This window comes from Saccostrea echinata, unplaced genomic scaffold, assembly GCF_033153115.1.
Source record: "Saccostrea echinata isolate AGI-Se365-2 ecotype Australia unplaced genomic scaffold, CSIRO_AGI_Sech_v1 ptg000030l, whole genome shotgun sequence".
NCBI classification, from domain to species: Eukaryota; Metazoa; Mollusca; class Bivalvia; order Ostreida; family Ostreidae; genus Saccostrea; species Saccostrea echinata.
The window spans coordinates 27,717,171-27,785,000 of record NW_026889779.1 but is presented as its reverse complement, the minus strand read 5'-3'; the positions used below and the strand labels follow the sequence as shown (position 1 = coordinate 27,785,000).

Genomic DNA, 67,830 nt, shown 5'->3' with positions numbered 1-67,830 from the left:
GTCTTCTATGAGTGCGTGCAAATATACATTATTTGGTTAGGAATATCATGTAGCAAAGACACACTTATAACAACTTTACTCTAAATAAAAAAATCAAAAAATATATATGATTTTTATGCATCTGATACTATAGGCAATCTGCACGCCTTGTTCGTCCATCTCCTTTCATTTAGTACGGATTTACATATTTGGACATTGATGTCTATAGTCAGTCAATATTAATGGTCAAATTACAAGTATACTTTAAGACAAATGGAATGACTCCAGCTTTTCAATCTTCAGCTCACCATATTTTTGTCATTATATTCAATAATCACCTGTTCGATACTCATTGATATGTACTTACTACGATCAATCATTAAGGAGACAGGCGGCGACAAATAAATTGAAGTTACAGGGCTTTCAACAATCTCGTTTCAAGTCACTGGTCGTTCGTTATTCTTATCTTCCTTTTGCAGTTATTTAAATAAAAGACCATGAACCACAACGCTCACTTGAGTTACTTTTGCCCTGCTTTTCTTCACCAGATTTCTCCATTGTAATACGTGTTGTGGCCCCACCCTACCCCTTGGGGCCATGATTTGAACAATTGAGAATCTACGCTAGCCAAGGATGCTTCCACATAAGTTTTAGCTTTTTTTTGAACCAGTGGATCCTGAGAAGAAGATTTTTAAAGTTTTTCCCTATAAATTTCAAAGTAAAAGTTTGATTCCCTATTGTGTCCCCACCCTACCCCTTGGGGCAATGTTTTGAACTATTTAGAATCTGCATTACCAAAGAATGCTTCCGCATAAGTTTCAGCTATTCTAGCCCAGAAGTTGAAAATGTGAAAAGTTTACAGATGGACGGACGGAGGGACGACGGACAAAAGGTGATCAGAAAAGCTTACTTGAACTTTCAGATCAGGTGAACTAAAAAGCTCACAGAATAAACATTATGAAAGACTAATTAAGTGTCAAGCTGTGGGTAGCGCGGTGTTATGTTACAAGATTACACAAAGATGTATCATCCTGATTTATTCACAAGGGAAATAATCCTGTAGAACTTATACTATCTGGATTATGAATACATGTAAGGAGTTAGTTACCGGTAAACAGACACCAAAATATTTTGATTAACTCTTTATTATGCATGACTGTAAATCAATCAAACAAGACATCATACTCACTTTTTTTACATCGCCCCCCAACAAATCCGACCGTACACGTACACGTCGCATTAGGCGAGTTAGTGCACGTTCCACTGTGAAAACAGTATCCCGAATAACACTGCACCGATTCCACGACCGGATCTAAAGGATTTAAAAGAAAGACAAAACTTTCATTTGTTATACCCTTAAAAACTGCATCCTCTATAAATCTATAAGAAAAAGTCTAATATTTCGAATGGTTTACTGAGCAGTCAAAAACAAACAAACAAATAAAAGAGGTCTAAGGGCCGTAACGGTTACCTGAGTATAGTATAACACTGTAAAGGATTCAAAGTAGTTTAAAACAAAATTAAGTGATAGATGAAGCTATTTTGCCCAATAATTTCACAAATCTGGTAAAAATAGTTTGATCTTCTTGGGATCGTACTTGAATTCCTAAGTCTACAGAAATGATAATTAATGAATGCAAGATATACAAATACAATGGGCACTTTCGTAGTGTGTAAGATATTCAATATATACAGATATGTGTCTGTTACTTGCCTAATGCTACAATTAAGTACACAAAGAGAGACTTGGCTACACATCGTGGCTATTTGCCAGTATTTACTAACTACAACATGTCCTCAAGTCCCCCTATCTCTCTGATTACTAGTTCACTTCAGTAAGGTACATGTACCAAAACTCTGATCTCCATGAATTCACTTGACAATAACTCATCAATGCAACAGTATATGCATACAAAATACAACTGGCCCTTTGCTACATAAATAATCTTCATATCAATCTTCTATATTGTTTTCCAAGCAAAAATCCTACTTGATCTTGCTTTGCTTCTTTAAACTAAATATTCATTTTAATTTGGTTTCTATATATATAACATTCTTTCTTGCATTCTTATTCAATCAAATAACGTTCTAATTAAATTATATACAAGGATTTCTTAAATTTTACAAATTTAGCAAAAGGGAGTAACTCCCTACTTATTATCATTTTGTAATCTGTTTGCATCCTAGGTACACAGGAGCAGAGAAATAACACATTAGACTTACATTTATATTAAAAAATTTGCATTTGATATTATTGCATTTAGTCTGTTTGCATAAAACTCGGGGGCAGAAGAGAAGATTTTCAAAGTATTAATGCATTTTTGCTATATACTCAATAGAGCTCCGCCCATATACCAGAACCCCTGACCCAGGGGGCCATGAAATTCACATTTTTTGAAGGGGCACACTTCCTCATCATAACTATACATTTAGTTTGTATGCTTAAAACCAAGGAGCAGAGGAAAAGATTTTCAAAGCATTAATTTATTTTCAGTACGTAATAAATAAGCATCCACCCGGAACACCTGATCTTGGGGCAACATCTTTCACAATTTTGGAAGAGACAGTCTTCTTCATCATAACTATGTACTTAATTCATCAGCCTAGTAACCCAGGAGCAGAGGAGAAGATTTTTCAAAGAATTAATGCATTTTTACTATATAATTCTGGTGAATTAAAACCAGCCCTAAAACCAGAACCTCTGACCCAGGGTCCATGAATTTCACAATTTTAAAAGAGGCACCCTTCCTCATCATAACTATGTACTTATTTCTTCGGTTCAATACCCAGGAGCAGAGGAGAATATTTTCAAGGTATTAATGCTTTCACTATATAAATATTAGAGCTCCGCCCTAACACTAGAATCCCTGACCTTGGGGCCACGAAATTCACAATTTAGGAAGCAGCACCCTTCCACATCAAATCTATGCATTAGTTTGTTTCCTTTATACCAAGGAGCAGGGGAGACGATTTTCAAAGAATTCATTTTCACTATATAATCATTGGACCCCCGCCTTAAAACCAGAACCCTGACCCAGGGACCATGAAATTCACAATTTTCCAAAAGGCACCCTTCCTCAGAATAACTATGCATCTAGTTTGTTTCTTTAATACCCAGGAGCGGAGGAGATTTTTAAAGAAATAATGCATATTCACTATATATTCAACAGGGCCCCGCCCAATCATCAGAACTGTCCCCGGGGCCATGGGTTTCAAAATTTGGGTGAAGGGCTTAATGCTCATTACAATCATGCCAACAGTTTGACTGCTTGATGTCCAGGAGTAAAGAAGAAAATTTTTAAAGATTGCATTATTTTTTATGGTTTTAGCCCACCCCCTCAGGCCCCAGGGGTCCAGAGGCCATGAATTTCACAATTTTTGTTTCCCTTCACCCATAGATGCCATATGCCAAAATTGGTTGAATTTAGTTCAATGGTTCCAGAGAAGAAGCTGAAAATGTTTAAAAAATAAAAAAAAAAATATTACGAACGACATAAGACGAACGACGACGGACGAAAACAGATAGCAATAAGTCACCTGAGTCCTTAAAACTGCTGTTAGATCTGTCAGTGAGATATTGCACCGCCATGACGTTTACTATAATATTACTATTATTACATTGTACTAAATGAGGGATCAGCAATATTCTATTTTGCATTCGTTGGTGTTCGACAGTTATGAAATTATGCGAGCAATAAACACTGTAAACCTTCACGTATACTTAATTAATTCGCAATTATTTTTTCATTCAAGTATGACTGCCAAATTTATTCAAGGAAGTACCTTGGAGTTCAAACATTTTCGTATGAATTGAGTTTCAAATATAAATATTCACCAAATTAATGTCAATTCAACATTTAAAAATGTAGAACTTTGAAAATTTGCTGCCCTCGAAGGCAGTCAATAAGAGAAAACAAGAGCAAAAAAACTACATAAGTGTATACATACAAATTGTAACGAACACAAAAGCAACCGTCAATCCAATCTTTATCTGAAAGAAATGAATAAAATGTTTTAGACAAAATGCTTAAGACGTTAAAAAGGGAAATGAAATGATAAAATGTTTTCATTAACGCCATTTCTTTTCTTACTTCAAGCGTATTATTTCAAAAGTCAAAGTCACTGAGCAATGGAATAGTTAAAGTCTGTCGTTCATGTTGACTTGAGGGTATGACGTGACTCAACTCAAGGTCACTTCAAAAAGATCACTGGACATTGAGATTTTTTGAAAGTCGAATATATGCTTTAAAGAGTGATTTTGAACAATTGATTAAAATATTTCAGTCAATTAATTAATTGCTTCATGATTTCTTTGTGTTTTTTTTATTCTGATTCAAGGACATATCTTAAGGTCACAAAGTGGTTGCTGGGAAGTTTTTGACACCCCTAATTTTTTTCTTTTAATTCTCACTTTTTCTATTTCGCTTTATCAAACTCATTTTGGTCGGCTGGAATACAGACCATAAATATCAAACCTTTTAAGCGTTATTGGAGCGTATAAGATACTAATCATATATTTTGTAGTCGTTTTGTTGATTAAATAGAACGTATTTGCAATACAAATATTCTTTATAATTGCTAATTGAGGGCTTCCAAGCAATTGGCATTATTTTACTTTTCTTATTGATTTCCAAAGCAGGGAAATAAGCAAAAAAATGTGGTGTCGTGCTTAGGTATTAATTTTTCACATTGCTTGATTGTCTACTTGGAAGTTGCTTAATATTTTAACTAATCAATGTAATTTATCAGTATCAATTGCACTGTTTAATTAAAAGAAAAAGACAAATATAACACTCAATAGGAGGGGTTGTCTAACAATAAATTCAAAATTTTAAATTGTTTACTTTTCATAATTATGTCTCCATAAACAGGAGGAGACGTATTGGTTCTGGCATGGTTGTATGGTTTTTTTATATGACATTGTTCTGTTTTTACTTAACAGACCTTAGTTCGAGTCCTTAAATGCCCTTTTAAATGCATTCAAGGTTAACGTGGAGTTTTACTCTGTAACTAAACAAGAAGTATTACTGGACAAAGGAATTTACTGCTAGTCCACGTGTTCAGAAGTTAATAATCATGCAATAAAGAAAATGTAATAGGGGAAATCCACCAAATTCAAAGATAATTGGCTACAATTTTGACCCCTTTGTGACCCCATTCCTGCCTAAAGCATACATAACACAAACAAAAATTTAATACATTGATTGATATTTTTTGACTGATTTTGTAATTTGAATATAAATAACATAAATAATAAATCTCTAAAATATAAAGAAATCGTAAGGTTTCTTTGCTGCTTAGACATGCGACTTTGCATCGTTTCTTTTAAGATTTTATACAAACTTTTGCACATATTTTTTACAATGTTACAAAATCTTACAAAATTCTCCCACTTTACTTGAAAAACAAACCTGGTAAACTATTTTAATATAAATCTATGAGAAAATATTGATTTCCGAAAGAAAAAGTTTGTTTTATTTATCCATAAATTTAAACAAATTTGATTATCTACAAAATGCTTGCATAATTTGTAACATTATTGCTAAGGAGAATTCAGGTAAGATGTCATACTTGCCGCCAAGCAGATTTTGGGTGAAAAAGAATTCAAAACCCCCTAGAATCTTGCCATCTCCCCATATTGTATACTGTTATAACACTGATACAATAATAAATCAGAATAGACAATAATTTTCTTTATAAAGAAAATTAAGAAATAAAGAAGCTTTAAGCTTAAGGCATTAGATAACTTTGTTTTGAAAATAATATTTTTAGTTCTGTCTCTGTAACTAAATCATGAAGAGTGATATTTAATGTAAAGCTAAAAATGTCCTACGATCACTGTGAAAAGCATAAAATACTAATAATACTATGAAAATATCTTGTTATTTGTCAATGGAACGGTAGTAATCTTAAATGCGCATTTTGTAATCTAATTTTGTGCTTTTTATCCCCGTTTAATACATTGGATACTAATGTGCTTTAACGTTGAAGACAGTCAAGAATAGTGATCAATCCCGTAAGTCCAGTAAAGAATACCAATCGTGAACAGGAGAAAACAAGTGCTCCTGGAAACATCAGAGGTGGGATCAGATGCCCAGGAGGAGTAAACATCCCTGTCGACCGTTCAAACCCGCCATGAGCTGAAAAATGGAGCTAGGTTAAAAATTTACTGGGCTCCGCTATATATATATTTTAATGAAAGATTACGAACAGTGATCCTTCTCCAAAGTGCACATAAACAAGAGCAGAGCTAACACAGACCTTTGAAAACAAAGGTGGGATCAGGTGTCATGGAGGAGTAAGCATCCTCTGTCGATCGGTCACATCCGCCGTGTGCCCCTTGTCATGATCGGGTAAATAGGAAAATATGTAGATAATTTACTGTGAAAATAACGGCCTAACAATGTGTTCGGATTTTCATGAAGTTTTGTAGTTCAGTATAGATACGGTATATCAAACTCACTTCCTTTAACTGGAATGTTAAATATATGTGATAATGAAATTGATTTTGAGCAACTTAATTTTTGGAACTGGGAGTGTTGGTTGGTTACCGAGTAACGAGTGTGCGAGTAAACAAAACTGAATAATAATTAACCAGTTAATATTTTATTTTTTAAAAAAAGCGTACAGAAGCACTGATATGCAACTTTTGATAATGAAATTGATAGCGAAATCAAAATTTATAAGATTTTCCGAACATCATAGTGTCATTACAATTACAACTCGAATTTTGGCGTTTGAAGAAGTTTTGTAGCAAAAAATAAAATAAACCCTCAAGAAAAATCTTTAAAGATCTATAATTATGTATTTTTCATGTTTTAGAAATTACTGACAGAAGAATGAATTTTGTCTCAATCTACATTGATCCCTAAAGAAATAGTACTTTTAAAATATTGACCATCGCCAAGGGATGCTCCGATTATCTGAGGTCTTAAATTGTTAGAGCCATTTTTTCTTAGGAGCACTTCCAACAATATGAAATATAAAATGAATATATAATATATATGATTCATATTGTAGTTCATCAGTATCCGATGATTTTGCAATTGATTAAAAATATGAAAATTCCTCGGTAAGAAAAGAATTCCAGATATGCTATAGAATCAAATCGAAAAAAAAATGGCTATAAAGTTCACTGCGCATTATATTTTTAAATTGGATAAATCAATACTGTTTAATTTTGATATCCCAAATATATACTAATATGTAAAACGTATAGTGCCCAACTAACAGATTGGACGTGCCTACAATTATGCTGAAAGTACCCAGTCTTCTCATCAATACTAGTCATGGCCGTAGGAACCGGGGCGTGCCCCCCCCCCCCCCCAATAATTTTGCCGATATATAGATTACTATAGAAAACATAGATACTATATGCTTATGCCCCCTCAATAAAAACGTCTGATGAGCTTTTTTTTTTTTTTCTTTTTTTTTTTTTTTTTGCTTGTCAAGAAATTTTGGTAGTTGATAGTGCCCCCTCAACTGAAAATGTATGACTGTGCCCCCCAAACTAAAATTGCTTCCTACGGGCCTGACTAGTGTTAATGTTCAACCCTTTTTTTAAAAATAATATTAATGTAGCAAATGATATTTACCAGCATCTATCTAATGACGAAAATCCTTTACATCCTAAGCAAGGTTGCTGAATTCTTAAATATTTTTTCCAACAACGATGATTTTTCCGCAAATTATGATTGAACAAACAGCAATAATTATATCTTATAAACACCTTTAAATTTTTCTACTTATCTTTTCAAAAGGCTAAATAAGGACAATAAAAATCTGCTTAGTTTAACATCTGCTTTTCTGTATTTTCATGTTTATTTTAAATTACATTTAAAATTACTTACCATAATCCAGGAGGATTGAATGCGAATCAGCGAATCCCAGAAATAAATGGAAATGTTAAACACCAATATATCAAGTGTAACGACAAACCTTATGTATAAGGAAAAACTTAGCACATGTCCAATTAACAAAGAAATACTTAGTTTAAATACCAGTGTTAACGCAAAGAGAAAGCAATACATCGATTTGAATTTAAATAAATGTTCTGCTCTTATTAGTTAACCTGAGCAAAATAGACTGACATCTCGCCCCTTAACTGTGTATCTTTTTCAATTCTAGTTCAAACTTCAGATTTAGAGATAGAACTAAGGAATTTCATGTTTTATATGGAAAGATGTTTTTATGATGGGGAGATAATTATCGAATTATATAATTTCATTACAGATCAGGAATGGTAAGTCGATTTTACCTTCATGGATGACGGTGCAATCGGACTCAACGTATTTAACGTTTGATGTAGAGTAAATGGAAATACAAGTTTATTTGGAAGTATTCCAGATGAAGAAAAGTTGATTAAAATTTGCAGGAAAATCGCCTATATTCCATGAACAAACGTAAAGCAATTTTTCAAAGCAATATGCAGAGATTCATTTCTTAAATACTATTTAACACATTTGTCATCAAATGATAACAATCTATGGTCTGTCAATTCGGAACACAGCTAAACATGTAAGATTCATGTCATAGAATAAAGAAGTGCTACTAAGGTGAGCCTATCGTTTCACGGGACTCATGTTTCTAAATTAACCTGAAATTGAAAGCATTGCAATTAAAATGTTTACTTAAATAATAACTAAATCCATATAGTTTTTTGTTAGCTCAAATTGAGACATTCTATCGATTCCGCAACTAATAAATCACACTGCAACTTCTCAAATGTCAGATTCACATGAATGTATGACGGGGATAAAGAATCAAACGTACAAAGGTTCCAAGTCATTACGTTTTTTGGTACAAAAAGATTCTTTTCAATCAACTTCTTTCTGCAAAACCATACCTTCTTTAAAATCGTGGTGAATATTACAGTGAGCAGTAAAACCTTTCAATCATCAAAAAGCTATTAGTTCAATGTTTAAAACAATACGGAACAATGACTTTTTTTGTTGAAAGAATTCGACCGTGGTAGACCTTAGTAGTTATTGCATAATCTCCTTGTTAACTTGTACTTCCGCTAGAACAGATTTGTTATTTATGTTTAGTCTACATCTTACATTAACGAGCATTTCTGCCATAGATAAGGGACAAAATTTAGATTTATAATTCTACTGTTAAAAGCAAATACATGTATTGAATTCGATGTTAAGGTAGCTGTAAAATGAATAAAAATATTGAATTGAAAAGTATTCCTCTCTTGAATTAGTCCTAGAAAGAGAATCTTATGGATTGAATATTGAATTATATGTGTGGAGTGTAGAAAAAAAATATTAAAAAGATAAAACCAGAAGTCTCTGTGAGACTGTAGCTCTACTGGTTTATATTCATAACAAAGGAAGAGAAAAGAAGCACTTGCACTTGATTGATTGATTGATTGTATGTTGTTTTACGTCCCATTCGAGAATTTTTCACTCATATAGAGACGTCACCATATACCGGTGAAGGGCTTCAAATTTTGACCTTTACTCGGCACTCAGGGCCATTGAGCAGTGAGGGATCTTTATCGTGCCAACGCCTGCCGTGACACGGGGCCTCGGTTTTGAAGGTCTCATCCGAAGGACCCGCAACTTTCACTTCAAAGTGCCGAGTGCATGGCGAAGGAACAGTTGCTACCCATTTTTTATCGACTTAGGTCAGTCGCGGCCGAGATTCGAACTCACGACCTCCCGATCACGAAGCGAGCGCTCTACCGACTGAGCTACCGTGAACGGTGACACTTGCACTTGAAACTACATGTATGCAACAGCAATAACTAGAATAATGGTCCTTGGTTTAGTCTCTTTGTGGCAAGATTTATTGCAATCAGATAAAAACTGTTGGAGTAGTAGCCTTTCGGACGTATTTCACAGAAATTTCTATTTTTAGTTATCATGGCATGACCGTGCATCAAAATCAAAAACTGATATAAAATTATGTATCTCAGTGTGATCTACTTGTGTGCAATGTTATATTAAAATCAGATCAAAACTGTAGGAGAAGTAGCATTTTGAAAAACTTTCACAGAAATTTATATTTTTAGAAACCATGGCAACAAAAATCCCATAAATCGATAAAAGAATTATCTAATGTATCTCAGATTAGTCTACTTATGTGCCAAATTATACTGAGATAAGAACAAAACTTTAGGAGGAGTAGCATTTTGAAAGTCTTTCACAGAAATCTCTATTTTTGGAAACCATGGCAACACTTCTAAAAAAAAATCAAAAACCTATGAACAGAATGATGTATCTAAGTGTAGTCTACTTGTATGCCAAGTTATATTGAAATCAGACCAGAACTGTAGGAGGAGTGGCATTTTAAAGGAATTTCACATAAATTTATATTTTTAGTAACCATGGCAACATTCTTTATCAAAATCAAAAACCGAAGAAGTAAATCATTAATCTCAGTATAGTCTACTTGTATGCGAATTAATATTGAAATCAGATCAAAACTGTAGGAGAAGTAGCATTTTAAATTATTTTCACATAATTTTCTATTTTTAATAATCATTGCAACCTTTCATCAAAATCAGAAACTGATGCACTGAATTATGTATCTTGGTGTAGTTTTCCACTTGTGTGCAAAGTTATATTGAGATCAGACCAAAACTGTCGAGCAGTAGCGTTTTAAAAAATTGTTTACAGACAGACGGACAGCTAGACAGACAGACGGACGGACGACGGACACCTTAAGCTTACTATCGCAAAAGCTCATCTGGTCTCTGACCAATAGAGCTAAAAACTACAAAGATTTTACTTTACTGTTATTCTTTTTCATAACCACTGCACTTTATAACTTTAAATCCGAGACATATTGATTCATCACAGACTCATTTCTAAGGATTGGTAGAAGGGGCATTGAGGTTCCTACTAACACTTTTGTTAAAAATATTTTGTAACAGATAGGACACATTTTAAAAATAATAGACTTGCTTTGTAGTTCATGTATATTGTTCATTGCAACAATTTTTTTATAAACAGGTTGTTACACATTTATCTTTTGCTATGATGAATTCCATTGCTACTGCATAAAGTCAAGAAAACTAATTATGTAAAATTCAGCACTTACTATTCTTCCTGAATGACGCAAATAATCACTTTAATTATTTATAATACACTTTACATATCCATTAAAATTAATTGCAATTCAAATTGATTAAGAAAAGTTATGTTTTTTAAGAATAAAATCAATGTTTTAGTCCATAGAATAAAAATATAATTATTGAAAAATCATCTCGACAAATACACTCACATTCAATAAATAATGGACATTGAATGCACTTCAAACTTTATTCAAATAAAATTCACCTGAAAGTCCTTTCATAAGATTCATTGTTTAATTTACAAAAAAGGATATCCATTTTCTTTGTTTATTATGAACATTGTTTACGCATCTAAGGCAGGTAACGATTTTCGTAGGATGCATTGTGTGTCTCTGATAAACTATTGGTGGCTGTATAAACATTGTCCAGAGCTTACTATGAGAGTGAATTTCTCTCTTGAAGTTAATTGATACACTAATTAGTATATCACTTTTTAGTGAAGAACATAAATGTAGCAGGCAAGAATCTAAGTAAATCTCTATTAAATAAAATAGAAGGCTTGTTTTGGAATAAATATAGTTTATTATCTGTCAATCCACCAAAAAGTATAACATACGAATTAAAATCCGAAAATGTGTGCATATCACGTCATTTGTTTTTTATTTGTCATTTATGAAGTGATATTAAGGTCAGACGACACGTTCCTCAATAATACTTAATTTTTACCAAGAGTTTGTCATTGAAGTATTGCTACTTTAACATGTTTCCTCACAAAAGAAATTGAGGCACCTTACCAGACATTTGTGCAAGATATTAGAGAAAGATGCTTTCTATATACCCCTATTAGAAATCGGTTGAAATGCCAATATGACAATTTTTGGTGTATCTATTTTTCAGGATATTTTGAAAATAGTTTAGAATTCACCAGAGAATGACAATTATTAATATTTTGTGATATATTATGAAGAGATACAAAATAGATATTTGAGGAAAGTGTCGTCAGACCTTAATGAATTTTATTATTTTGATTTTTAATGAAATAATACTCCAGATCGTAGAAATGTTTTAATGGATGTAAACTTTGTCATATTATATTTTATAGGCTTGAAATAAAGAAAACTTTGCTTGTGACCACCCATATTTACATCTCTTAAATGAATCTGCTCCGTCATAATTCAGAAACGTCAATTTGGCATGTATGTTTATATATGACATAAATCAATGAAACTTAGGAGTATCAGAAAAACATTGCAAAGTGAAATGAATGACACTGAAAACTATTCTATCCGAGGAATCAGTATGACTTCAATTTCAGTATTCATTGATAATTCAACAATTAGGTACTTAACTTCTTAGTTGTTACATAGACAGTTACGTTTATATACGTGCAAATCGTTTGGAAATGCTGTGCAAAACGACTTTAATTAGTACTATCTTGAATAGATTTATTTTGTGGCAGTCATGCAGGTTTGTTCATAGGAAAACAACTCGAAGAGTTCAGGGAGCCTGGGTTCGAATTCTGCTCTGGTTCAATCGAATTTCTTCCTTCCTGTTAGCGATACTGCTTTATTTGTCTTGATCACCAGGATTTCAGAAGAGCCTATACATTTTCCATTAAAATATGCTGATATTAGTTGTATAATTTAAACAGTTATGCTTAATAATATAAATCCCTTCGTAGAATACAATCTCTTTTCAATTCATTTCGCAACAAAGTCTCCATTTCGCAAGATAAACTGTATCTGATCTTTATCTACGACAGCAAACATTTCATTCAATGAATTCCATAGATGAGGGAAGCTTATATACTGGTATCTGAAATAAATTTAAGTAATTGACAGAAATTACTTCTCAAAAAATGAATATAATGTTTGTTGGATTGTATTTTGTACTTCATCAACAGTGAACATTGTTCAATATATATTAATTCAAAATAAATTTGAATTATAATTTCATTCTTATATCCAACAAAAGAATAATTCTAATAATATGATTTATGTTTTCTATAAAGCTATTTTATATATGCAAAATACCTGGTAAGTAAGGTAGATTGTATTCTTTGAGCAAGGAGATCAATGATGTCACGCCGGTCCTTGACTTCAGTCCTTTGAGCCACCTGGATAAGATTATCAGACATTTTTCCTCATCTGAAAACGGGAGCTTGGTGATTCGCCTGAACAGGCACCTGTCCATGTTAAAAACGTATTTCCGGTTCTCAACGGAAATAAAAAAGGGATTATGATCTTCTACAAACGTTGAGGTCAAGGTCACAGAGCATTTCTCGGCCAGGTCTCGCCAGTGTCTATTAAACCACGTTTTTTGACTCAACAACATTATTTCTTGAACAAATTTCGAATCTGTTTTAAGATACAATCAATCATTTATATGGTATATTTAATACTATGCATCCTTGTTACAACAAAAACATTTCTTTTCTTTTTAATCAGAAAACTCCTATAGAAAACTATTATTTTTACAAAACAGATTAATGTGTTAAAGATAAAGCGTCAGCTATGATCCTACCTTGTGTCGAAGCTGGAAATTCTCCCTAAAAAGAAAAAAAAAGAGATTTAGACTTCATAGATCAAAAACTAAGAGATCGACCTTTCTGTGATCATCTTATTAATAAAATTATTAATCTGCATACCCAGGGTAGTAAAACTTCCTTCACACAAATAGCAGTAGGTGTTCTGAAGGACAAAACGAAAAGGTTACGGAATGCATTTAAGTGCTAAAATGGTGATATGAATAGTATTTAAAACTAAAATAAATGTTGGTACATGTATGACTAAAATCTTACTTCATTTTTATGCCATTTATACACAATACAACTCGGCCAAAGTCCAACACTACTTGACATTGGATCTTTTTCCAGTCTGCATTTCTCTCGCGTATTAACACCCAAAGTTCACACGTTACCCCTAAAAAGACACTGTCATTTGACAAAGCTTTTGTTTGTTCGAACTTGCTAAGAAAAACACAGAGCAGAATTTCTAATTATAAAAATGCACATTTTGAGTAATACAAATCTCGCCGATAAATATTGAGGATAATTAAATTCTTTAAAAAAGTTAACAAGTTTATTTATCATGTTTTTATCAATCAACCAAAACATGATCTAAAAGTTGAAACAGATCTAATTCACAACCATAGTAGTTTTGAAAAGTAAATCGCTATTTAAATGAGATTTCAGTTTAAGAAGGATCGATTTCTTTTGTCTCCTTTATAGACATCTTACAGAAATGAGAACAATGATATTTAACTATTAATAATTCATTAAACACAATTAAGAACATTGAGATAATAGATCTGGAAAACTAACTGAAAATTTAATTGTTCCATTGGTAAGAACCAAAACTTGCAGAGAATTTTAAAGCAATGGAGGGTTAAAACTTGGACATGTTGAATCATTATTAGACTTCAGATAGAAAATATGATTCGTAAAATGGGTTACTGATTATAATAAGCGAATGATTCTTTCTTTCCCTGATAGTATAAACTTAGTATGAATGTAAATCAATATATTTTACAAAACTAAAGTTGAAGCAGTCACTGTACATTGATGTAAACTTTGATAAATTATTCTTTGAAAGGTTTCTTATTCCTTGGTCTGAGAAAAGACACGGATTTTTTTTTTTGTCATCAAATAAAGTGTTCAACATTCAAGCATAGAACTACATTGGATCATTCTGGTACATTTATACCTCATTACACCTCATTGTGTGTCATCGTCTACCATCAATAGGCACATAAAGAATACTCTTGCCGTGGCTTTAAACTAAACATTTCAATAAACAGACGAAGTTGAATCAATAAACAATAGTTCTTTTCATTCATATGTCAACCCAATATATACCAGTGAACTGGAAATAAATGACACCAAAGAGTCTCCCACAACTGCTTTATATTTGGATGTGGCCATCTAGGGCCAAAATAAAAAATAGGTTTGTTTCCCCTAACGCGACCGACCCACTTAAATCGTGACGACTGAAAAGTTTTTTTTAATAAGATTATTCAAATATTTATTTTTATTGTTTATCAACTTTATAAAACACAATTTCATCAAAATTCGATTTTTATCAGAACGGCGGCTTTTGTTTTACTATCATTTGGCGCCCACAACATGTGGCCACAGAAGGTTATTTAGTGTTATAAAACAACGGCGATGTATCAATCTTAATATACATCTTTAACTTATTAGAATCCTACACTCTTGAAACATTTCGTGAATTAAATATACCATGACTAAGGAGTGTTAAGATGGTATTTACAAATGTGTCTTCTAAAATTAACTTACGTAGTAAGCATGACAAAGCCTGACTCATGAGCAGAAGAGGGGCCTAATTTGTGTATGCATATCAATAAATTTCACTCCATCTCATTCTTTGCGATCTAAAAAACACTTCATGTATGATTTAATGTATTTTTACTATATAGGACCATATGATTTGTAAATATATCTTTGTATAATTATTTCATCTTGATGAATATAATTCGGATGTCGTTTCTTCATTCCTTTTATTTATGGGGTAAACTTCGTGACTATAACATTAGATATATGAAACTTTAATCATTTTAAATATGGTTTGGTTGAATTAAATATTGTTTATACAGGTACATGTACTCTCTTTTCAAATAGTGTTGAAATCTTTAAAGTTGGCTTATGGTACGGCTTCCTGAGACGTCCAGTGTATTTTTCTTTTCTTTAGTTGGGCCCTTGAAAATAGGTTGGGCCTTTAAAAATTGCTGGGTCGACAACATTTGAACACCTTCCTGGTGGAGGGCTCCTAATTTAGACTTTTTCTCGGCACTTATGGCCATTGATCATAAAGCATCAATAAGGGATCTTTATCGTGCCAACATCTACATGTATACTGTGACACTGCATGCATGGTCCTACGTTTTTACGGTCTCATTTGACTGACTAGTTTCCACGCCCCACGTCGGGACCTGTGACTTAGAATAAGCTCCTGAATTACGTCGTGACTTCAAAACGAAACACTAGAATTACTTCGCCACGCAAGGCCCTTGACATTTTATCTGTGTAAGCACTCGAAGATGATAGTAGGTTTGAAAAAAATATACTCGGATGGCCAATGGTTGAGTATTTGCGAATCTTGTTTTTTTGTAAAAATTCAATTTCAATAAATTTACGCTGGCCTGAGATATTTCACAAGTTCAAATGAATAGTATTTGTGAATTAATTTACCATACAAGCTGCTTTTAAATTTCATTTGTATGATATTCGGTTTAAAAATCGGTTTCTTTTGTTCTTTCTTATCTATAGAGATATTATTCAATTTTCAGAATGTATTTTCAAAACTGCTGTCAGAAAAAAAATAATTTACCTACCTACCTACTCATCTTGAAATTTTAGGGTCGGGTTAGGGGAAACAAAGATATTTTTAATGATGGCCTAGTAACTTGACTATTTGACAAACAGAATGAATTCAGCTTTTCCACAGTCAACTTTTCCTTTTTTATGCAGTTATATTCCACCGTCATCTACATATGGTGTTTAAGGCTTCAAACAGTCAATACTCAAAAACATGTCCTGAGTACGATCAATTTTTTTTTAGCAGATGCAAGCTTTTGATAGATAAGATGATGTAACAAAGTCAAATAATTTTCTGTTTAAATTCAACATTTCACCAATTTCATGGTAGTTATGCTTTTGTTTACATCGACAACCTATTGTTGGGTTGTATTTTGACTGACCTACTCTTCCTTGGTCCCTCATCCCACCTCTGGTGTTTCCAGGGGTCCGCGTTTTTGTCCTGTTAACGATTTGTTTTGTTTACTGGATTTGTGAGATTGATCACTGTTCGTGTTTTTGTCCTGTTAACGATTCGTTTTGTTTACTGGATTTGTGAGATTGATCACTGTTCGTCTTTTTGTCCTGTTAACGATTCGTTTTGTTTACTGGATTGGTGAGATTGATCACTGTTCGTGTTTTTGTCCTGTTAACGATTCGTTTTGTTTACTGGATTGGTGAGATTGATCACTGTTAACGATTCGTTTTGTTTACTGGATTGGTGAGATTGATCACTGTTCGTGTTTTTGTCCTGTTAACGATTCGTTTTGTTTACTGGATTGGTGAGATTGATCACTGTTAACGATTCGTTTTGTTTACTGGATTGGTGAGATTGATCACTGTTAACGATTCGTTTTGTTTACTAGATTGGTGAGATTGATCACTGTTAACGATTCGTTTTGTTTACTAGATTGGTGAGATTGATCACTGTTAATGATTCGTTTTGTTTACTAGATTGGTGAGATTGATCACTGTTAACGATTTGTTTTTTTTACTGGATTGGTGAGATTGATCACTGTTAACGATTCGTTTTGTTTACTAGATTGGTGAGATTGATCACTGTTAACGATTCGTTTTGTTTACTGGATTTGTGAGATTGATCACTGTTCGTGTTTTTGTCCTGTTAACGATTCGTTTTGTTTACGGGATTTGTGAGATTGATCACTGTTCGTGTTTTTGTCCTGTTAACGATTTGTTTTGTTTACGGGATTGGTGAGATTGATAACTGTTCGTGTTTTTGTCCTGTTAACGATTTGTTTTGTTTACGGGATTGGTGAGATTGATCACTGTTCGTGTTTTTGTCCTGTTAACGATTTGTTTTGTTTACTGGATTGGTGAGATTGATCACTGTTAACGATTTGTTTTGTTTACTAGATTGGTGAGATTGATCACTGTTAACGATTTGTTTTGTTTACTAGATTGGTGAGATTGATCACTGTTCGTTATCTTCACATTAATGTAACACATATTTACCTCAATGTTTTTTATCTCAAATGTCCTACCGTAAAATAGACCATGGATCATTGTAGTATTCTAAGTGAGATATTGAATTAAAAAAATTAATATCCTATCCTTAACAGTTTTTATTGCATATTTTGGTGCGTTTCAGCGACAATAATTCAAAGTTAACTATGCTGTTGACTTTGTCCTAAGTCGTATTCAAAATTCTTATCGAAAGATTTCCAAAAAGAAAAATTAGTTAAAATGAGATGAACAAAAATCAATTTTCACTGCCTCAGTTACTGCATTGTAAAACTATATTACTGTCGATACTAGCAGATTATAAATCTACTTGTCAAATGCATACCATTCCGTAAAGTTATCCCGGGCAGATAATTTAATGGCAAAAAGATTCTTATATTGCCATTTATTTTTCTTGTAGAATAGAGTTGTAATATTGGACATATTGCTGCAAAGTGTTTCTCTACCTGTAAAAGACAAAGGATATTAAAACAAACACACTAAGAACTGTATCAACAAAACTCAGTCTTGGAGAAACTTTGAACTGCACCAAGATAATGATATCTCCTTTTTCCTGTATAGCATTTGGCGAAATAGTAATATTTATTCTGTCATCTGAGCGAAGTCGAATACACTGGCCAGATTTCAGAAGCTGATAACGTTCTAGATCTGGAAATTTATACAGTTTTCCAATGTCCAATTTAAAGGTTTCCTGTCGATGTATCACGAAACAGTGAGTGGGAATGGTGGAGAAAGTACAGGAAAAGACACCCAAGGATTCCATCTGGAAACAAATTTAAGGGTAAAGAAAAATGGTAACCTTTCCTATTGACAAAGAAAGAAAGTATACATTACTACAATTGTTAAATGAGAAATTAATGTATTAATCATTCATGAATTATATTTCTGTTGCATAAATATTTATTTCAATATATTGAATTTAATAGAGTAAGTTTATTAAAATACAACCTCATGTAAGAGCTTCGTTTGCCATGTTCTCATGTTATTATAGCTATACTGAACGAAATCTTCAGCCTTGATGCTTCCACATTTAAACGTTATTCTGGCTTTATTCTGAAATTTTCACAATGAAGAAAAACTTTCGGATTTTAACATTTTTTTTTTTTAGATAAGACAGAAACATTTTGGTTTTGTTTCACCATTTACATGGACAAGTACATTTTAAAAAAAATAAAGTTCTCACTCTGCTACCTTTGTTCCTTGAAACTTTGTAATGAACTCAAACACATCAGTCTTCGCGCGATGGCTGTACGGAATGCTGATACCACTGACTGTGAAATTTGAAAGTGGGACTTGATGACAGACGATTTCCGGGGCATCTCCGGGTCTCACGTACGAGAGATTAAGAACTATTTTTGTCAATTTCGATGCATGGGCAAGAAATCTGGAAAAGTTATTATCAATTTTGGGAAATAAAGTAAAGAGTAACAAGTAGATGAAGAATGTTTGAATATTTTCTGAATAAGTGGTGTTTTTACTTTTTTGTTTTGAAAAAAAAAAATTATCCATGACATTTTTCCTGACCTGTATTGAATGTTGTTGTTTTGTGCGGCTACACAACATATAAGGGGATTCCCTATGCTTTCTTTCCCGCAGTTTTCTTTCTTGCAAATTAACATCATTGCTAACGTATAGAATGTCCATTCTATTTCTTCCATCAGAATATCATTAAGCCTTTGATCTATGCTTTCAATCGTCTTCGCTATCCTCTGTAATATGCGTACATCAATGTTAAGAGAGCTGAATGATTAGTAAATGAAGATTTACATAGAACGAGATCTCCATTAATAGATAAAATATTCATGTATAATATGTATCCTTTGAAATTCCAATCCTTTTCTCAATAATCAAAATTGTGAGATAACAGTTTATTTCTATAAAAGCTGTTTGATTTACTCTATTCATTATGGATGGTTTAAATTGATACATACCGTACTGATGACATCTTTGGATTTAATCTTTGCTAGAATAAAAGAAGTTCAAACATTAATTCATAACAATTCACTAAATTATGCATAAATTTATTGTTTCCCTCAAAAAAATTCAATAAAAACATTAACTAAATCTAATAAAGCCTAAGGTACTTACCACATTCGTTGAAAACCAATCTTTGCAATAATTGATTAATTCTCCACCAGAAGTGATCGTTAAGTTCCTGATTAAAACGTAACTCCTGCGTTGCTTCATTATTGGTTTGCGAGAGTTTGACAAAGAAAAAGGTCCAGGTTAGGATGCCAATAAAAATGTTGATTCCAATAATTGAAACAGTGAAAGCAAACAAACTGATAATAATTTGTGCTTGCATAGAAGACATTTCCACACTAAACCGGAAGGAGATCATCGACAGTAGCATCTGTAACAATGTCCTTAATGCAGTGATAATACTTTTAAAATCGGAAGTTGTCTTGCCTACGGTCAAATGAAGGAACGAGGCAAACGCCACCAAGCAAATTGAAAACAGTATAACGTAGGACACTAAATCTGCCCTAGCTTTTTCCAAAGATTTTGTAAGGACAAAAAGGTGGTAGTTGAAAGCTAAAGGTTGCAATAGCCGGAGAATAACAATAAAGAATACCCCACCTATAAATAACCGGTACATTTCGTCGCATATTTCCACTTCCTCAAATGATACAAAATCACCTGTAAAAATGCAATTCCATGTATTGGCTCTTTATATTTAATTAATGATTAAAATAAATCATTATCTGGGGTTCTTACAGACAAAATATTGTATACTGGTATAATTTTGTTGTTTTCTTTAGTTTTCTCGACAGAAGATAATCTTGAAATTAATAGAAATGAAAATGCATGTAATTGACATAAGACAATGAAAAGAAAGCAATTCAAATCTTTGTAATAAAATGGTGCGAGATGTGTAAAAATGAAGAGTCTTACCGTTACTGTTATTAATGTCTTCCACTGCTTTGATAGTCTTGTCTACTCGAATAATGAAGTAGACAATAGCCAATAATGCAAGAATTATTTCTGCTAAGGTTATCCACATACCAAAGGTCACAAAACATTTCCACTTCAATTTAAAGGCATTAATTCCAAATAGAATTATCTTAACCACGATTATGATCACAAAGACTATCTGGAGACAAAGAATGATATAATCCAATGCATACACGTATGGATATAAATTAGAAGACTTAGATATTGTTGACATTGTAATAGCTCCATACTCAGAAATCTCAAAGACGACTTTCAAATGTGTGAATAGTTTACTGTTAGCATTGAAAGTGTTCGAGTCTATAAATATTGCACGGGTATTTCCGTCTATCCAGGATTTAGATTTCAGCTCATTAATATGCTTCATAACCAAGGATTGCTTTGGACCCAGCTGCATTTGGTATCCTCCTCCACCGTAATATGCATATTTTCCAAAAAATGGAAATGAGTTTAATTCATATGAAGACTTATAGTGGAAACTATAGTCTGTCAATTCGTTTTCATTAAAACAAAAGGAGTTGAAATTTGCCCAACCTACAGGAATAAATAATATATATATATATATATATATATATATATATATATATATATATATATATATATATATATATATATATATATAGATATAGATATCGTAACAATTTGACAAACTTCTGCAGACTCCATGAAATATCCCATCAATTTGATTTCATTTAAAAAATTTGCCGAGCCTACAGAAATAGATAAGCATTTCCAATGAATAAAATTATACATATACAAAAAATTATTCTGACAGAAGATTTTTAAACTCCATAAATTACTTGGTAAAATTTCCACAAATGGATGAAAATGATATTCCTCACCTGGGCAGAAGTAGTAAATTGGATCTGCTTCGTTATCATAGCTGTTTGTGCATTTTTTAACGACGTTTTGAACAACTTTGGGACCAGTACAATTTCCTTACAAATACAGAAAAGAATATATCAATGATAAAAATAGAAACTAAATTTGTTAACAAGACTAAAATGTCCCGAATACTGCAAATGGGAAGAGACCGTAATTATAGATGAAATGGGACAGAGTGCAAATGGTGAAGATGAAGTATAATGATCAACATGATTAATCCTATAAATAATCCAAAATGGAGAAACGAAGCCCTAAAACACCAGAGGTGGGATCAGATGCCAAGGCGGAGTAGTCGTCTCCTAGTGATCGGTGTAATAAATGAGAAAAATTCCATACGTAGAGAGATAATTTTTACTGGGATATATGACAATTATTCCTTTAACAAATTGCCAACTTAAAAGGAAAATTTCTCTCAAATAGCAGCATAGTGTACAGACACCGTGTGCATTTTAATTACATATTAACTTTCTGTAAGAAAATCATTAGCATAAAACTGTTAAAGTAAAATTTTATATAAGTAAACAGATTGAGGATCTCAAATGTAACTCATGATGAAATCCAGGTCATAAACACAAATTAAGATTAAACAACCTGTAATTACAATTTGTATATAAAGTTAAAGAACAGTAACGCTCTAAATTAAAAGTAAACTATTATTGTCAAAAGCTAAAACTGGATCCGGTCCGTAACCTCACTGCATACAACTGCATAATGAAATTCAGCTCAATGTAAGTTACATTGCGAGATAAATGAGAACATGTCATGTAGAATGTTTATAAACAACTTTTAAAGGACAAAAATGCAACGAGACAGTGACTTTTGGATAGGTATTTCGGGGGACACTACGGACACTTGCTACAACCAAACACAGAGTGCATGAATTGGTCAAAATGTTGATATATATTTTCATAATTTTGAAAGATCAAACTATATCTCAACACAATACGACAAAAACTATTGATTCCATGTTTTGGAAAGGAGACGGACAAAAATACGTTACTTCAAATATCCATGAAGGAGTATCTTATAGCAAAACTGAATAAATGTTCAGTGGATAATTTTCTAAAAAGGGAAGTGAAGATACTTTTAAAGCTTATAATCGGATAGTAGTTTTTTATATAAGTAAATACAGGGTAAATACCATAGGAACGAACTTGTCTGAGTTGGATCAAGGACATTCTGTAATTGTACCCGTCATATGTAAATCTTTGTTCATAAGCTGTCCTCAAATCACCATTGAAAAAATATTTTGTCCACAGAGCAGGGATATAATGATTCTGCAACCATTTCCAGATATCATCAGTTGTGTTAGCCTGAATTTAATCATAACAGATCCACAGTAAAAATGTTGAAAATTGAAAGGTAAAATAAAATTAGCAAAATTATAGTTTAACAATTAAGGACAAGACGGTGTTTGATAAATTGAAAAATTCTTTAAAGATTGACGAAGAGGGCATCAACCACCGTAAAGGCGTTTTAAGTACTTTAAACAATTCGGTCAAGATTAGTTATTGCCAAAAGAAAAAGGTCTACCTCTCTTACGAAAAAAAAAATACAATACTTTCAATAATGCCGGTATTTATATTGGTAAACATACAATAATTAATTTCTGCTTCATTCTAAAAAGCTAGCGCTCTAAATCAAGACATTCATGTGAAGTAATTGAATACGTTTCTTATGAAACAAAAAAAAATCAGTATACTTTTACCAAAAAACTGTTGTTAATGGAAATCTTCATAGCCTCGTTTTGGCGAAATGCTTTCGTTATGACGACATGTGAGCAGATCATAGCAAGTAGTAATATATACAATATGCACAGAAGTGATGACTTAAAGTAGGTGGATAGTTCATTATCCAGTTTAAATCTTTTCTTTTTGAGTTGGTTCCTGAAAGAATTTGCTTTAATACTTGGGCATGGATAGTAGAATGCTTTTGTTTCCAACATGCCTCCTCTCTCCTCTAAATGGTACTCTAAAATACAAATTTAAGTAACATTTTCTCTTTGCAGTCTGATGCTTTTGTCAATAAGGTGCAAATTATTCATATCTCTTTGGAATAATATCTACATAAACAGGAACATTTACGTAGACAATATCGAAAATTTGAAAATATTATAACATTCGAAGTGGAAATGTACACACTTATATCTTTAAATGGATCGCCCAGATCTGCGAGCGTTTCTGTGGATCTTTGCAGACAGCATGCAACAAGAAAGGCGAAAATTAAAACCTAGAAGAAAAATTATCAAAATAATAAGTTACAAGGAAAATAAGATTATTTATCAAAAATATAAAAGAGAACAGATTGGAATAATCATACCTTTACGGGCTCTAGAATAAGGACACCTAGAATTGTTCCAAACACAAATGACAATAGCCAATCATTTGTTTTCTGAGTGCCAAACTCTAATGAGTATAGGAATGTAAATGTTCCGCCAGTAGATATGCAAAGAACAATTAAAGCATACGCAAAAAACATACTCCACCAAGGAAGTAATTTTCGAGTTTCACATTTAGTCAAATGATTTGGTTTTCCTTTGATCTCTGAACTGGTTACCATTTTATTTTTGGGTCCTCTGTTTTTAAAAATAAAAACAATGAGCATTGATGGAAGAAATGTAATTAGAGCAGACATGAACCCTACATACAGCTGTTTGTAGCTTAATTCAAACGGGCCCAACTGAACAGTTCTAATAGCACTGACTGTATCAGGATCCTGGTCTTCCTTTGATGGTTCTTGATTGAACCACATCGCAGAAGCGACCATTGAGAGGAACAGAAGAGCCATTAGAGTCCAAAGTCTTTGAACCCTGGTAAAGTGGCTGTAATGTGGGCGTTTTGAGATAGAAAACCAGAGGTGATCATCAAAAAATCCCTTCCTTGTTGTTTCTCTGAAGATGGTTTCCCGCAGGAAAATGTCCTTTGATAGCGGTTGAAGAACAACCCACGTTTCACAGTTGCCATATTTTTGAGATATCCAGTCACCACAAAGGAAAGTATACCTTTTCAATGAAAGAAAATTTAACAATTTTAAAACATACTTCTTTTAACAAGAGTGATTTATAACTTTGAGCAATACCATTTTTCCTGATAAATTTTTTTTCTTGCGACAACATTATATTTGAAGTACTGAAAACTCGAAAATTTATCGCTGAAAAATGCAAACAACACTGTTTTTGAAAGTAATTCGCCCAATTTACTCAAAGCATTTTTGAGCTAAATACTTTTTTTCTATGTTTCAATAGTCATTTAAATTGTAAAATTATAATTTATGTACCCCTCCCTTGTGGAAAGATCTACCACAACCACTTTTGATAATTTCCAATCCGGCGAGGATCCCTTGTTGTCAGTCCACATTGTTAATTTATTAAGTTTCCCCAAATCCACCGCTGTTGTCATGATAAAATTACTGCATGTACCGCCTTTAAAGTTCTATAAAAAGTATATATACGTAAGTATAATATGACTTTATTTGTATTTGTATTCAGAAGGAAGTTTTCTAGAAATGTATTATAAACTGAAGACCTATCAACTATCAATTTATCAAAATACAGTAAAACATGCTTATAACGAAGTGCCAAGGACGGGCGATTTTACTTCGTTAGAACGTAATTCATTTTATCATTTAAGTTCACAATTTGCTTTAAAGTCCCGGGGAATGAAAAAAACTTCAATTCATTATACTGGTGTTCTCTATCCTCGTATTTTACTGTATAACATACTTCAAGAAACTATCTGATAAACTTAAGCTTAAAAATATGTATACATAGGAATATGCAATACGATACCTCGCGTTGTTCATCAAAAAGAATACGGTTTCCAGTGGACCCTTTCGATCCCTCGAGAACAAAATATGGGGTGGACGTAAGTACATTTGATGACCTGATGGCAGTGAACACAGAAATTGTGTATCTAAAGGAATCGTGTTGCTTATTGTCAGCCAATGGCAGGTAATCCCACTGTTAATAATATTGTAGCGAAAATGTTACAATCTTATGATAATTCTAGTTATCAGTCAATGTCTGTAATTGTATCTTCAAGTTCATTATAAGCATGCATAAACTATCTTCAAACTTTCAGAAATTCATTTCTGATTGACAATATCTATGTAGTTTTTGGAGACAAGATCTTCCGACAATCTGTCGAAATTCTCATGGGTCCCAATTGCACCCCTTTATTTGCAAACCTATCTTTATATTCATATATTTATTTAAATGTTGTTTAACGTCCTTCTCGAGAATTTTTCACTCATATGGAGACGCCACCACTTGCCGGTGGGGAGCTGCAAATTTATACCTATACTCGGCACTCAGGGCCATTCATTGAACAAAGAGGAATCTTTTTCGTGCCAACATCCACTGCGACACGGGACCTCGGTTTATACGCTTTCATCCGAAGGACCGGTCTCCATGTCCCGCAGTGGATTCGAACCCGTAACGTAAGGATCAGCTCCTTACTGCGCGTCTCTAGAATAGACGCTCTTATCACTGCGCCATGCGAGCGACTGTATTCATATGAAGCAGAATTTATTCAAAAACTTATACATACATGAGAAGAAGACACTTGCTTTGGCCTTCAACTCGACATTTAGATATTATATTATAATTTAAAATAGTTACTTCAATTCATATATCGATTCCATATATCCCAGTGAATTTGAAATAACAGATACCATAGAGTCTGACACATCTGTTTCATATTTGGATATTTCAATAGAACAAGACGTTAATGGTAACAAACAACAAAACTTCATGATAAACGTGATGACTTTAATTTTCCTATCGTCAACTTCCCTTACTCATGAAGCAATATACCTTTATCACCCGCATATTGGGTTTATATCTCCCACTTGATTCGATACTCAGGAGCATGCTTTACGTGCGAACATTTTCTAAAACGAGGCAAGCTATTGACAAACAAGTTGATGAAATAAGGATATCAACAGTCTCGTTTAAATTCATTATTTCGCAAGTTCTATGGTCAATACAATGAGACCCTTGTCAGGAAATACAATTTATCATTAAGTAAAATGCTGACTGGCGTTTTTCATTCTAATTGTTAGGTCATCATTTACATACTGAATTGTTTACGAATTTTATTCCGTTTGCCCAATCAAGACAATGAGCACACGAGGGTGTTACCGGTCGACAGTGATGCATACTCCTCCAAGGCACCTAGTCCCACCTCTGATGTTTTTTAAAAGGTCCGTGTTTGCTCTGCTCCCGATTTCTATTGTTTCAAGGACTTTTGAGCTTGATTGCTGTTCGTTATTTCCATATGTCTTATTAAAATATCAAATGACATAAGAAGTTTACGGGTAAAATGTAAATGCAAAAGATCATTAAACTTACATTAAGTGTCAAAAAGACATAAATAATAAAATTGAACATAAACAAGTGAAAATGTTAAGAATCAAGGACTGATATGTGATAATTCCTCTTTACTTACAATCAGATGATCCTTTTTGTCCACTTTTCTGAGAATTAAAGTCAAATTAACAGCCACCGTAAATAAAATCACATAGATAACAAGCACATGGGGAGTTTGCCTAAGACGCTCAAAAAAGTTCAGAAATATGGCCTCAAAATTAATCTCCGTTGGTGGAATAAATAATGTATTTGATGCAAATGTCCCGAAAAAGGTGCTTTTAAATTTGATATGGCTACCTTCTGCTTTGGAAATCTATAAGTAGACAAATAAATGATCAAATAATTTTTTTTCAAACACTTGAAATGCCTTGTGATTTAGTGTCTGCAACAAGAACTCTTCCCAAGATATTAAAAGGGATTTATAAAAACGTCTTTTAACTAACAAAACACATAGCCAGTTGTTGTCTTTAAGTACATAACCTTTGCATCTTTAGGATCTTTCCATAATACACCATCCAGCTGTGACAGCGAAATTTCCTGTAGTCGAAATTGATGGATATTTGAAGGAACTGCTCAAAGAGAGAAAAAGTCGTAGTTATACCCTTTATTATCATGTTATTTAAATTATTATCTCGTAATTTATTTTTTACTCCATATCAAGTGTAAACTGCCAGTCGTGGGTGAAACAATCTTAAAATGTGCATGTATGCAGTATGCTGCATATGGTTAAGGAATAAGGTATTATTTGAAATCTTTTATCGCGATGTAAATTTTAAAACCATGAAATGATTTATTTTTTCAAACCTCAACGGTACAATGGTACAATGGAACAGCTAGGGACCCAAAACAAAAATTTGAAAAAAAGATGGGATCCCAAAGATAACATTGTTATTAGGAGTGAAATCTTTTTTTTAAATCACAAGAATCACAAGAATGAAAATAAAAGCCAAACTGAGTTATGGGTAAATAATCCAATAACCATAATAAAAGGAAAAGACATAGTTCTACTACTAATTGCAAATTATTTTTAAACTGAAAGCATATAATTAGATGTCAAATAACAGGAAAATTACATGAAGTTATCATATTTGTCATTATCACTTGGAAATATATTTTAAGAAATAGGAGTTGTATGGTGAGGGAATAGTCCTACCTTGTCTTTTCTTTCGTTTTGCTACATCATCTATTATATAACGAAAGAAAAGTAATTGGTAATATTCATACTACAGATAAAGATATGTTTGCTGATAATGCAAGTTTACATAACAATGGTAAAAACCTTGCATCATATCGAGAAAGCTCTTAGCTTTCATTTTTTTGATAATTGGAGTTCCCAAAGTCAAATGGTGTTGAATATAGATAAGAGAATAGATTGCCTTTGAGAACATAAGAAGGATCTAAGTAAATTAGCCTAAACTCAATTTGTATATATCACACAAAGTTGAAATTGGAAAAAAGTGTGGGGAAAATATAGTACTTAATCCTTTAACGTATCCACAAATGTCTAAAGGACATGAATGCCCTGCCCAGGGTTCATTAATATAATGCAACATGAAAATTTGATTAGTGTATGAAGTTTGATGAAATTATCTTGAATTGTTTCTTTAGAACTGAGCTTTAGACTCAATAAATAGTAAAATCAAAGGTCTTTGAGAAGGCCAAGGTAAAAAAAAGAACTGGACACAGTTGATAAATTCTCACCAAATTATGCATCAGTGGATAAGTTTGCATAAAAACTTCTTGAAAAGTTTCTTTGAAATTTAATGCAAATTCAAGAAAAGAGAGGCCAGGATTAAAGGGAAGGTCAAGGTAAAGAATATTGATGCAGGTCAATAGCACTCACCAAAATGCACCTGCATATGAAATTTGATTAAATAAAAACTGATTTTGTAGAACTGACGATAACGCATAATTTAGAGAAAGTGAGTTCAAGTGAAATATGGAGATAACAAATAGTCCATTTAGACAATACAAATCGAGACCTCTAAAAACATCAGAGGTGGGATCAGGAATGAGCATCCCCTGCAGACCGGTCACACCCGCCGTGTTCTCCTTGTCATGATCGAAAACAAAAAACGGAAAAATCCCTAGACACTTCAGTATGTAAATAATGGCAGTATTTGACTCAATAATAGGCTGTATTTACTAGCAAGGTCATTATATCTACCATAAAACTTGTGAAATGATGACTTCAAGATCAAAGGAAAGGCCGAGGTGAAAAAATTATTGATGCAGTTGAATAGTTGTCATCAATATGCATCTACTTATAAGGTTTAATTCTTTAAAATTGAGCTCAAAACACATTTTTTTGAAAAGTGAGTTCAAGGTCAAAGGATAGATCAATGTCAAAAATTGTTGATGCAGTTGAATAGCTCTCATCAATTTGTATTAGTATATAAGGTTTGATGAAAATTACTTTAATAGTTTTTATGAAACTGTGCTAAACACAAATGTTAAAAAAATGTGAGGTCAAGGTCAAAGGGAGTGCCAAGGCCAAAAAATGTTCATACATTTGAATAACGCTCATCAGTATGTATCAGCATATGAATTTGATAAAAATACCTTGGTATAGTTTCTTTGAGATTTAGTTAAACGCAAAGTGTGAAGGAATACAGATTGAGACGGAAGGACAGATGGACGGAAGACGGACATAAAAAACACTACATGTATATGCCCCGGCCATATTCATAGCGGTGATTAGAAACTGAGAAATTATATATGTATAAAAGAATACTAATTTTTCTTCATATTTTCTAAGGTCACTTCACTTTGCCTTTGATGAACTCTTAACTGTTTGTAGAAATGCACAATTGAAGAAACAGCCTTGGTTAATTGTGTAAATCATATACGGTACCAATTTTGATGCACCAGATGAGCATTTCGACAAGTTATACATTTGATACAGCCCTAGATGCTCTATCAAATTCAAAGGTTGAAAAACTTAATTGTTTCTGGCAATAAATGAATTTAAATTGTGGGTTCACCTTGTTCAATATTTCATGCTTTGGTCAGCGTGTATGAATAAAACAAAATTAATGTTCTTACCTGCACACTTTAATGTTAAAACGAGGGGGTCCATATATCCTCTGTTGGCATACCTTGTATTATGTATTGTAATCTGAAGTATCTGGTTTGCAAAGTTCAAGGGAAGCCCATAGGGACTGAATTGGAGAATTTTATTGATTCCTTTTGTCTTTACGACCAAGTCACGTTTAGTTTTAGTTGGGTAGCCTGTGTTTCCATAGATACCATACACTTCACATATTGTATGGGACTTTATATTCAACTCCAAAACAAATGATGCATAGGTTGCATTCTTAAAGGCGACGCATAAGGATCGGCCATCTGCCAGCCTTTCCATGTCTTTCCAGGTGTGCGTAGCTGAGAACATCTGTTTAAAAAACATGCATAGGTCACTCAAACCATTACAACAAATAAATATTATAGACTTATGAATATTTCTACTCTACAAATCAACAGTTAAGTAATTAAAATGCTTACGAAAACGTCACTGAATTCACAAATTTATGTGAATATACTCTTTTTTTTTTAAAATCTCAAAAAGTACCAATTTTACATTTTTAATTGAAACTTGATCAGCTAAAAACTTTACATATTCAGGCATTCGGAAAAATTGCATTTTTTAACTTATGCAGTATTTTAGTTCTTCTAATAAAGCGACACCGTGACGCACAAACGGAAAAATTGACAAACATTGAATTTTTGCATGACCCGTGCAATTTTTTTCAATTCCTAAATGTATAAGGTTTCAGAAAATTACAGGTTTCGAAACTTAAAAAGTCTACTTTTATGTAGAAAAAAAAATATTTGTATTGCCCAACACGAAAATATTGCTTTACTTCTTTCCCCTTATTGTACGCGTGCGCAGAAAAGTTGAAGAAGTTACCATAGTCTCAAGTACCAAAAAATGAATGTCGGTAGACCAAGAATTTTGATCCAATCTTCAAATGTTGTTTACAAGTTTACGCTAGAAATAAAAGTGGCGTGACCTTGACATTTACGATAACAACGAAACGGTCTAGACACAATCTTTGGTTTTCCGGTTTTTAGGTCACCTGAGTCACTCAGGTGACCTATTGCTATCTCTTTTCGTCCGTCGTCGTGCGTCGTCCGTCGTTCGTAAACTTTTGAACATTTTCAGCTTCTTCTCTGGAACCAGCAAACCAATTTAAACCAATTTTGGCATATAGCATCTATGGGTGAAGGGGAACAAAAATTGTGAAATTCGTGGCCCCTGCCCCCCTGGGGCCTGAGGGGTGGGGCCAAAACCATCAAAATTAATGCAATCTTTAAAAATCTTCTTCTTTACTCCTGGACATCAAGCAGTCAAACTGTTGGCATGATTGTAATAAGCATTGAGCCCTCTACCAAAATTGTGAAATTCATGGCCCCAGGGTCAGGGGTTCTGGTGCTAGGGCGGGGCTATATAGATCATATAGTGAAAGTGCATTATTTCTTTGAAAATCTTCTTCTCTACTCCTGGGTATTATTGAAACAAATTAAATATATAGTTATTATAAGCAAGAGTGACTCTACCGAAATTGTGAAATTCATGGCCCCAGGGTCAGGGGTTCTGGTGCTAGGGCGGGACTATATAGATCATATAGTGAAAGTGCATTATTTCTTTGAAAATCTTCTTCTTTACTCCTGGGTATTATTGAAACAAAATGAATACATAGTTATGATAAGCAAGAGTGACTCTACCGAAATAGTGAAATTCATAGCCCCAGGGTCAGGGGTTCTGGTGCTAGGGCGGGGATATATAGATCATATAGTGAAAGTGCATTATTTCTTTGAAAATCTTCTTCTTTACTCCTGGGTATTATTGAAACAAATTGAATACATAGTTATGATAAACAAGGGTGACTCTACCAAAATTGTGAAATTCATGGCCCCAGGGTCAGGGGATCTGGTGCTAGGGCGGGGCTATATAGATCATACAGTGAAAGTGCATTATTTCTTTAAAAAGCTTCTTCTCTACTCCTGGGTATTATTGAAACAAATTGAATACATAGTTATTATAAGCAAGGGTGACTCTACCAAAATTGTGAAATTCATGGCCCCAGGGTCAGGGGTTCTGGTGCTAGGGCGGGGCTATATAGATCATATAGTGAAAGTGCATTATTTCTTAAAAAATCTTCTTCTGTTCTCCTGGGTAGTATTGAAAGAAATTGAATACATAGTTATGATAAGCAAGGGTGACTCTACCAAAATTGTGAAATTCATGACCCCAGGGTCAGGGGTTCCGGTGCTAGGGTGGGACTATATAGGTCATATAATGAAAGTGTATTATTTCTTTGAAAATCTTCTTCTCTACTCCTGGGTATTATTTAAACAAATTAAATATACATAGTTATGATAAGCAAGAGTGACTCTACCAAAATTGTGAAATTCATAACCCCAGGGTCAGGGGTTCTGGTGTTAGGGCGGGGCTATATAGATCATATAGTGAAAGTGCATTATTTCTTTGAAAATCCTCTTTTCTACTCCTGGGTATTATTTAAACAAATTAAATACATAGTTATGATAAGCAAGAGTGACTCTACCAAAATTGTTAAATTCATGGCCCCAGGGTCAGTGGTTCTGGTGCTAGGGCGGGGCTATATAGATTATATAATGAAAGTGCATTTTTTCTTTGAAAATCTTCTTCTCCACTCCTGGGTATTATTTAAACAAATTAAATACATAGCTATGATAAGCAAGGAACACTAGACTAATTATTTTGTTGATCCTGAATACCCTATTTTTCTTGCTTTTGGGCAACAAAGCTTCACCTTTCAGTTCATTTTATACTCTATGGATCCTCTAAATTGTTGTATTATACTCAGGTGACCGTTAAGGCCCTTGGGCCTCTTGTTATATTGTACAATCTTTTCTTGCTTTACAGTGCAGTATAGTTTTCATATCTTCGCTATATTCATAATTTTCATAAATCTTTCGCTTTATGATATAGATATCTTAAAAGAAGCACACGATTTTGACTCGTTACGTAACTTTCACTTCAATTTTTATATAATGCATAAAGAGTAAAATGCATGTTATATCAGTAACTGAAGGATATCGCAGATGATTTCCAATTTCATTTCATGCAAATAAACATATGTATCAAAGGCAATATTAAATGAAATTTGATTTCTTTAAAATGTTTTTATGGTACTTTTATGGGGTGCAAACATCTACTTTTATAAGATCGTTTTTAAGACTACAAAGAACTTTTAATCATACTAAGACGTACGAAATGAAGATTTTTCCGCGAAAATTAATTAAAATTTATTCATTTTGAAACTCCTTTAATTAAATAATAATTTTCAGATTTATTGTTCCTGGCCGATGAGCAGATATCCTTTACATGTTTTTCACACTTATATGTACATTCTAATTCAGTATCAATCCCAATACACAGTCAACATGAAACTTTTCAAAAATATCTGACTTATTTTACTGGATATAAAATGATAGATCCAAGATAGAAAATCGACCACTGATAGTTAGATTGGAACTTTTAATTGTACAAATGTTTAGAGTTGCAATAACAGGACTTAACTTCTTTTATAAACCAGAGGATCTATATACGCTATTCTTATTATTCATTGAAATGTAATACATGTATATGGATTATAGACAGATCCGAATTATTCATCCAACAAAATTATAAGTAATCACCCGTATGTGCAGGTTTGGTATTATAATATATTCATCACTTCTAAAAGGATGAGAATAATTACTTAAAAATCCGTAAATGCATTTATAGATGTTCCGTTTTTGGTATTGGTCTTGATACCACTTTTAATGAATTATGCACACTCTAAAGCGATGTCCTTGACAAGAGTAATTTAAAACAAAATAATTTAGAAGTAAAGGTCAGTTGCTTCATATAGATAATGCAACATTCAGCATTCGTTGATACATAATATATATGAAAATTTGGTTTGGGAACAACTTAGGTTGTGTGAAATAAGAAGACTTAAAAGTCATAAAACGGACATGGTGATTTTGCTGTTCATTTAACAGTAAAATTTCATAAATATTTATGCACCTGGGACATGTCAACTGTCATATCGACAGGGTCATCCCGATCCTTAAGGCTGATCCTTGTTCCTTTTTGGTCTGTCACCATGACCTTGAGTATTCCTGATGACACTGCATCTGTGTTGTTTACAAATCCATATGGACTTTTGTGATACGTCAGCACCTGTGAAATCCAAATATAAGCCAATTATGCTATTAACAACCTTTTGTGTTTCAAAGGAACAACTTTTTTATGTTATGCATTTAAACAGAACAATGAAATTAATAGCTGAATAATAATTATTGTCAAAAAGGGAGAAATCCTCTTGTCAATGTTCAGTTTCTTTGAAAAATATCACTTCATTGTTCTTCATTTTAAAAGCATTATCTTTCTGACAACCCATTGATAGATTGAAACGATTCATTGATTATAGACAATCACATTTTAAGTAATGCAAGTTTATGAGTGGTTTAGAACGCCTCTCAGTCAAAGAGCATAAATATTGATATGTACATTAAGTGCTACTATCTCCTCTCCGATGCTGTCCTGGTAAGTCTCCCAGTAAGGTAGTGTGACAGATCCATAAGCTGACTGGAATTGAAATGGAAGATCCTTCCCTTTTGATTTAAGGACCGTCAAAGAGACTATTCCTTTCTTGTCTATTGTCTTTATTTGTCCTTCCTCAACCTTGGTCAGTGCCATCACACTGGTTATCCCTATCAGATTTTCCTCTGCCTTGTCAAGCAAGGTAGAGTACTGAAACAAAATAAAAGCAAAACACCCTGGAATTGAATCACTACCATTTTCAGAACTTTCTTTAGAATAAAAAAAATTACCGGAAAATTAAATACAAAGAAATATTTATTGATTTAAAACATTTAAAGAAGAAATACTTGTGTTCTCTAATTGAATACTTATCCAGTCACCTCAAGCTCGTTCACTGTGCAGTTAATTGTTTGTCCCACATTACACCCTTTGTTGTTGAGTACTGTGACAACGTATGCAAGAATATCTACATAATCTGAAATGAAATTTCTAGTTGTTAGAAAACGCAGCAGAATTAAGAAGTTATCCATCTACAATTAGTACTTGTAAAATCAGGAGGGCAGTATTTCGTTGCCAGATAGACATATAATCTCATGCCTTTAATTTTACTTATTTTTCTCTAAAGAACCGTAACACATTCTCTACCTCTGGTTATGAAGAAGAAATGGAACTTAGTTCAAATCAGCCCGAGAAAATATTTGTTACGTGCAAAGTTTATCGATCTGCAATTTTTATTAATGTAAAATAAATTCATGAGCTTTTTCACAATTTCTTTCTGAGCTTCATTTGTTAGAGTATAGTAATTACATAATATGTTAATAACTGCAAACTTCTTATTCATGTTACTTTGTATATTGAATAAGAAATTCAAGACACGATCTATGCTTTTGTTCAATGTATAAGAAATTCAAGACACGATCTATGCTTTTGTTCAATGTATAAGAAATTCAAGACACGATCTATGCTTTTGTTCAATGTATAAGAAATTCAAACACGATCTATGCTTTTGTTCAATGTATAAGAAATTCAAGAAATGATCTACGCTTTTGCTCAATGTATAAGAAATTCAAGAAATGATCTGTATATATGTTCTGTCAGGAGTTTTTAGTAAAAAATCCATGGACGGCTTGAATCCACATACAGTTATTAGTCATTCTTCGGCGTCAAGAATTGCTTACAAAACCAGAAAACAGTGATGTCTTTAGAGTCATTAGAGTCATTTAAGCGTTTTTTCCTAAGTATTGTCTTAAAAGGACATTTTAAGACCAATAGACATTACAGATACTGTTAATTTTGTATTAAATTCTTAATACGTAGGAAAGGTGTAATGGCGCACCACGACTGCATGAAATTAACAAGATGTGTTTGTGAAACACTATGCCCCCGTATGGCAGCTTATGTCGAAGGTTAAAGTTTCTCAAATGCAAGTCAAAATCCAGGCCAAGAGATAAAAAATGTTGATACCCAAATAAAAATCTTGTCTCGAGGAAAACACCTGTGGAATTTGAAAGACCTAGATACAACTGTTCAAAAGTTATGGTGAAGGTTAAAGTTTTTTAAATAAAAGTCAAACGTCAAGGTCAAGGTCAAAGTGGTTGGTATCCAAAGGAAGATCTCGTCACAAGGACTACATATGTGAAGTATGAAAGCCCTAGCACCAACCATTCAAAAGTTATGGCCAAGGTTAAAGTTTTTCAAAAGTAAGTCAAACTCCTAGGTCAAGGTCAAAGGGTCAAAGTGGTTGGTATCCAAAGGAAGGTCTTGTCACAAGGATTATATATGTGAAGTATGAAAGCCCTAGCATCAACCATTCAAAAGTTATGGCCAAGATTAAAGTTTTTCAAAAGTAGGTCAAACTCCTAGGTCAAGGTCAAAAGGTCAAAGTCGTTGGTATTCAAAGGAAGGTCTTCTCACAAGGATTACATAAGTGAAGTATGAAAGCCCTAGCTCCAACCATTCAAAAGTTATGGCCAAGGTTAGTTTTTCAAAAGTAGGTCAAACTCCTAGGTCAAGGTCAAAAGGGTCAAAGTGGTTGATATCCAGAGGAAGGTCTTGTCACAAGAAATACACATGTGAAGTTTGAAACCCTAAGCACCAGCTGTTCAAAAGTTATGGCCAAGGTTAAAGTTTTTCAAAAGTAGGTCAAAGTCCAAGGTCAAGGTTAAAAGGTCAAAGTGGTTGGTATCCGAAAGAAGGCCTTGTCACAAAGAATACACATGTGAAGTTTGAAACCCCAAGCTCCAACTGTTCAGAAGTTATGGCCAAGGTTAAAGTCTCATAAAATTTTGCAAAAGTGGGTCAAACTCCAAGGTCAAGGTCAAAAGGTCAAATATGATGGTACCCAAAGAAAGGTCTTGTCACAAGGAATACACATGTGAAATATGAAAGTCATAGCTCCAACCAATCAAAAGTTATGGGTAAGGTTAAAGTTGACAACAGACAGACAGACAAACAGACAAACGGACAAACAGACAAACAAACAGACAGACAGGACAAAAACAATATACCCCCGGGATCTTTCGATCCGGGGGCATAAAAAGCTGCGCAAAGTAATGCGCACTCGACTTAGACTCGGCCTCATTTGAAAAAACATATAGATAAAAGTAGTGTTTCAAAACATATATTAGTTTTGGCAAGATTACCCTCTGTTAGAGGCAGAAAGTCAGCATTTTCCATTTCCTTTTTCTGTTCTGTTTGCTTCTTCATTTCAGATGTAATATGCTCTAAGATGTCATTCATGTATTTCTGTTGAAGAAAAATTAAACAAAAACAAGCTTCATACAAGGACTGTTCGAAAAATTCACGGACTTCTGTCATTACTTTTTTTCTTACCGTCATGCTTTGGTAGACATGTTTTAAAATTAATCGTGGCCACGGAGTAGGTCCAAATTTACAAAGAATGCACTTGAAAATGTGTGTAATCATATCATGTAAAATGGCGCAAAGCGAAAAAGTCTAGACGTTCATGGTAAAATTTCTTACATAATTTCTGTATACATTTGCCATATTGTGACTTAATATTTTGCCTCGTTGAAATGAAATCAATTTCAGAAGAAAGGTAGTCCTTTTTGAAAAAAGCAAAAAATTGATTGATTGATTGTATGTTGTTTAACGTCCCTCTCGAGAATTTTTCACTCATATGGAGACGCCACCACTTGCCGGTGGAGAGCTGCAAATTTTGTCCTATACTCGACACTTACGGCCATTGAGCAGTGAGGGATCTTTTTCGTGCCAGCACCTACTGTGACACGGGACCTCGGTTTATACGGTCTCATCCGAAGGACCGGTCTCCACGTCCCACAGTGGGATTCGAACCCGCGACGTAAGGATCAACTCCTTACTTCGCGACTCTAGAGCAGACGCTCTAACCACTGCGCGACGGGGGCGACAAAAAAAAAAAAAAAAAAAAAAGCAAAAAAGGTTGACATCATAGAAAATCACGGAGCAGCAACCAGCAATACAATTTTGTGTAGCACTTCAGAAACTGCAGAATAAGCTCTGAAAATGCTGGAGGGAGCAGGAAATATATCAAAATGAGCAGTGCATTAAAGTGTAAATGGCACAGATTATATTTGAGTTGCAGAGACTCTGTATCAGACGCTACAAATATATTGTCTGTGAGGAAACCGGATATCATTATAGGAGTTAATGATGGAAAGATATGTTGTATTCACTGTTGCGCATCTTGTAAAATATAGTACCACGAAAAAAATGAACAGACGAACTTGTAATAAAACTAAACGCAAAGTGGGATAGAAAAATTTTGAAAAGTGAGTATGGCACCAGACTGTGTGTTCAATACATATGGAGGGTATTATTTAAAATCTCATTACGTTATATTTAAATGCTACTGTGTTCCGTGGTAACAAAACATGTTAATTTTAGAATTAAATAGCATGATTTCCATCAAACCTTATAGAATGAAACTTCATTCTTTAAAAAAAAAATGAATGTTTTTACACAAATTATAATGTACTGATCTTGAATTTCTTGAATCTAATATAAAAAAGATCGACACTTTATGCAAAACTTCGGAACAGTCCTTGTACGTTTGTTTTTGGTTGTTTTTTTTATCATTGAAAGTGATGAAAAATTTTAAGCATGGTTCTTTTTATTTCAATTTCCTCAACTTCCACACAACATCGACCCGATTTTTTTTAACATGGTACTTGTCATCGGCTAAGATTTTTTTCTCAAGGCCAAGAGTTCTTGATTTCAATCTCCAAAAACTTTTGAATTTATTAGTGCACTTTAAATTCCACCCTTGATATTTCCAGGAAATTTATTTTAAAATTAGAAAGAACTTACCCTTACCATAAACCGCTTTACTGATTTTACTGTGGTATAAATTTTATTTATCGTCGATTAGATAATTTATAAAAGAGACTGAAGCACGTTGTAGAAGCCAAGGGGTGAGTGGTATTTTATTCGTCATTAATTCAGAGGAACTTTGCCAAATTGTACTTTTCTTTTTCATTATTTTTTTATTATGTCGACAGCTGCAGCTCTATATACGTTAAAGGAGAAACTTTACTTATGTAACAACTGCAGGATATGAAATGTAGGATTAACTGTATCTCTTGCAGTTCCATAAAATAATGACCAGTTGCCATCCTGGTATTTGGACAATATGGTTGTTATATATTCTTTTACGTTATGTTTTTGCGTTATTTTATTTTATTTCAAAAGAACGTTGCTGAACAAAATACAAAAAAAAAATTATGATAGCAGTACATAAAATGTGCTTACCACAGTCTTTGGTAATTGATAGTTATGATTAATGTGTTCCTGTATAATTTGCTGTACTTTCTCTGTATCTTGCTTTGCCTGTACATTGTTAAAGCCTGACCTACTGTAAATTTGATTACCAAAGCTTTCCATGCCATCTACAAAATGCAATTTAATCAATAGCTATAACATATCTTCAAAGCATTTTCACATCAGTTCGAGTTTTAAAAAAAGTCGTAACCAAAACATTTACGTGCAGTTACTTTGAATAACATGCACCCTGTTTATTATTATTATTTTTATTACACCTATAGAAACAACAATGTAAGCATTACTCTTCCAGTAAATAATGTATTTTTGTATTATTGACAGATTTGTGAAAAAGTCTAAAGAGATCTGTTGCAATGAAGTGAAAAAGAGTTTGAAAAATAGTCTTGTTGAAAGTCATTATCTGTAATGTTATAAGTAAAATGGCTTAAGATAAGATCAAGTTTTGTGTATAATTAATATATTTGATTTGTTTCTTCAGATCCTATTTAAATCAGAGGATATGAAATCTTACTGGTGAATTTCAATTCTTTAGCTTTTTTGACAGGACTTTGATTAAAACTCCTAATTGTACTGCATACTTTTTTTATTAATTAGCATAATACAGAGAGAAAGAGAGAAAAGCATTAAAAAAAACACCTGTAACGAATAACGAGGATAGGAATATGTGTCCTTTTTTTGTTATATGTAAATCATTACTCCTCATCTGATTACTTACTTTCATCGCATCGTGTTCCTACAAATCCTACCGTACACGTACAAATAGCAAAAGGTGTATTTGTACACGTGCCACTGTGGTAGCAGTACCCAGGGGAACAGTAACTCAGCGATTCCACATTAGAGTCTAAGAAAACAAATATTGCTGTAAATGTGGACATTTATGAGCATGATCAATTATTACCTTTCAATACATAGGCAATTTCGCCACATATGATCCACATATGCATTGCCTTTCATATGAGAATCATATGAGGATCATATGAGAATCATATGTATATACAATCATATGAGTATCATATGTGGCGAATCATATGTGGATCATATGAATACGCATATGTGAATCATATGAAGCAATATACATATGATACACATATGAAAGTTCCTGCATATGAGAATCATATGCATACTTTGAGAATTATCATATGAGAATCATATGAAACAGATCTGTGTGTGTTTATTTATTTGTCATTGTTATAAACAGGTAAAATTCATTTTTATTTTAATTCAATGAAATAAAAAAAAATTAGTTTATTCAATGTTAATCAGTTAACACTTGAATAATTTCAAAATATGAATAAGTTGGTGTTATATTTTAACAAGTAGACTGCATGATTAAAAAATAATTTCAATAACATATATCAAGGTGTGTAAATTTAAATGTATATTTATTCAAAAGAATCAAGATGTTCATTTCCTTAAGAAGCTTGGATAAAAACGGAAAAAGTACTCTGTTACCCCCCCCCCCCCCCCCCGAAAAAAATAAATCCTTTCATAAAATTCAAAATTTGTTTTCTTGAAAAACAAAATTCATCAAGAATAAATTAATTTGTATTTTATCCAAAAACCGTTATGGTTGGGTTTATTTTATGAGTAAAATTAAAATCATTCCACATTTTATTTACGGACCGGTTTCGGTTTTTATCAGATGAAAGTGTACGTTATGTTTGACGTCACTACTGCAGCAGAAGAGTTGGGTGTTGGAAAAAGTAAGTGATCTCAGATACGTTTTAAACGACTTATTAAAGGCTAGTTCATCGTGTTCAGATCATTTCATTACGGTTACAGATCCGTATAAACTTTCTAGTACTCTCATCACTTGTAAGTACAGTCCCTGAAACGTTCTACTTTCCCACTTGAACGGTGAGCGAACGCTGAACGAACGGTGAACGAACGCAGAGCGAACGGTGAGTGAACGATGTGTGAACGCTGAACGCAACTTGGTGAACGATGTGTGAACGGTGAGCGAACGCAGAACGCGAACAGAGCGCAAACGCGAACGCAAAGTGAACGGTGAACGAACGGTGAACGCAAGATGAACGATATATTCGGAATGCCTCTGAATCTTTTCCTTGCATTGAAACTATTTTATTGTATTATAATGTCAGGTGCCAAAAAAAAATAAATAAATAAATAAATAAATAAGTAAACAAATAAATGAATGAATAATTAAGTCAATAAAATAAATTCTCCAAAATTGTCCTCAGAAAGACGATGCATGCACATTAAGTTTTTAATCACACGATTTTTATCGCATTAAAACATTGCATTTGTTGCCGAACGCTGAAGTATAAAAGATATTGTTTTTAGTTGGAAAATAAAAATGTTTATTCTTAGTTGATAACAAATCAGAGAAATCTTATGATTTATAGAATGAATTAAAGCGGTTGTAACTTATATTCATATATATATATATATATATATATATATATATATATATATATATATATATATATATATATATTTATATTATATATCTCCGTGTCAAGGCGATTTCGTGTAAAGTAATGAAAAAAAAATTAATTACATTTGTACGCTCGTATTTTAAATATTTAAAACAATAATATATTATGTGTCATTCCTATTTTTCATTATGATTTATTGAGCAGACGTCTACATGCATCTCTAGATGGCCGTGATTATACTCGGACAAGATCATGATGATACAAAGATACATATTCATATTATTTGTTATAAATTCAATTTTCAGAACTTTATATTTAAGTAATATGGTGTTATAGTTTTTATTAAACAGAGAAATGAGAGAGAGAGAGAGAGAGTAATATTCAGTTTTAGCCCCCCCCCCCTCCTTTCGGGCTTCACCAAATGTTTGTACCTATATCAAACAAAAACTCGGAAATTTTTTTCTAAATATATCAGACAGTGAAAGTAACTTTTTTTTTTATCAACAAATCATATCCATTTGTTTGACAGTCATACTCGTTTTTTATTTTCCTGCTCCAAGTTCACACGAAGTCCACGTGCTTGTCCTGTCAATCAAAATCATTCGACACTGTGCAGGTGTGAAAGTTTCGTCACATCGAAGACGAAGTGCGAGTATTTCCAACAAGTTATAACATTTATTTTTATCATTTCTAGATTTGATTCCAACATTTGAATAATAAATTAATAAAATACAGTAGGCATTAACACTTGAATGTGAAACATACTCTCTGCCAATTTCAAATACCACCGCCGACACGTGTACATTTTGATCTACTATTGTTTAGTGACTTTTTTAGATGCATGTTTGTTTTGAGACTGAAATTTTTATTCTAAAAAAGACCGTAGCTTTTTTTTTGAAATGTTAATTAAAACATTCTGGAAATATGGTACTGACTAAGTCACCGATTTAGGGGGAAAGGGGGGGGGGGTATTAATCATATCGATTAGCAAACATATAAAGTTACGGTGAAGAAAGTTTTTTTTTCTCTATAATTATAGACTTTACATATTACAGTAGAGAAATTCTGTAGTGCATTACATTTTAAATAAATATTTCCTTTAATCACACTATCAATTTAATTCGTTCTAAAGATAATAAATTAACAGGATATCCGCAGTACTATGTATAACTCTCAGAACTAGTACTAGTTCTATTATATTTTCCGTAGTAATTGAAAAAAAAAACGTATTAGAAATAAATATTTTCGTAATTTTGCTGTGTAATTATTTGACTTGAATAATTATATCTCCATTAATGATTTTTCGTCTTTAACAAAACAACAAAATGTTGCAGTGCTTGAAGTATTTGCATTGCCCTTAGTTAAATTTAATATTTCACATCGTTCTACATAGGTACAGAATGTGCTTGTAACATTTATTTTCCAGAGTAATTTAATAAATAACCTAACAGCTAAGTTAAAATAATAAAAATATATATCGTAGATATTTTTCTTCATGAAATAATGATTCTTCAAACATGATATGTTAGTTAATAAATTAAAAAAAAAACCTGTAACTCCTTAACTACAAAAAGATAAGTCCTTTCACTTCGGAGTTCCGAATGGCAATGAAAACTGAACGATAGGTGAACGCTGAACGCAAGATGAACGCGAAGTGAACGGAACGAAGAGCGAACGCTGAACGCTTTGTGAACGGTGAACGCGAGCGCACGGTGAACGGTGAACGCAAAACTGTGAACGGAGAGCGAACGGTGAACGAACGGTGAACGCACGCTGAACGAACGGTGAGCGAACGGAAAAATGGGAAAGTAGAACGTTTCAGGGACTGTAATTGTAAAATTAATGCAGTTCTTAAAAAGCCGATAAACCTAGTGATCAATAAGTAATTTTGGATTTGTTAACGATGAATGTTAAGGCCATTTAGCATCACTTATTTTTCAGATTTGTTTCCCTTTTGTTAATAGCTACGCTCGAATATTTATATTCGATATGAAAGTGAAAGTAGAAACCTTGTATAGCAGTTAACGTAAAATGTTTGTTGAGATCGTTATTCATTTGGTTCTTTCATCAAATTAATGAGAAACGTGTTTTAAATAATGTATTTTGGAACTGGAGTTCAGTGTCACAGTGCTGTTTATGTATTCTTTTATTTTTTTTGGTTCAAAGAACCCCAAAGCTGATTAGACTGACGATTGAACACAAAGCTGATTTGACTGATGATTGAACACAAAGCTGATTAGACTGACGATTTAAACCCAAAGCTGGTTTGGCAGACGATGCATGATAACAATGCAGGTAAAAATAAATAAATAAATACAATAATCATCACAGTATATATAAGTAATGACTTTAACATATATCAAAAACTAAATTAATCCAACTCTTTTTCTATAGAACAAATCCAGCACACTTATAAAATATATGTATATCATGTATAAGTATATGAAAAACATATGAAAATATGTAAGGCATATATTATAGAACTTGCTGGCTATAAAAACTATGAAGAACTATAAAACTATACATTATCTTCTGGGAGATAATGACTTTTAGCTTAATCAGACATTCAAGGTACTATTACATGTGTATTGAAGTACATTATCTAATTTCATTTGATTATTTACATGTATATAAATTGACATTTATAGATTTTTTTCAACACTAGAGAATTTAACCTAAAGACTTGTACTCACTCTCTTTTGTAGTTTCTTTAACTTTTAGTTGGATTAGATATATGTCTAGAAAATATTTATACTGTGTGAATGTTTGTTTTATAATTTATATAGGTTCAATATACAGTCAGCCTCAGTCTCATTAATAAAATGGAAGAACAGACACCAATATCCTAGGCTTGCTTCAGAATAGGTAAGTACACCCTGTATAATAAACTTTGTTATATTTTTCCCAACAAAGTTTTGGGATATACTGGAATCACAATGTCTGTTTCTCTGCCTGTTTGTTTGTCTGTAGATTTTTTGGTTCAAAAATTCTACATTTGTATCCGAATCTATTTATCTATTTAAAGTTATTGCTTTTAAAATTTTATGATTTTATTATGAAACATGTCTTCCAAAAGTGAAATAAATGTCTTGGAAATAATATAGGGTGTCAACAACTGTTTTAAAACATTACTGATAGTTTTATCATATAAATGTATACATTTTCATGTACTTTGGTTAATGATTTGGGGGTCTGCATCAAGCAGAAATGGAGTATATATATTAGGCCAAATAAAAAAATATGTATGGTTCCGGTTACCCGACCTTCCCTATTTTATACCCCCGACCCTAAACTTTTTTTTTGGCAATTTTCATATTTTTTCCAGAATTTCCCCCGATTTCCGTCAATGGCTCCAGTTTAAGTTTTAGTTTCAGCAATGACGGCCTCCTTGCAAAACATAGTGCAAGTGTTTAATAGTGTTAAATCCAAAGCAAGCTAGCATGTAGGTGTCCCCTACCAATATTGACTAGTATATTATCACACCACATCTAAATGCCATTTGCAAAGCAGTGATAGGTATTATTTAGAAAAAATTAAGAAAATCATTTTGTTAAAAAAAAAAAAAAAAAATCCCCACCTACCTACCCTAATTTTTTTGGAAGTGTAACCGGAACCACACATATTTTTTTGTTTGGCCTTATATCAATTATTTTTTTATATAAATTAAAAATTTGCAGAGAGAATGTCAATTGGCTTAAAGAAAGATTTAGCATCAACCCCTGGATTTCTTTTAAGGATACAGAAGTACAGGTATGATGAATATAAATGCTAACTAACTATTTTGCAAGAATTGAGCATTTAAGTAGATGCACTGAGCATGTATGTCATATTATATGAAACTAATAAAGTTTATAGTCAATATGTATAATAGTGAGCCATTTTTTCTTGAAGAATCTTAGTATGTGTTTGATGTATAGAAAAATAAGTGAAAAATGCATTGCTTTATTCATTCAGGAGATGCTCAGCAATCTGGCAAAGAAGGCTGGCTGGACATGAAATGTTATGGGGGTTATGTCTAGCTTTGGATCCACTGAATTCACATATTACAGAAATTGGATCAGAGCAAAGGTGTGCACACATTTTATATATATATGTTACATATCATCCTAAGAAGTATCAAAGTCTATTGCTAAATTGAATTACCTCGTCAAAACAAAATTTTGCACTGCATTCCATTTAAGCTATACATTGTGAATTGAATTGTTTAGAAAAAAATGTTTTAGCTGATGGGTAACAAAGACGTTGATGTAGAGGGTCCCTCCATTAAGTCTCTACATAATTATCGATGAAAATGTTTCCTTCCTCCTACAATTTTGCTAACAAATCCAGAGAGGGAATACTTCACACTAATGCAAGTATGATGCTAGTATGAAAACAGTAAGAGTCAACATTTTAAAAATGTAAATATATTGATGTTAAACTTTAATGTTAAAATTTTGAGATATATATTTGTTTATTGGAAGGACATCTTTGCTAGTAAATATGATCAATGATAGAAAATTAGTTCATGTTTGTTGGATGTCACAAACAATTTTTCCAATCATATTCATCTTTAGAATCACTTTAACCTTCAGCTCAGATGAACTAAAAACAAGTACTTTCATTTTAAATGAAAGTACTTGTTTTTAGCTCATCTGAGCCAAAGGCTCACGTGAAGTTTTCTGATCAAAATTGTCCGTTGTCCATCATCATCATTGTTGGCATAAACTTTTCACATTTATGTCTTCTTCTCCAGAACCACTGGACTAATTTCAACTGAACTTGGCAAAGAGGACCAATAGTAAGGTACCAGTAGGGGTTCAAAGTTCAATCTATAGATTATATAGGGTAGAGTCTTTAAAAATCTGCTTTTCAAGAACTACCACACTACAGTTTGTGATATTATTTTGCAAACATCCCTATGCAGTGTTGTTTCAAGTTTGTTGAAACAATGACCACTAAACCACCAGTGGGGCCCCTGAAGGGTTGCAAAGTTTTACATAGTAATTTATACTTGTGTATAGGGAAAAAATTAAGTCTTTTTAACAAATTCTACATTGCTTACAATAGTGGGACCTAAGGAGGGAATTTTGAGTAAATTTGATCAGTATGGAACAAATATCAAAAAAATACTTTTGCAATTTATTCCTGCACTTTTTTTGTATTGACACACATTTCACAAAAGCCACTTGTGTCAGAGTTAAGTGAGTTTGCCAATGTTGCTCAGGTGAACAATGTGGTCCATGGACCTCTTGTTATTATTATTAATGCTAATTATTTTAAAAATAATTTTTAGAGATTATTCTGTGCCACAAACAAATTGTTCAGAAAGGGGACATTGGTGGATTTGCATTCTGGGTACAGTTCAAAGAATTTTCAATATGATGATGGAAGATCAGAGGGAGGACAAATGGGAAAAGTTGACAGAGAAAGAAAAGAATTAGGAAATATCTGGAATAAATATGAATGAGAAGGATGTACTTAATTTTGTCAGACTTTGACATGCAAGGCTTTCTACATTTATATGTATACTGGAATATCATTTTGATTGTAAAATCTCATTCTAATGTATTCACATTTTATATTTCATGCTTTATGCATAAATACATAAACATTTTTATGAAAAACTATATATATGTATATATGTATCTTTGTTCGATCAAGACATCATCCTTTGTGATTTCATACTCATTTATGTGTTAAATATGCTGTAGGTACATGTAATCTGAATTACTTATGTTTTGTCCTAAATTTACAATAGAAATTACATATATTGACAAATGTTGTTGCAGATATTTCAATTTTGCTAAGGACACTTCCATGTCATATAGTATTTTTATACAAGTTCATGATCTAATTATGTTATTCATTGGTACATGTATACATGTTCATCTCCTTGATCATTTTGCTGAAATCCTTTCAAATAATTTGTCCTCGTTTTAGAATATGTAAAATACATGTATCGACAAATGCTACTGACTTGTTTGTATACTTTCTTGTTTAAAGTGTGCACTGTGTGATATTAGTTATTTCTGTTGATGAAGATACTTTTGGAAAATTGTGCAAGCATTATCAAATATTTACAGGTATTTAACAGATCATTGGAATGTACTGAAATTTCATCTAAAGCAGAAATACCTGATTTTCAATGTGTACAAGTGTGTATTTTCTTTTGATAAATATGAGAAAAAAAAAACCACATAAATGTTTCATATGATATACATATGATGCCCATTTCATATGATTCTCATATGTAAATGACTTGAAACACACTAAAACTTTTCATGTGCAAATCATATGAAATTCTTTTCATATGATTCACATATGTGAATCATATGTGACTCATATGATTTGCTTCATATGATTCACATATGATGCCCTTTTTTTATGATTCTCATATGAAACCAATCATATGATTCACATATGATACACATATGTGGATCATATGTGGCAAAGTTGCCTGTGTAGCAGGGGCCCGTTTTACAAAAGAACTTACGAATAAGACTAAAAACTTTAGTTGATAGTGAAATCTTATAAAACTTATATTTCTGTTAAAAATTGTTTGCCTAAAATATCTTTCTAAATTCTTTTCAGAAAGATTAAAATCATTTTCAATGTAATGCAAAAAGGAAAGCTATTTACATAATAACATTTTGATCTCAGTCGTAAGTTCTATTATAAAACGGGGCCCAGGAATCATAAGCAGGGGGCGTTTTGAGTAATTTTGCGATTATATACATTATAGTATAATGCATTGTTCTAGGGATATTATTCTTCAAAATCAAATATCAGCCTTTAAAATTTTGAACATTCCAGTGAACGAAAGTGAATTCGATCTACCCTACCTATACTGGATTCCTAACCTTTATAAAAATCCTTATAAACAAAGATACATTGCCGGGTCCATGAAGAGCTCTACCAAGCCCCCATCTTTACTCCTCACAAAAATATTAACTGCTGTAAAGGAGAATTACTTAGAACGCATTGTGTTACAGCATACTCGAGAAGAGGTGTAATCAAATGTGGATTCTCCAAAATTCCAAATGAAAGTTATTTTAATAACTGTTTTTATGTAGACGAGTGAATCATTTTCATTTTATTCTATTTGTGATATTTCTTTTATGTAACCTCATTTATCGTGTAACCTATGGGAAGCCCCAATGCTTTAGATGTTTCTCTGATTTTTGAAAACTTTTCCGAAGTGAGTAACATAAAAAACCCTAAATATTCGACACCTTATACAACCATTTGTAATGATATATTAAAAAGTATGGTTTTTGATATCATAGATAACTGCATTTTCAATTAAAAAAAAAGGAACCAGGAAATTTTCATAACTTGTGATTTGTCATCTACAAAATTACTTTGTAAAGAATCGTTTTGATACTTTACATAAGTACTCCGATATTGATATTAAAACGCTGCTAGTTTTCCTAATTGAAAACATTTATGTTGTCTTGGGAGACCAGGCCTTCCAACAATCTGTTGGAATTCCATTGGGAACTATTTGTGTTCCTTTATGAGCCGACCTGTTTTTATATTCCTAAATTAATTTAAAAAATTCTACAAGAGAAGAGTTGCAGTGGCCTTCAACTCGACATTTAGATATATCGACGACGTATTATCAATAGTTATTTCCATTTATATGTTGACTCGATATATCCAGTGAATTCGAAATAAAAATCAGCACAGAGTCTGTCACATCTTATTATTACTTAATTGGATGTTGTACAAACTGTAGACGATAAGGGCCAACTAACAACTAAACTGTATGACAAAAGAGATGACTAGCTTTCCATCGTCAACTTTTCTAATTGATGTAGTAATATTCCACTATCACCTAGATTTGGTGTTTATGTTTCCAAATTGATTCGATACTTAAGACCATGTTCTGAATACGATGAATTTTGAAATCGAGCGGGCTACTGACAAATATGTTGATGTTACAGGTATTTAAACAACCCCGTTTACAGTCGGCATTTCGTAAATTCTGTGGTCGTTATTATGACATTGTTAGCAAATACAACCTATCATTGGATCTAATTGACTGCCATAATTATACTTATTGTTTGACCTTTATTTTTATGCTAAATTTTTACCACGGATTATTCCGTAACCCTGATCAATACATAGAGCTCACGGCGGGTGTGACCAGTCGACAGGGGATTTTAACTCCTCCTAGGTACCTGATCCCACTTCTGAAATTCCCAGGGGTCCGTGTTTTATGCTCTGTTCACAGATATGGTTTTTTGTTTGTTTGTTTGTTTATTGTTTAAAGTCCCTCTCGAGAATTTTTCACTCATATGGAGACGCCACCACTTGCCGGGGCTACAAATTTTGACCTATACTCGGCACTCAGGGCCATTGAGCAGTGAGGGATCTTTTTCGTGCCAGCACCTACTGCGACACGGGACCTCGGTTTATACGGTCTCATCCGAAGGAACGGTCTCCACGTTCCACAGTGGGATTCGAACCCGCGATGAAAGGATCAACTCCTTACTGCGCGACTCTAGAGTGAACGCTCTAACCACTGCGCCAAGCGGGGGAAGATATGGTTTTTTGAGAGTCATCAATGTTTGTTATCTTCGCCTATTTCTTTTACAGTGGAATATACTTTAATACATTGGTTCATAGAGAATATTTAGTAGACAGATTTCTTCTCATGTAGGTTTTTAAATATTCTTCAAGAGAAACCCTCCCCGTTTTCAGAATATCTAAACGTTTCTACACTCAGAAAAAATAGCATGAAATGATACATACAAATAGTTAGGAATATGAACCCAAGTATCCATTTAAGCTTCATCTGTAAGTGAAAAGAAATAAATTAATGTGTTGATCGGGCTATATTCTCATTTAAACATATGGTATGCAATAAAGTTCAGTTTAATGAATGTTTATAATTAAATTGCCATTGAAAAATAAAAGATTCGATTTTAAATCACCTTTTCCTTAACTACTAGTATGGCTTTTTTTTTTTTTTTTTTTTTTTTTTTTTTTTTTTTTTAAATTCACGAATATAGCAATTTTTGTGTATCGGAAACAATCTTAAAAATCCCTTGTCAAATTTACAACGAACTTTGATATTGCAAAGTTACGGATATACCGAGTTGATTTTGTGTCCGGTAGAGGTTCAAAATAACGAAATTTGCATCAATTATGGCGAAGATAATAATTTAAGATTTTAAATTGACATTATTTTTCGTATGTATATTTTTTTTTAATTGAACTTTAACTAAACACGTATCATGGTATTAAATCGTATTTTACATCGCGAACACTTTAAGGATTATATAGGGGTCCAGTAATTAAAAACCAATAAAATTATTTTTTATTTACAACAAAACAAATATGGAAGTCATAAGAAGGAAAACAATTGTATATGTATTTGTAAATTTGATATATACGAGAGGTTATCAAAAAGTTCGAGGACTAGCGCCATAAAGTTAAAACAACTTTAGGTATATCGATGAATTTTTACACATTTAGTTAGCATCATCTTTTCTATCTAGAGAATTAATCTTAAATCATAAGTTCTATTTTTTTTTTTAATAATTTGTTAATGTCTTTGTAAGCAATGGTATGTCCAGGCGGCGCAACCTCAAATATGACGTTTTTTCTAAATGAGTGTGACTGAAAAAAAAAACTCTTGTGATATGAGCATTTATCATGAAAGAATCCCGTAAAGTCAGGAATTTGGTACAACACAATTGTTCCGTAAAATTTGCAATTTTTACCCCATTCTGCAAATTCTATGAAATTTTATCTAAATTTTATACAGTGTCCAAACAATTAACTGCTTGAATATGACGTCAAAAAGGGGGAGGGGTTTCTCTTTCCAACATTCTTTAAAGTTTCCCACCTGGAAAAACTGGTAAAGACCTAGGGAATGTTTGAACGGGCTACAGAAAAATAAAATGCATCCAGAGTACTTGTTTTAAATACCCAAAAAGATTCAGATAGATGAAAGATGCACAGTTAATGTCGATTTGTAGTCAGGGTGTCAAAGGTCAGTCACGCCAAAAAGTAACGTTAATCATGTGTGGTAGAATATGAACTCCAACAAGCTACATATAAGTATTCTGGCATATTCAAATGAAGATCTTTCCCTATATTTAGATCCAATTACAATATCATATGCATTGGAAGCAGCTGGTCATGACATCGTAGTCATATAAACAAGACGGGCTTAAGTCCTTACTTGTAATTCCAGGTAATCTCATCAAGATAAGTGTATGAGGTAGAGAGAACGGACATAGAGAAACATTTACGTTATCGGACGTCATAAAACTAAACGGCGACAGCGCCGGTTGATCATATAATGTCTTTTTTATTTTAGAATAATTTGGCAAATTATCAACGTATCAAGCTAAAATTTTCCCACTTTTCTTAATTTTGTGAACACAGACTACATAGTATTAATTTTATCGCATCAGTCCACGGACTTTTTGATACCCCTCGTATAAGTTTAAGGATTTGCTATACAGATATAATGAATTCGTGATGTAGCGAAGTTTAAATCCAAAAGTCCGAAGAACTCTGACGAGTTGAACTGAACTGATTCCCATATAGTTTATTCGTAAACTTAAAAGGTAATTTTCGCATATTTGCTATTTTTACATTAAATGGGAAGAAATGTTGTAGTTTAACATAAAAATATGTTATTTTAAAATTATACTCTTCACAAAAACTTATGTTACAGCTGCCCCAAGAAATCGACCATCTTTATGATGTACAGCAATCTTTTTATATACGGTAAAAGAATTTAAGGCTTACACTAAATTCATATATATAGTAGAGAAAATGAGTTTTATGATTCTCGTAATTACAATTGCAACGGATCAACATTTCTTCTTCTTTTTTTTTTTTTTTTTTTTTTTAGAAATCACAATATTTGCAAACTTTACGCATTATTCGATTTAAAACATCCTTTTTATACAATATTTAAAGATATAAACAGTTCCTGAAAATGTGCTGTGAGATCACTGCTTACAAACTTTGTTCACTCTTCATAACAGTTACACTCTCGCAAATGTAAAATCATTAGCTGACATATTTGTTAATCAGATAGACATTTTATTTACATTTTCCCATTGAAAAAAACGTCAATTTACCAATCCTGAAACGTATCGGACCTTGTACCTGTATGCCCGTACATCTACTCTTTCCGTCCGTTCAGCTGAAGTCTCCTGTTAATTTTTGCATAAAAAACTATTGACTTCCAGCTTTAAATACGATTTAGTACGATCGGATTTCGACGTTTTAATTGGAAACGAAAGCATTTTCATCAGCTACATTTGCTAAAGGAGATATAAATTGAAAGTCTAATTTCATAGGCAGTTTCATGATTTTGATTTCAATAATTCAAAAAAGCAACATAAGTTCAAAAGACAACTATTCTCTAAATAATAATAACAAGCAACATGTTTTCCCAGTAAACTGACGGTAATTTGAATTCTTAAGCTTCATGTCGAGGGCAAAGTTGTTAGGGAATTCACTTTTGAAAATATTTTGTAAGTTTATAAAAAGATGTATGATTTTCCCCCTCTATTCCCAATAAATTTTCTTTTGATGTGATTGATATTACTGACATTATATACAGTTTTAAATTCTGAAATAGACAAACTATTCTTATCGTTTTCCTGACATTAATAACAGCCCAAGTTTAAAATATTCGGAATGCCTACGCATTCTGCGACATTGAATACATGTACCAATCGTTTAATTTCTTTTTAATGATCACGGACAGTTTTTTTTTCTTCAAAAAATGAAGCATTATTAACTTTACAGTATTGCATGAAAGCATGGATAAAAACCAACCACTTTTTATTAATTGTTACTCCAAAATTACAATTATATTTAATTAAAAGATAATGAACATACTATTTTAGGAAAATTTCTTTCGTAATTGTTTAATTATAATAACGCGCTGGAAAAAGTCGATACACTATTTATAGGATGAAGCTAAGTTTTAACCAGGGATGCAAAAAATACATACCACAGACCACAGAATCATGACGGTAGTATTGGAGAAATCTTCTATATTGATACGGGAGAATCGTTTACGATCTAACTTGCTTGTGTGTATAGCACATCTATAAATTATAGGCTGTGCTGAACTACAATTAACATCGCAACCCTTAATTCAAATATATTAAATGAATACTAATTCGAACAGAAAACAAAAAAAATCGATTTTAATTGAATGTCAAAGAATACAGAGTCCGTTTAATAATTTTCTTGTTTTTCCTCTGAAAAATAAATATTTATGTATATAAATACTAGAAATTCAGAAATTTCATCAAAGCGGTATTTAACGTATATTTAAATTACTTAAGAAGGACTGACTATGAGTTAAATTTCGATTATTAACTAGGGCAATAGGACAATATTTGTACATTTCAAATGATTAAATGTTTGCTTAACATATGATGTCATTAGTTTGATAATTCTATATTGTACGTCAAGGAATAACGTAAATTCTATATATCAAAGATTTATAAGGAAAAAATGGATAATACGAGTTAATTTTCCTATTCAAAATCATGGAGCATACGTCTTTTTCATAATGTATAGAAGGAGTCTGAGGGACATTGCAATATGTTAAAATAAAACATCAAAAGTTTTTGTTTTTGTTTTGTTTTGTTTTGTTTTGTTTTTTGTTTTTGTTTTTGTTTTTTTTTTTGTTTTTGTTTGTTTTTGTTTGTTTGTTTTTTTTTTTTTGTTGTTGTTGTTGTTGTTTTTTAATTTCATGAGATCATATCATCTTAAAAAAAATATTAGATTTTTTTTTAACATTTTTTTTGCGTACAGAAAATCATGTCTTATTCGCGAGAACTTTATTTTCACATAATGACATTCTGCTTGCAAAAATTTCATTCTCGCGTATACTTGTTTTCTAAATGATTAAATAGAGCAATGACCCAAAATTCGTGAAAATTTTGTCTTGCAAGTAATGAAGTGTAGAAACTATCTCGCAAAGTAGGTATATGCTCAGCAAACGTCAATGTAGTGGCATGGGTACTTTCATCTTTCACGGTATCCTTTAACTCTAAGTACAACTTTGACAAATTACGATATCGATATATTTTTGAGATCATAAAAATAGACATCTCACTTGGTCTTGTATATGGTATCTTTTAACTTCAAACATAAATTGTATACATCAAATTCGATATTGATAGATAGGAGATTAACATGATATTGCCTTTATTGTCGATATGGAAATTGAACTCGGTTTTGCTTTTAAGCGGAAATAAACTTTCATTCTTTAGTTTATAAATTTATCGAATCATCTTTGCAATAATATACTGCTTATAAAATCATGAATCATAGATTAAGTTTGAGGAAAAAGATATAAATAAAAGTATGGCAATATTTCTGTGTTGTTCCTTAAAAGTCTCATTCTAAATACCTCCGATATTATAATTTTAAATGTTGAAAGACAATCATTTGGAAGAGCCATTGAAAACTGTGTCAGTATATCGCTGGTACGATATATAGCCCTCATGGGTTGCTTACAATGGAGGAATTAAAACTTCTGAATTTGACAGAGACGTGGGAGGAATTATACGTCATGAGATCAATACAAGTTAAGGTCAAGTGTTCTTCCAAAACGATCTTTTTAAACTTTTACATAGGTTGTTTTAGTAACATTTGACCTTGCAATTGTCTTATATTGATATACTCTAAGTGTATTGAACGTTTCTTGAAATGAAGATGATTTATTCTTGTTATCTATTCTGACAAAAGTTTTAGAAAACAAAAGGAAGTTAATTAGACAAGCAATTTTAGGTTCAAATAAGTAAAAATTGATATTCCAATTACAAAATCCATATATAATCTCACGTACGCCATAGATATATTCTGTATTTATTTTTTTTACACAGTAAAGACGTTCCTCATTAATATATAATTTTTCCTAATAATTTGTGATTGACATATTGCTACTTTACTAAGTTTCTTCACAAAAAATGAGGCACGTTACTAGGCGTTGGCGCAAGATACGACAGGATGGTATTTCCTTTATAATTCTATTTGGTATCACATGAAATGCTGATATTACAATTTTTGGTGTTTGAAGTTTTTAAAGACATTTTTAGAACAGTTAAGAAATCATAATATATTGAAAATAAATATTTGTATGCATTCAAAAGAGACAGAAATTCAAATACTCGAGGAACGTCTCGTCATACAATAGGGTATTTTACAATATCTAAAAGTTACTTTTTTTTATTTTACTTCAGTGCGAACTTGATATTTGAAAATATCATTATAAAAGATAAAAAATGACTTGTACATCTGTACAAGATAGTCGGGTGTACAGTAAAAGAGAATATTCTTTGTGACTGATATTATCATTGTGAATATGAGGAATCGAAGAGGTAAAATCAAACGTTACATTCTGTGATAGGAGCTTACATTGTGAATTTTGAAAACGATAACATTGGTTTTATTATAAATAACGTACAAACTTTCTACAGATATTTATATAAAATAAGTTAATCAAATTCCATTCCATTGGTAACTTCCTTTTGTAACCAAACCAATCCATTCAATTCAGGAGACGATTTGAAACAACATATAACACTAAATAAAATCATAAAATATATCACTAACATAAATTAACTATAGTTAATCAAAGTTTACTATAGTTATCTATAGTAAAAACTTTGATACTTTGATTTACTATGAACCTTTTTTCTAGAACTTTTTTTTTGAGATTTCAAAGCTAAATTCTCGTACATTCGATAACAGTGATGTTAAATTTGGAAATGATATGTGAATATACAAGTAATAGTTCCAGTTAATATAAAATATATACATGTATGAATTGGAGAACATAAAATATAACAATCTGAAATCCACAGTAAAAATACTTTGATTTACTATAGTAAAACTTTGATACTATAGTAAACTATAGTTCACTAAATTAAACTTTAGTTAACTATAGTATTTTTGTTAGAATAATTGAGTATGAACCCTTCTTTATAATTTAAAATGACATTTCTATCAATGTCACATTCTTCAACACGAGAGTTACTTAAGAAAAACGAGTGAATGCCCTGATCATTACACAATATCCAGTAAAGCAAATAAAGCCTCCTAAACAGGAGTCCCTTTTATAAATTTTTTAATAGCATAAATAATGATTGTGTTTGTTTAAACACGAAAATAAAAGTATTGAAATATTTTCCCCGTACAGCATTGATTAATGGAACGAACAGGATCTATATATAAATCAATTTTTAACTTTCAAAACCAAATCATTAATAATTAATTTAACAAAGGTACCCAATAGTCGATTATTAAGAGTGCATAACCTAAGGAGCTTAGTGAAATATGGTATCATACATTTACCAAGGAAAAAAACTTTAACTTCTTTAGTTACTGTATTAACATTGTGAACTGTTGGTATTACTCTTAAATTTTTATGCTTAGTTTCCACACTAAAAATATTAGTACATTCGAAATCCCAAAGGTTCCTTGTACATTCCAAACCACAACGGGTATAAAATCAAATGCAACAATTGTTAATTTCAAGTAAATTATTAATGACTTACAAACATTGTATGGACTTTATACTAATGTCGGAACACTTCCTCATCGTTATTTTCAATTAAATTTTCGGAGGGGTAGTACTGCCAACAAGCATAAAACCTAAATCTGTCGTAAATAGTCCGATCAATCAAATATTAATGGGTGTCCATTTACCTGATAATGGAGATATCTACTTAACAGAGGAGGAAATCATATTCTACACATACGAGTCGCTTCTCAGTAAATTTATACATGAACAAGAATATTACAAAATGTCCCATTTTAATGTTTCAAAATGTTTTCTATCAAATGTTTCCCTTTTCAAAATAACCTAACTTAATTGTAATCTATGTTATCTTTCCAAAAGCTTATAAACTTGAGACAATTATCTTGCATTTATTTGTGGTCAGTATTTATAGGAACAAATTTTATCTAACTACATCTTTTGATAATGATAGTATTCAGTTGACGGTTTGTTGGCGATCAATTGACCGTCAATTGATCAGAAGTTGTATTTTTTCTACACAACGCATATAAATATAATTGACCACCGTTGAATGTTCCTAAGTATTCTGTGCGGTTGACCACTTATTGAATACTCCATAATTTTCTGTGCAGTTGACAACTGTTGAACGCTCCTATATTTTTTGCAGTTGACAACTGTTGTTCCTATATTTTCTGTGCAGTTAACCACTTTTTACTACTTCGTTAGTCAGTGAATGTAGCATTTCAAAAAAAATGGAGGGAGTTTTGAAAATATAAGGCAGCAGGGTGCTTTGAAAAAGTGCCATGTCACTGATGTCAAAAGAGTAGAAAAAGTCATAACAATGGGGTCACTAAAATGTGATATATACATGTAAGTATATAAATGCATAAAAAAAATTGAGCTCACACACTTTCATTTGTTACTATGCTGCCCTTATTTTCAGTTCAGAAGTGAAAAAGTTGAAAATAACGAACAGTGATTTATCTAAAACAAAATTCTATTAATAATTAAAATATATGGACAGGGTATAAAACAAGAACCACCGGAAATTTGAGGGGTGGGACCAGATGCTTAGGAGGAGTAGGCATCTTGTGTCGACCGGTCACACGAGCCGTGAGCCCTATGTATTGATCTTATAGACGAAATATTCCATAGTCAAATTTTAGTCAAATTTTAGTATAAAAACAAAGGCCTCACAAATTGTAAGAAACACATCATCCAAAATATGACCCAATTACGGTTAAATTTGCTAACAAGATCATAACAAACATAGAGATTACGAAATGCTGACTTTCAACGAAGCTGTTGAAATCTCTGTTACATCAACTTATCTTACAGTAGTATGCCTCAGTAAAAAGTTTATTAGTAAAAAACAATGGCATATGTTTAACAATAAAACAGCAAGAAACGTAACAAAACACTTGATGCACAAGTTAACGGAATTTCCGTAATGTGTGGCCTTCAACTCGACATTTAGAGATATATCGACGACGTATTATCAATTAACAATCGATACTTCCATTCATATATCCCAGTGAACTTGAAATAAAAGATACCACAGAGCCTGACGCACTTTTTTCATATCTAGATATTTTACTAGAGTAAGACGTTAATAGTGACCAAACAACAAAACAACAAAACTTTATGATAAACGAGATGACTTTAAATTTTCTATCATCAACTTCCCTTACTTATGTATCAAGCTACCCTTATCACCTGCATATGGGGTTAATATCTCCAAGTTGATTGGATACGCAAACGCATGCTCCAAGTATGAAAAATTTCTAAAACGAGGCAAACCACTGCCAAATAAGTTGTTGAGACAAGGATATCAACAGTCTCACTTAAAGTCATCATTTCGCAAATTTTATGGTCGATACAATGAGCTTGTCAGCAAATACAATCTGTCATTAGACCGAATTCTGACTGACGTTTTTCATACTTATTGTTAGGGTATGACCAGTCGATAGAGAATGCTTACTCCTCCATGGCACCTGATCCCAACTCTGATGTGTTTTAGGGGTCCGTGTTTTGCTCTGCTCCCGATTTGTATTGATGCATTGGACTTATGAGCTTGATTACTGTTCGTTATCTCCATTTTTCATGCAATATAGTTGACAACTTTTTCTGCATGGGAAGGATGGCATTTAATTTAGTGACATTTAAGAAACTTCCCATGATCTACTGGACAAGAAATGATCAAACTTTTATGAAATCTTCCCCAAACTCTTAGGATCTGAAGAAGGCCATTTACATCATCATGTTCATCATGTTAAATAAATAAACCAAAAGGTATTGCACAATCTTTTACAAAAGAGGCTTAACCTCTCGCTCATTTTTTTAATGAGGGACCTATAGTGATCACAATAAGTAAATCCAAACTATGAAATTTATTTGTTTTCTTTAAGAAAAAGGTTACAGACGTAAACATTCCTTCCAGTAAACTATATAACTGAGGTATGTTATTAACAAAAACTTTAATAACCGCATATCTTTCTGTCATTGTTATATCAGGACGATACTTCTACATCTCAATGCAATCTCGTCTGAAATCATTCAATCATTGCAAAATGGGAAGGTAGATCTTCAAATGTCCTTTGAAATGAAGATGCCCTCTGCCGATAAAATAAATTCCATTAACATTCCGCAAACGAAACATTTTTTATAACGCATCGTATTGAACGATGGTCTATAAAATAATCAATAACTTTAACACAAGATCTAATAGACAAGATCATAGATATCAATAACTATATTGTTCAGAAGTTGATCTCAAAATTAACACAATTTAACGTAATGTTAGTTTACTTTACTTTAAGTAAATGACTAAACATGACAGCTAACTTCTGGAATTGCTCTACCTTCTCTAGTGTCAAGGTCGTCCAGTTTTGGCCGTTGTCGAGGCTACACAGAACAGACAGGTGCTCTTTACCTGTACGTGCTGGAATTTCTAAGCAGTAGATTCCCTGTCAGAGGATAATAACGATTATCATTTTACAATGAATCTTGTCTGTGTGATGTGACGGATGGTCAACAAACAAACCAATTAAGAACAATACCAAAGTTCATAAAAAGCGATCAAAGTCACATATGATAGAAATGTACAAAGGAGTGTCTGTTAATGCACTAATACAAAGGGATAGGTATCAATTCAATTTAGATAATTGAAAATGTTTGAGATTTTTTATTGTCCATACCTGCAGACTGTATGGTTTCGAATGTTTTATTTCATATATCCCCGACAACAGTTTAGTGTTGTCAAGTGGAAGACAATCAGCAAATGATTCAACGTTGCGTTCGTGGCAGGTAAGATCCAGCACCATCGAATAAGCAAGAGGTTGAACGGCAAATGTGAATTTCAACTCTTCGTCCAGAGGACTATAAAATCTGGAATAGGTTTATTACTTTTGATTTTATACAATATTTAACAGTACTCCACTTTTCCCTTGAAAGCTAATGGTTATTATTACCTCATTCAAAATGATGGAAAGAGGTTATGATATTGCACACATTTGTCTGTCTTCTAACTTTCTCATTTTGATGGCTATGGGAACAGATTTCATTATAATTTTGAGAATAGAAGTACCTTTATATGAAAGAAATGAATCAATAACTAAAGGTTTTATAGATGAATCGGATTAGGACTCTATCTTTTTTCTCTGTAACATGTTTCATTTTATCAATATTTTCTCGAATAAAGAAATCAATACTTTTGCAGTTATTGCATTGAATGACACAAGCAGATGCATGTGCTAATTTTTTTTCACTCTGTGTAAATTTTATCTCCACACCCTTTGCATTAAATTTCAAATGTTGGCGATCACCAAGTGTCTACATATTGACTAATGTAAATTGTATTTAAGTATTTAGTGAGGACTATATGATCTGTATCATATTCATGCAGCCTGTATTTAAGGAAACACTTTGAAAGGTGCATTTCGAATACATTTACAATTTTAGTCTCACTTATACTGCCATTATTCACACAGTTTACCATGACCAACTTAGCTGCTTGCTTGGACCTGATCCCTTAAACTACGGAACATTAATTTCACAGCGTCGTAGAGGGCTAGCTGCTTAATATATTCATGCAAACAGATTGATTGCACGCTACTGGCAAACAAGTTGATAATACAACGGTATCTACAATTTCGTTTAATGTCAAAATTTTGCACATTTTATGGTCGATACAATGACCTTTTTGCAAACACAATCTGTCGTTGGGTCGATTGTTGCCTGGCGTCTTTCATACAAATTGTTCGGCCATTACTTTAAAACTAAATTGACTAAAGATTTTCCCCGATCATGATAAAGGCCAAACGGCGGGTGTGGCCAGTCGACTCGGGATGCTTTCTCCTTCATGGCAGCTGATCCCATCTCTGATGTCTTCAGACGTCCAGGTTGCACTGCTTACAATTTGTATTTTGAGCATGATTACTGTTCGCCATCTTCATTAATTTTCTAAATGTCCGTAAGCAAAGAAAACTTTCAAAGATATAATGTTTTCAACATAAGGCTAACCTAGCCACACACTTACCTGAGCCATAGGCAGAGGCAATGTATTTTACAATGTTGACAGGTTGTGTTAAGTTTAATAATGCAAACATTTTACCTAGTAAATGGCCTAGATAAAAGATAATTATTTTCAAAGATGTCATGTATTTTTTATTTACGACGAACTACGCCCCTCCATAGGCCCTGAATGCTTCACCCAGGAAAAATATTTTTTTTAAAAAGTTGTATATTTTATGTCAAGGACAAATATTTTTCTAAAATTAACTGAAATTTTTAAGTATAAACCAAAGGGTCACGAATTTCACAGTTTTAATGAAGACCCACTCATTGCTCAAAATAAACATGCCAACAGTTTTACCTTGATGTCTGGTAGTAAAAGAGATCTGGATTTTTTTTTTAAATATATAAATTGCATTTTGAATATATAACCAAGTCCTATAGTCTTGAAATTTTGAAGACGGCTCATTGCCCATTATTATTATGCAAACATTAAGCTTAAGCTTCCTATATATTTAGATTTTATAATTAAAAAAATATCCTCAATAATACATGTCCATTTCAGGGTCTAAACTCTGAAACCGGGGCTCATTATTGTCTCTTTTTTGTTTAAGAGTTTATTGCTTGTTACGATCATGTCCAAAGTCTGAATTCTTGATTTTCAAGTTAATGAAAATAAAATGACTCTAAAGAAGATTTTTGAAAATTGTATTCATTGAATAAGTGATTAAATGATTTTAATGAGAAAAAGCGTTACTGCCTAAATTATCAAATTCTTGAATCTAGAGAGGCATTGAGGGAGGACCTTCGTTAATAACATACAGCAAATTGATCTCTAACAGATGTCCTTCTTTGATCCCGAACATCCGGCATACAAATTCTTACAGCATGATACTTTTGAGTAATTCGCCCTATACTAAAATTGGAAAATGGTTCAAGAATTACAATCCTATGTAAGGCTGTTTTGATCATTGCCTAAAAAACTCGTCGACTGTCAAGGACAATGGGCTTACTTGCAACACGACAAGTAGAATATCACACATTTATAAAAGAACATTTTTTGCTTTGGATCAGTTATTTACTTTCGCTTCAAACTGGATGAATTTCAGTTGATGGATGCTTTTTCAAGTATCGAGTTACAGCAATAGACGCACACACAGCTTCATTTATATTTCAATGACATCTCGGTAGAGTTCAACCTCAAGATTATTTAGTCATTGAAACTGAATAAAAAATTCTTCATATTTTCTTCTAAACTACCCCTCGATAAAATGAGAAGTAATAGAACAAGACACCTATTGACCTTAATGGGCATCACGTAACTGCAGCATCTGTTATACATTGCATCTTTACTACACTGTGAGTACAGGACCAATAAGACCCTTGAACAGAATTCAAATTTTCCAAATAAATGACTGAATACTATAGTACAAAATTTTAAAAAAGTTAGGCTTTCCTTTTCTTTACCTGCATTCTATCCTGTTAGGCATATGTATAATGAGGCAGTCCATAGGTGTTATATTGTACGACTCTTGTATTAAAGCAGAGTTATTTGGCGTTATCGATTGAAATTCTTGTAATTCCCGCAAAAGTTTTACAATCATGTTCTTGCACATATTCATATCTTGCAGCATCCTCTCTCTAGATTTCTACCGAGTAAAACACAATAAACACAATGAGTCTAGTCATACATGTAAAAGTTTTCTATACATTAAGCTAAAATATAAGCACCTTCTATTGTTTAATCTCTATTATCTTCTACTTCAAAAAGTTTTAAAAATGTGTAATTTTGTAAACTTTACTTATGACTCCTAATGATATTCATTTAGAAAGAAGAATCCAGTTCTTTATATATATTTTATATTAAAATAAATGTTGAATTGCTTGTATGTGTTATAACGTATATAAACTTAAAATACATTTAAGTAAAGTCAAATTACTCAGAAAGTTTAAAAAATTGTATGTTTCAGATTTACTAAGTAGGGGTTATTGAATAATTCCTTATTCATGAAATTAATCCAATTGATATTAAGTATGAAAGTAGACGTTATTGACAAATAAAACATTGATAATGTGATTTGACAATATTGGCCATGTGTCTTCGGATGAGTTGAAATATTATTAAAGAATGTAAAAGACTTATATAAAAGTGAAGAAACAGATGAAATATAAAACTTTAGCTGGATAAATCAATTTAACATCTGGAGAGTCAAAAGGAAGTGCATTTTTTTTTCAATTAACTGAAACTAATTCAATTTAATTGATATTCAACATAAAAAAAATTTCTTACAGATTTTAATAGTCTGAGTAAGTCTTCGAGATGGTCATCTGCAAGTTAAAAAACGTAAGGAAATGTATTTATAATATGCAAATTTTGAAAGACTCATATTCATATTCTTATAAGAGAAAATATACCTTGTGTCTGCAATTTCTGGCATGAAATTGTTCTCCAAAACTCCTTGCTAAAGCGGTTGCATCTCCACCAGAAATGGTTATTTAGATGTTTAAGAAACTGGCTAGATTTTTCTAAACTTTGCTTTCCTTCCGAAAAGTAAATATTAAGCACTGCGATAAAGAAGTTAAGAAAAACAAATGTCATTACAAAAGAAAATATGGAGATAACAATTTGAGCGTGAAGAGACGATATTTCCGGGTGTTTCTTCAGAGAAATCATCGATAACAAAATTTGCATCATTGTAAGAACGGCCGTAAATGGATTGCGGAACTCGTATACTAAATACCCAGTGGTAATGTGGAGATAAGAGGCAAAAGCTGATATTGCTATCATGAACAACAACATAAAAGATAAAAGTTCTCTTCTTCCATTAGTGAGAGATTTGTATAAAACGTGTAGGTGGGAGTTGAAAGTGAGTGGTTTTAACAAATCCAGGGACACTATAAACATCACAACTGCCAATGTCTCTTGGTAAAGTTGGTCGTACATCATGGCAAACTCAAAAGACACATGCGATTCTGCCAAAAAATAACATGCAGTTAATATTTTGCAGATATAAAGATTGCTGTGAATTGAATTTTATTGTTATAACTCAACCACTTGATGTCCAATATTTCCCTATAATAAATGTTAATAATAAATGTGATAAATGTAAACAATGCCATGTAAAGAAGAACTAAAAACAGCGACAAAAGAAAAGAGACATAAAAAGGCCCCTCCTCTTGTCTGAGGAAAACAAATGCCATATTGTAGAGGGTTTTCCTTTTGGAAAAGGAGGATTCTTAGCGTATATGTTATTCCAGACTTTATACTTAAAATGAAAATGTAGTTTTTAATTAACTTATTTAATTCCTTCATATATTTTCTGAAATAAAATGCTTTGTACTAAATACAAAAAGACGATCAGAGAAAATTTGAAAGTTACCCCTCTTTATCCTCAATTTAGCAAACAAAGTTCCTTTAAATTTAAATTATTCGATTTGATGACTTGACACTATAATTTTCGCCCTTGCAATGTACAAACGCTTTTCTGATACAGTGTGCTGCTCAAACTAACTATGTGCATAAAGCTAATTCCTGTAGATACTCCAAAACTGCTTTTGAAAAGGAACCTTTATTACGAAGAATATACAGAGGATATTCAATGTTTTGCAGTTGGATATGGAATTTATTTCACGAGTGGGACAGGATTTTTTTTATATTTTCATGAGTGCGAAGCACGAGTTAAAATATAAAAAAAAAATCCTGTCTCACGAGTAAAATAAATCCAACTACAAAACATTGAATTTTCCATTATTACATTTTCTTTGATTTCCCTTTGCCTCTGTCTTTACTTAACACAGTGTTCAAGGCTGTGATTTCATAATGGTTGAGATGTCATATAGCTTAGCTGTTGTGAGATTGAAAAAAACATTTTTACATGGATTTTAGCAATATATTTGGGAAGAAATTGGCAGTTTTAGTCTCTATCAAGACGGTTAAGTTACTATCTCTATCTTATGACGGGCCAAAAATTAATTTTACTTGCTTTGATATACTTTCAGTATACTGTGACAGAATATCACTCTTGTACCCTTTCACACTTTGAGAGTATATAACTTTTATTCAATAAATAAATCAGTTATTTACTGTTGAAATGTAATAAAGTAAAAATATGACCCTGTGATATCTTTAAGGTTACAAAAAGTAGAGATTTACCTAAATAGTTTCCAACATCTGTAACGCCTTGTAAGGTTTGGTCAATCCTGAGGATATACAGTATCACAGCGGAGACGGACAAAATGATCTCCACCATTCGTAAATACGTTGCAAAATACGAAAGCGATTTTAGGCGAAGTTTTACGATACTTATAACAAGGAATACGAATCTAGCAGCAACGACTATTATAAAAAGTAACTGAAGGACCAATACACAGTAATCCCACGGTGTAAGATATGGAAACATCCTGAATGAATATGTATTCGTTTTCATTATGATGGAACCAAATTCAGATATTTCGAACACAACTTTGATGTTCGTGAATAACCTTGTGTTAGCATTATAGAGAAATGTGTCTACGAATACAGCTCTCGTGTAAACATCTATCCAGTTAAGGGACTTCAGCTGTGATAAGTAATCCTTTGCCAATGACTGTTTTGGACCAATGTCGATTTTGTATCCCCCTCCCCCGTACACAGAAAATACACCAAAATATGGTAGAGTTTTTAAATCATCTGACGACCGGAACCGGTAGCTAACGTCTATAACCTCGTTTGCATCAAAACAAGAACCATTATCAGGTTTCCAGCCTGCAAAACATCAAAGACATATTATCGAACATTTTATAACTTTACGGGTATATGTACGTAGGTCAAGTTACGTAAGAAACAGGTAAGCATTTTTTTCTCAGCAGTCAATGGGACCATGCAAATCAATTAGAATCAAGTTTCTTAATTATTTATACATTGTACCTTGTCTCCTAAAGTAGATACTAATAATTATTTCCTTTCTCCCTATTCGATGTCTTACAGATGGTAACATTTGTCGCAATGAGAACTATGATTTTACATATTTTTTTGTTGTTGATTGAGATTGCCATCCATTCACTTTTTCGTAATCATATCACTGAAGATTGGAACATCCTTTGCAGGTTTGGACCTATTGCAAAAACAGGATATAATAGTCCTTTTGGGATTTTTTTGTACCTTTGTTTTTCACTCATATTGAGTTGCCACCACTTGCTGGTGGAGGGATGCAAATTTAGACCTGTACTCGGCCTTTGAGCATTGAGGGATTTTTTTCGTGTCAGCACTAATGCGACACGGGATCCCGAAGAACCAGTCTCCACGTTACACAGTGGATTCGAACCCGCGACGTAAGGGTCAACTCTGCGACTCTAGAGCAAACGCTCTAACCACACGCGGGTGACTCGTTTGGGATTAAATATCCCAAATGAGATATAAATTTACAGTGCAAAAAAATAAAATTTATTTTTGGCTATAAACATTGACAATCCACATAAATATGAATTGAGTGCATTAACCTTTGGCAAGTACGTTTTTCTTTAACCATACAGTTTGTGAGATTGATCCTCAAGATGCTAAGGATCTTCCCTGGGATCAATCACGTAAACAATGGGGATATAGAAAAAAATGTTAACTATAGCAATTGCTTATTTAAAAGTATTATGATGCGGATTTGTAGTTTAATGAAAAATTTACTTTTTTAAACTGTAAATATATATCCCATTTGGGATATCATATCCCAAACGGGCTATTATATACCATTTGGCGATTTGTTCCAACCTGCTTAACCCAAGACAATTTAATAACTTCAATCAAAATTGACATTGTATACAAAGAAGAGACATTGAATGTTAATATATTGCTCATAAAATAACCAGAAAAAAGAACAAGTTGTTCAGGCGAGCTATAAAATTTACTTTCAATTATTTCGTCCAGTTAATCCTTAACATGCAAAATAGTAAAAACACTGGGGGCATTTAGTGGCTTTCAAACAAAGTTTAAAATTTCAATTAAAAGTCAACAAAAAATCATTTCATTTAGGACTGATGAGCTAGTATTTTAATCATTGTCAAATGTTATATATTAAAAAGAATTA

General features: G+C 32.4%; 2 protein-coding genes and 1 pseudogene across 2 annotated transcripts in view; 1 reads left to right on the top strand and 2 right to left on the bottom strand.

Annotated features, from left to right (window-relative positions):
- The window catches only part of LOC133197002 (uncharacterized), a 26,506-nt gene extending 22,938 nt beyond the window's left edge, over positions 1-3,568 (bottom strand). Inside the window, exons 1-2 of the mRNA XM_061332843.1 lie at positions 3,517-3,568; positions 1,169-1,291 (exon numbers count right to left, since the gene is read on the bottom strand). Coding sequence (XP_061188827.1) covers positions 1,169-1,291; positions 3,517-3,568 — 175 coding nt within the window. The remainder of the gene's footprint in view (positions 1-1,168; positions 1,292-3,516) is intronic.
- Positions 3,569-12,806: 9,238 nt separating this feature from the next.
- LOC133197001 (uncharacterized) lies at positions 12,807-40,236 on the bottom strand. The gene is given in 29 exon segments (XM_061332842.1): positions 12,807-12,820; positions 13,039-13,362; positions 13,529-13,553; positions 13,653-13,695; positions 13,806-13,926; positions 18,127-18,247; positions 18,331-18,564; positions 18,750-18,854; positions 18,993-19,185; positions 19,326-19,541; positions 19,886-20,441; positions 20,697-21,287; positions 21,596-21,691; positions 22,780-22,951; positions 23,347-23,597; positions 23,780-23,867; positions 23,958-24,639; positions 24,915-25,069; positions 25,426-25,596; positions 27,086-27,319; positions 27,487-27,578; positions 28,160-28,189; positions 30,052-30,397; positions 34,064-34,219; positions 34,550-34,792; positions 34,930-35,057; positions 37,225-37,327; positions 39,332-39,468; positions 40,077-40,236. Coding segments are annotated over 29 exon segments (5,787 nt in total).
- Positions 40,237-44,967: 4,731 nt separating this feature from the next.
- Positions 44,968-47,391, top strand: LOC133197000 (uncharacterized; annotated as a pseudogene).
- The last annotated feature ends 20,439 nt before the right edge of the window (positions 47,392-67,830 follow it).